The 71,509-nt window shown below is 49.7% G+C and overlaps 2 protein-coding genes across 2 annotated transcripts; one reads left to right on the forward strand and one right to left on the reverse strand.

Moving 5' to 3' along the window:
• The first annotated feature begins 15,832 nt into the window (after positions 1-15,832).
• On the forward strand, positions 15,833-17,151 carry LOC130036482 (zinc finger protein 33B-like). Its single transcript, XM_056128322.1, is given in 2 exon segments — positions 15,833-16,630; positions 16,714-17,151. Coding segments are annotated over 2 exon segments (1,059 nt in total). The 5' UTR covers positions 15,833-16,009.
• Positions 17,152-24,702: 7,551 nt separating this feature from the next.
• On the reverse strand, positions 24,703-31,093 carry ZNF12 (zinc finger protein 12). Its single transcript, XM_056128271.1, has 4 exons — positions 31,033-31,093; positions 30,111-30,237; positions 29,765-29,860; positions 24,703-26,808 (listed from the first exon to the last, which is right to left on the reverse strand). The coding sequence occupies exons 1-4, from the start codon at positions 31,045-31,047 to the stop codon at positions 24,959-24,961; spliced, it is 2,088 nt and encodes a 695-aa protein (XP_055984246.1). The 5' UTR covers positions 31,048-31,093; the 3' UTR covers positions 24,703-24,958.
• Positions 31,094-71,509: the final 40,416 nt, after the last annotated feature.

Below are 71,509 nucleotides of genomic sequence, written 5' to 3' on the forward strand. Positions count from 1 at the left end.
GCCAGGGCCTGCCGGCAACTTCTTTAAGGCCCTCAGTACTCTCGCTGCATTGAGGGGCGGCACCCTCAGATCCTCGGGACCCCCACCAGCCTCCACTGCCTGGGCTGCCCCCTCAACTGGAACAGGGGGACATTCAGTGCTCTTTAAGATTCATCAACCAGGAACACCCTAAGGTTGGCTGGATCCACTCTTGACCCTTAGGGGGTCCAAGGGCTGCCTCTGATGCCCCCTTCGAGCTTTCATTCAGTCCCACAGTACCCTCAGGGTGGCCCAGAGTCCCCAACTATGCAAGACCTGACATAAGGCAGCTGCCACTCCCTCTGGGCTGGGCTCCTGGGGTCAGTGAGTGAAAGTTGGAAGCTCTGGAGCCCCTACTGCCTGGTTGGGTCTGTCCTACTCTAGAGGCGTGGGCAGGGTAGAGGTGTGGGAGTGGCAGGAAGCTAGTAGATCCAGGTCCTCCTGCAGTGCTTCTCTGGTCAGCTAGGAGTGTCCAGGAGTCAAGGCAGAGGGTCCAGAGCATGTCCCCCGGTCTGGCTGCAGCCAAGTCTCTGGGGACTCCTCCCAGAGCAGGAGGGACAAACTCCCTAGTGGTGAGAAATGCTCGATGCCCGTCAGGAACCCTCTACAGCCCACCTTGATACAAGCTGCTCGGGTATCTCGGGAAAATCCATACCCTGTTCCCCGGTCCACCTAGTTTTATGGGGAATGACCAACGGGTCCCCAACACTGCCATGTACTCCCTGTACCACACTTATCTCAGGACAGCGTCCCCGTCGGACCAAAGAAGGGGTCAACCCCCTTCCTGCCATCCAAACCCCAGGGTCTGCCCAGGCTCACCTCCAAGATCTCCAGCCTGCCTTTGAACTGACTTCTTGCCTCCTGGGGCTCCCCACAACCCCACAGCACCCTCCCGTCCTTCCCCTGCAGATTTGAATAATGTGAACTATGAAAATGAACTTTCTGTTCAAAGGTAACTGGAGGCATTAGAGCAGAGCCCAGAATATCAGGCATAAAGGGAAAGCCCAGCGTGGAACAGCAGGGCTGGGTCCAGATGGAGTTCCAGCTGCATGTAAGGGCAGCTTGGTCAGAGCAGAGCCTGGAGTTGGGGTGCAGAAACCCAGCTCGAGGACTGTAGAAGACAGTGGCAAACTGCCTTTCAGGTTCAGAGGAGGCCCAGAGTCCTGAGTCATTCTGCAAGTGTCAGTTTGGTGTCCCCCTTCTGGCCAGAGAGGATTCAGGGGCCTTCCCCCAGTGACCCACGATGCGTCATCCATAAAGGTGGTTCTGGGGTGCCTCCTCCCATGCGGTTTCCTCTCACTGCATCTTCCCAGCCTTCTGCCTGACCCTTTCATCTACACCCTTCAAACATTTCCTCCTAATTCTTTTCCTTCCAATTGGCTACGTATGGAATAAAGTATTTTGAAATTTTTGGTTATATTTATTAAATAAAGCTTTATGGTCCTTGTTCATTATTTAATCTTTCCTGACCCTATGACCCAGCAGCCACTAGCTGTCAGAATCCCAACTTACATGTGGCACACCCACACTCGGCACTGCCCCAGTGTGTGAGTAGGTTTGGTCTGTGTCTGGGGAAATGCAAAGCTGGGGAGGTGCATGCTGTGTACCCCACTACTCACTTATTTAATCAGATGATGGAGTTGAGCCGTGGAGCATTTGAGCTATATGTGTGAGGTTCTGGGTTCGATCCCTTGCGCCTCATGGCCCCTGAGTGAAATAGCAGTAATTGAAACAGTTTAGCTGCTGCACCCCACATTTCATTCTGTGGGGGTATTCCGTGACTCTCTGGGGATTTGGTTGTCCCCAGTTTATCCCTGCTATTGATACCTACGAGGGTGCTTCTTGCAGTTCCGTGCCTTGTCAGTATCCCTGAGAGAAGTCCCAGTGGGGTCAAAGCATGTGTGTTGGGACGTTTGGCAATAGCTCAACCATTTCCCACTGAGGTGTGGCCTGAGAACCAGACTGGGAAGGTTTAACTTTTTTTTTTTTTTTGCTTTTTGGGTCACACCCTGTGATGCACAGGGGTTCCTTCTGGCTCTGCACTCAGAAATCACTCCTGGCGGTGCTCAGGGACCATATGGGTTGCTGGGAATCGAACCCGGGTTTAACTTTTTTTTTCTTGCTTTTTTGGGTCACACCCGGTGATGCACAGGGGTTCCTCCTGGCTCTGCACTCAGGAATCACTCCTGGCAGTGCTCAGGGATCATATGGGTTGCTGGGAATCGAACCCGGGTCAGTCCCGTGCAAGGCAAGCACTCGACCCGCTGTACTATCGTTCCAGCCCCGGAAGGTTTAACCTTTATGCTTCACCATAAAGTGCAAGGCAGCAAATGGCTGCATCTCTCTGTTCCATGTGTGTACTCAAGTGCTGCTCAGGAGGCTTTGGGCTCCTACCTGATAATTCTGGGGGAACCCAGACAGTGGTTCAGACACCAGCCAAGGTCTCGAAACCATGTGCTGCTGAAGGGTGAGCCAGTCTTGGTTGCGTGCAAGGCACCTTAACCCTGTTTACAGCTCCAGCACTCACTTTTTAGCATGCCAGTTGGGGGCTGAAAACACATGGGCCTTTGTGGAGAGGGATTTCTGTGGCTCTGGATCCGAAACCGCAGTGCAGTGTTTATCTCTGCTCCCCCTTTCCTGGACCCAGGGCCTGCAGTGTCCAAGAAGCCAACAGGTCTGCTTCCAGTCTACTTGTTAATTCATGAGCTCGCCCCTTAACACAGAGGCCGTAGGGCCGTCCCTCTGACCACGTGGGTGAGTGGTTAACGAGTGGCAGGCCCAAACCCACGGAAATCTCCTCTTCTCAGTTTTCTCTCCTTTTTTATTTTCTTTTTGGGTCACACCTGGCGATGTACAGGAGTTACTCCTGGCTTTGCACTCAGGAGTTACTTCTGGCGGTGGTCAGGGGACCATATGGGATGCTGGGAATCGAACCCGGGTCGTCCGCGTGCAAGGCAAACGCCCTACCTGCTCTGCTATCTCTCCAGCCCCTCAGTTTTCTCCCCTTTTGTCCCACTGTGGCCCCTTCTGATCTTATTTTCTTCCTGGTTCTCTGCTCTAGTTGGCCCTGTTGTGTCATGCCATGCACACCCCCCATTCACATGATGTCCACCCTTGAAACATCACTGCTCCAACCCAGTGATGCTAATTCAGTGAACAGGTCCAGGACTGGCTCTCTGGAGGCCTGGTGGAGGGGGCCTGTCTGTGATACACAGCAAGGTTACTGCTACTCTGGTTGGTATTCCTGGATGCAGCTGTGCCTGCAATCCTTCTTGGATTGGAATGGCCCTAATTCCTTCCATGGGATGACACTGAAGAAACATAATATGTGTGCTAGGAAGGTAAGTGCCCAGGGAGGGTGAAAGGGGATTATTCTTTTTCATTTTGGGGCACACCCAGTTGTGCTCAGAGCTTACTGTGGGCTCTGTGCTGAGGGGTCACTTCTGGGAGTGCTGAGGGTTCCATATGTAGTGCTGAGGATCAAACCAGGGCCTGTTCTTTGCAAGGCCGGCATCTTAATCCCCGCACTCTCTCTCCAGACACTGGAAAAAAATCCCTTTCTGTCTAGAAGTCTATTGAGCCAAGCTGTAGGATAACATTGGTTTGTCCTTTCTCCCTGCCGCAGGGAGCTTAGGCTTATTGGATTACACCCATCACAGTGCTCCCAAGACACTCCCATTTCTGTGTTTATTGGAATATAGCTCTAAACATTTTAGGTTTAACATTTGTATGTCCTTTCTCCCTGGCCACAGGGAGCTTAGGTTTATTGGGTTACACCCATCACAGTGCTCCCCAGGCACTCCCATTCCTCTGTGTTTATCTGTAACCTCTTCGCTGTGCTTCCCCAACAGTCAATAACCTTTATCCCCAAATCAGACTCTGTTGGCTTGTAATGTAAGATCCTTCTAGGACACTGGATTTGTATTTGTAAGTGAAATATTGCTTTTCTCCTTCTCTTATGTTTTTTGCATAGTTTACTTCAGAGCAATGTTCCTTTTGTATAGACACAGGAAGACAGTTAATGCTATGCTTTTGTAACTTGGGAGTTAATTGACTCCAAATAACATTCACTCCTGGGCATCTGTTTTCTTGACTTAAGCCTCAGTTGCCCTTAGTTCCTAGCACCCCCAAAGCAGGGTCCCGACGAGTGACTGGATGGACCCAGGGCAAGCTGTGAGCTACCCTGGCATTGAAAGGGGCCAGGCCAAGCACCATAATACTTAACTATAAGTTAAGAGCACAGTAATGGATAAATTGTGTCATAATCCAAAGAGTAACAACTGGATTAGGACCCTGCTAGGGTTAGGAAAGACTAATCTGACCTGAGTACTGTAGCTTGAAATCTATAGTGAAATGTCCCCAGGAGAGCCACCTTAAAAGCTTAATGTATCCCTTACTGTGTCCATACAAAATGACTACTATTATTAAGAAGTAGAATTAAGAGGAATGTTTAAATGGTTGTTGGACTAAGGAAAGGAGAAACGCACCTCTAGATGGTACTTCACCCTTAGGCGGGTCATCTTGCTGGATGAGAATTTGTCCTAGGAGAAGCTTCCCCTGAGGGAAGGACTTTATATCTGTTGATTGTATGACCACACCTGTTGGAGATTGGGCACTAGACTAAAGCTGCAAGACAGAGCGTGGAGAGGCTAGCATGGGGAACAGGAGGAGATGGGAATGAGGGGCAGTGTGAGACTGGAACAGGACCGTGGGGAGATTGGAATAAACTGCAACTGATCACCAACCAGCCTGGCAGCCTTGTTCCCTCCTCCACATGTCTGTTGGCTGCGGCAGCAGACTGGGGTGGGGAAGCGGCTCATGGCCTCTGAATTGACGTGGCGGGCAAGAGAGACCATGGCACTACTGCTGCTCACTTATTTTGTAATACACACCAAGCCATTCCTTTGACAGGAGAGACGCTTTCCAGACTTGTAGAAAATTGGAAACACAGAAGAGAGAGGAAGATGTAGGGTGAGGTTCAACCCGGGTTGTTGGTATGTGAGGCAAGTGCCCTGCCTACTTTACTAACTATATATTTGGTTTATATAGCTAGTTTTTGGACTACTGACACCCCACAGGATTACCCCTGACTCTACTCAGAAATCAACCTCAGTGAACCATGCAGGATAATAGGAACTACAACCTGGATTGGTTACTTGCAAGGCAAGCACCATAGCCATTGTACTATCTCTCCAGCCCCCGTGGTGTGCAACTTTCTGAAATAAAACCAGTTTTTAGCTTCAAGTTTTTTCCCCTTTATTATTATAATTTCCCATTCATGGATTTTAATTCCAAAATTCATCTTAGACATCTGCTTTTAAACCTTAAAATATTTAACCAAGGTAAAATTATTTCCTCTAACATGTGAGCAACCAATTTAACCCTGCTCATATTTCAATGTAGTCACAGGCTTCGGTAACTATTATTTTCTCTCTCTCTTTTTTTATCTTCTTTTTTTATTTCTTACTATTTCTTTTGGCCCAAACTGGTGGTGCTCAGGGTTACTCCTAGCCCTGCACTCAGGGATCACTTCTGGTAAGCTCTGGGGACCAAATGAGAAGTGCCGGGGGTCAAATCCATATTGACCATGTGCAAGTAAGTGTCCTACTCAAGAAACCATCACTCTTTTCTCAATACAGTCCAATTTCTTATTCCACATCCACCCCAGTGGTTCTTTCTCTTTGAACAAAGCGCTTTGCCCACGCGGTTTCCTCCGGTTCCCCTACACTTTCTCACCTTTATTCTTTATGGTAAAAAAGTCAGAAAGAAACACGCTTCATGGTGAGGGCTTTTGTCTCTGGGAAAACGAATTTTTTACTTTCTGTGCATTTTAATTTACCTTTACTTTTCGGGTATTTTACCTTAAATTATGTTCCCCAGAGAGGCAGCAGGCAGGATGAGATTAGGAATATGGCACTAAAGAAAGTCACGGGTGTGGAAATGTCAGGAGTTAGGGTCAGACTCCAGGAGACACTCATCTCAGCATCTTCTCCATTGGGCTTTATTTAAGTCCCAGGGTTTTGGAATATAGTAAGGAAATGCTTGTCCATCCACCTTTGTTAAAAATATTAAGAGGAAGGACTTCTGACTTTCTCTGAAATCCTTTTTCAGGGGGCCCCTCACATAATTTAGAACTTCTGCGCATAATCTGGAGCTCCTCCAGGATCCTTCTCCAGGATCTGTTCTTTCCCTTCAAGCCTCCTCTGAATCCAGCCACCCCATCTTTTGCTGTCAATCTTGGCTACTTGAGAACGAGAACCAGAGCACGTGTATTCACCATGACACCCCCTTCCCTTATTTTTGTTTCATCCTCTGTTAAAAACCTCGGAAGTGGTGATGGCCATACATCTGCAGTAGAGCGTATCTTGCATGCCGTGCAGGCCAGGGTTCCCTTCCCTACATTCGGACAAAGCCAGCTGGCCAATCTGGGCTAATTGGTGAAATTATTCAGGCGGATTCCTGCCTCTCTGTTGCTTGGCGGCTGCCAGGAGACCCCTCAGCTCTCGGCGGATCTTCCGCGTTGAGCTGGAAAAGGGCTATAGAAGGAGGAGCTGGGAAAGGGGTGATACAATACGGACTGGGGCAGGTGAGATGGAGCAGCAGGTGGCTTTGGAAAGGATGCGGGGGTGTGGAGCTTTGGGAGATGCGGGCTGTGAGGGACGGGGGTGGAGGCGATGTGGACGTGTGTGGGGCGGCGCGGGGTCCCGTGGGAGTGTGGGGAGGGCCCGGGGTGACGGGAGATTGTGGAGGAGGAGCTGGGTTCTGGGCGGGAGGAGTCAGAGCTGCAAAGGGAGTGTGCAAGGGTGCAGGGAAGAGGGGGCGGGGCAGGAGAAAATAAATGAGGCGGGGCGTGAGCGCCGTGTGGGCGGGGCGTACGTGCCGGGAAGCCGTGGAATTGGCGGAGAAAGCGGTGGGGGCGGGTCCTGTGGGCGTGGCCTCCGGACTGGCTCTGTGCGCAGGCGGGCGACCGGAGTCAGGGGGCGTAGAGTGGTCCCGGGAAGGTCTTGGGCAGCCCGAGACGCCGACCTGGGGGTGGTGTGAGGTCGGTCGGGGCGGGGGTCGGCGTCGTCCCCGCCGCCGGAGATGAGTGGCTTCAGGGAGGCGAGCCCGGGGCCCGCGCCCCGTCGGAGCGAGTCCATCCTCGCTGCTGGGGCAGAGCGGCAGGTCCAGGCGCTGTGAGTCCCTCTGCAAAGCGGCCGGGGCGGGAGGCTTCGTCTCCGTCCGCTCCCGCACGCGGCAGCTCTGCCCGCCCCCCGCTCCTTGCTGAGGGGCGCCCCCCACCCCGCTTTCTCGGGTGGGGGTGGGGGTGAGTCAGGCTGTCCTGATCTGTGTCCCGCTTGGCGGGAGGCGTGAGGCGTGGGGGAGAGGGGTGAAGCCAGCTCAAACCCAGCAACAGCACTTGGGAGGGAGCACTTGTCTCCGTGAGTTGAGTAAGAGGTGAAGAGAGAGAGGCAGGGCCGCTGGCTTCTGGCTTGGTGCTGACCCTCCCCCTCCCCCTCCCCTCGCTGAAACGAATCTCCAGGGAATAGATCCTTTCCATGAGCACAGACGCTGACCTTCGCCCGCGCCTCTCCTTAGAAGCTGAGCTGCTGTTGGGGTGGTTGGGGGTTGCTGACCTGCCTGGTGTGTGTCACCGCTGTGATGTTTGCACATGTGCCGGGGGAGGGGCGCCACACTTCTAGCTGAAGCACACAGGCTGACGGGGGAGGTGCGTGCCAGTGGAATGGACTCCTGGTACTGGACAGTCACAGATAGCAGAACCCAGGGCCCAAAACTGCTGGGATTGTGCACCAGGGATCTGGTGCTATGCATTGGTGAGGCCAGATTTGCTCTTCCTCGGGCAGAGAAGATCCTTTGGGGGAAACAGCAGCCCCCTGAGGAGAAGCAGTTTCTGCAAAGTTGTGTTCACATTTACTGAAACCTTTGTTCCCTTTCCCAAAGCTTCCTGTGGCTTTTCTGATTAGTAGGTCTGTGAAAGGGCCTTGGGGCTGATCCCGGTGCCAGCAACTGTTGTCCACTGCGTAGGGGCCATGGATATCCAGGGACTGCAGGCACTGCAGGCTCAAACTCCACAAACTCCCACAAAATCCTGTTGGGGGCATGGAGTCAGGCTGTGCCCTTCTCAAAGGTCACTGCTAGGCTTTAGGGGAGCGGCACTTGTCCTGTCTCCTGACCCTTAGCTCATTTTAGGTGTTGCTCACAGGCACCCCCATCCTTCACCGCGGCAGAAAATGAGCGGCCCCAAGGTGAGCGGCTTCCCCCTTCTGGGTCTATTTTCTGTCAGCCAGGCCCCCTGGCTTTGATCTCTGCATGTAGGGAATGAGCTGCAGCGGTCACTTGGGCGCTCCATCTGGGGCAGTGAGGCGTCCGTGGTGCTGACCAGTAGGCAGAGGTGAGCATCGGCCCTGGGTCCCTGTGGGGAGGTGGGCACATTTGATCCCCGGGGTTGTTGACACCAGAGGGAAACCAGCTGGTGTCTTTGGGGGCAGAAAGGCCTGCGGGAGTCCGCAGCTCCATCCTCAGCACCCAATACGGTCCCTTGAGCCCTGTCAAAAGCGAGTGATTCCGAGCTGGAGCGATAACACAGCGGATAGGGTGTTTGCCTTGCACATGGCCGACCTGGGTTCAATTCCCAGCATCCCATATGGTCCTCCGAGCACCGCCAGGAGTAATTCCTGAGTGCAGAGCCAGGAGGAACCCCTGTGCATCTCCAGGTGTGACCCAAAAAGAAAAAAATGTGATTCCTGAGCACAGAGTCAGAGTAATTCTTGAGCACCATTGGCTGTGGCACAAAAACCAGGGTAGAAACAAGGCCCTGTGGCTGGCCACTGGAGAGTGCCATGCAAGTGAGCTTTGCGGGCGTGGAGGCCGAACTCGGGGTGCTGCCACTAGGAACTGCAGCCTGGGCTTAGCTGGAGCTTTCCCAGGTCTGTTTCGGTGTTGGGAGTGGACTGGAGGCCACCTGGAGGCTGAGGTGCACTCTCTGTCCTTGAGCGATACAGGCCGACCCACACCACAGCCTCTGGAAAATGCACCCATGCTCTTCATGCCTGGTTTCTTCAAATCATGCTGCGGGCGGGCCAGCCTGCCACCTGCTGCCAGGACTCAGTTCCCTCCTTGGGCTCTGTGGCACTGATGATGTGCGCTCACCCTGCAGCCACCACGAAGTCTCTCCATACCCTCCCTGCTTCCCAGCACTCAGCAGTAGCTCCCCATTGTTCCTGCCCCTGACACTGCTCTGTGCTGTCTTGATGGATTTGCCTCCTCCTGATTTTTTATAATTGTGTTATCAGATGGTCATGTTCTTTGCAGTCTGGCATCTCTGACTTCATTGAGTGTTTTTAAGATTCATCCATCCACGTTCTCTACGTGTCAAGCTCACTTTTGCATATCTGAATTTTGTCTTGGGCCATACTCGGCATTGTTCTGGGGTCATTCCCACTCAGCGCTCAGGTGATTATTGAAGTGCCGAGAGACCAGACCCTGGTCTCCCAATGCAAAGCTTGAGCACTCCAGAGGACCCCAACTCTCAGGACTGACCCCCTGAGCACTACCGCGTGTGTCCCAAAACAACAAAATGATTTGGGGCACATGCTCGGTCGCTGTGAGTTGTCTCACCTCATGGTTTTAGCCTTCCGCTGGGAGTGTGGTTTCATGTTGAGCGGTGCTCAGGGATTCCTTAAGGCTGTCACTCAGGGCTCCCTCCTGGCAGTGCTCAGGGAAACCAGAGGAGGTTCTGCACCTAAACCAGGCTCTGCCTCCTGCAAGGCTGGCACCCTCCCGCCGCGCCATCTCTCAACCCCCGTTTCATTTTGAACCTCATCTGTTTTGTGGCCTGGCATGCAGCCACTGGCGCCATAGGCTTGCTTTGGTGATGTGGGCATCAGTCATGTCTGTCACTGGTTTTCTTGTGGCATCTTATTCTGGTTTGGGGTTGGCTGCCTGCAAGGCAAGTACCTTGACCCCTGTACTCTCTGCCCCATGTGATCTTTATATCCGATAAAGTCCTGGTTTTAATTTCTGGTCTGGGTCACTCTGCTCCTCTTTTTCTTACCCATTTTTTGGAGGGAAGGTGGCCATGCCTGGCAAAGTTCTGGGGCTGTGCCTGTCTCTGCTCAGGAATCACCTTTAGTGGGACTGGGGGACCAGATGTTATTCTGGGAATACAAGGCAAGCACCTTCCCCTCCTGCAACTCTCTCCAGCCCTGGGGATTGTCAACTCTGCATCTTAAGCAGCATTTGGTTTTATTTCCCACTGCCTCCTCCCTCAGTACCCTACGCCCCTGCCTCGCTTTCTCTAGCTTTGTTTTATTCGCAGCGCTCTCTCAAGTGATTTCAGGTTCGATTTATTAATTTCCTTGTGCTTTTCCAGAGCCCCTGGGTTTGCTGTGAAGGGGGCCCCCTTACTTGGCCCCTCCCCAGTCGCCATCAACCCTGTACCAGGCAGCTTGTCCTTGTCCAACTTTGAACCAGAACAAAGCAAATGAGGTGGACTAGTAGGAGCTGTCAGCGAATTACTAAAAAAAAAAAAAAAAAGAAAGAAAGAAAGAAAGAAAGAAAGAAAAATGTGTGTGTGTTGGGGGGTTCCCAAGGCTCAGAGGCAGGGCTGCTGAGGGCTATGGGGGGCACTAAGCTGTAGGAAAGGGGCCAGAACTCCATCCTCTCACATGGCTTGCTTTCACCACACTCTGGTGTTTTTTCCCTTTTTGAGTCACACCCAGTGATGCTCAGGGGTTACTCCTGCTCTGCACTCAGGAATTACTCCTGGTGGTACTTGGGGGAAGCATATGGGATGCTGGGAATCGAACTTGGGTCGGCTGTGTGTAAGGCCCTCCCTGTTGTGCTATTGCTCCGGCCCTGCTCTTTGGTGTTTAACAGACCCGAGTAGGAAGCCCTCAAAGTTGACTGCTCTAGGTAGATCTCATTTTGTGTTTCGGGGTCACACTCAGTTGTAGTCACTCTTGGCAGGGCTTATTTCAATATGGGGTGCTGGGGATTGAACTTGGGTCAGCTGTATGCAAGGCTTCTCTCCGTGGCTTTAGTCGCGGGAAGGTGCTGGCCGTGAACCCGTGTCATTCAAGGATGTGGCTATGGATTTCTCCTGGGATGAATGGCTGCACCTGAGCGACCCTCAGCAGACCCTGTACTGGGATGTGATGCTGGAGAACTACGGGCACCTGGTCTCTGTGGGTGAGGGGGACACATGTGCGTCCCCATGGGTGAGGCTGGCTCTTCTACAGGAAGAAGGGCCCGTGAGTCTGTGTCCCTTTCTCCCCAGCAAAAGGCTCAAGCCCGTTCTGAAACAGCACCCCCAGATTTCCAATGTCCAGGTTACGGTCCGAAGCCCTGTCCCCCTTGTGTCCCTCACAGGGTGCTGCAGCATCAAGCCAGAAGTGATCTGCAGGTTGGAGTGAGAAGAGCCACCAGGCGTCCTCCGGAGCTGGCGTGGTATGGGTGAGTGGGTCTTATCAGTGGGCACCGGGATGGGAGGGACACCACGCAGAGGACCTGAGTCCGTCTGTCAGCTGTGACCAGTGGCTTTTGAGAGTACCCGGCACAGTGACTGCTCCCTGGCCTCTGCCCAGCACCCTTCTATCAGCAGGTGCTCCTGCTCACTTTTGGGTGCTCACCCCCACCACACCAGACCCTTTCTGGTCTGTCTTGTCTGCTGTTTCCGTCTTCTTGTTCTGCTTTTTTTTTTTATGTGCCTCTGTGCCTCGCCCTGTATTCATTCATTCATTTCCATTTATATACTTGCTGTTCTCGCTACATGCCATTTCTGGTTATGGAGGGTTGGTGGGGTTTGGGCCACCACCAGCGGTGCTCAGGAATTACTTTTGGCTCTGTACTGAGGCACCCTCCTGGTGCTCAGGGAACTCTTTGGGGTACCAGGAATAAACTGGGGCGAATCACATATAAGGCCGGATCCCAACTTGCCCTTGTACTCTCTCTGCACCCCGGCTTCTGTTGTTGGTGTTGGGGAGCTGCCAGTGAACATGCCATCCCCGGGCTCATGTCAGCAAGACCCCAGATGAGAACTAGGCTAGGTTGGGGCGATGGTGCGGGTCGCGCCCTCTGCAAGTCGAGGGTGCCCGTGACACATGAGAGCTAAATAAAGGGCGTCAATCCAAAACAGCTGGGCCAGTTCTTCCTGGAGACGGGGTTCGGGGGGGCATACCTGGCAGCATGTCGGTCTGTGCATTGTTGGGGATGAACCTTGGGGATTGGTGAGTAGAGACTCGTGACAGCGGTATTCTCGCTGTGAGTGGGGCTGATGCCAGAGGAGCCCAGGCCCACAGTATCTTCAGGGGCCCTGTAGCAAGTGGGCAGCTCGTCATGGTGGAGCCCTCTCTGATGGGTGGGCCCGAATGGAAGTGAGCACTGGCCAGAGAGCAGGAGGTTTGGGGGGGCAGAGGTAGCTACTGCCCACCCCAAGGGGCTCAGTGGCACCTGGGGGTGCTGAGCAAAGCTGGGCACTGGCAGGATTTAACTGGAGGGTGCTGTTTAAGTTGGTATTTCCCAAAGTGGATGATACAGTGGGGGTGCTGGAAGGCCCCAGAGATGCTAGCGCAGTTGGGGGACATTTTCTGTTCACCTGAAGGAGGTAGATTTCTAGGGGGGCAGTTGGGGAGCGGGAGGCTCTGCTTGAAACTTTAGGTTCTAATTTGATGGCTGAGTTCTGGATGGTCAAGGTGCTGATGTCACTGTTCAGGTCTGTGCATGTGACAGGACTCTGGGGACAGCAGCCTGCGTGGGGGGATCTGGGAGGTGCTTCCGGGGCATGTCAGCTCCCAGGAGCATCCAGCAGATGATTTCCAGCCTTTGGCTGTGAAAGCTCGTGTTCTGACGGGTAGCAGTGAGGAATTAGATTTGGAGCAGATGGGAAAAATAGGGGATCTGAGGTGCAACCATGGTTGAGTGCATAGGGGGCAGAGGGGGACACCCCGGGCTTCAGGCAACACTGAGAAGTGGAGGAAGGGGGTGTCAGCTAAGGAAACTGGGAGCAGTTGTTCTGGGGAAACTGTTGGGAGAATTTGGGGCCACAACTGGTGGTGCCCAGCAAGGCCTCTAGGCCCACTGCTCCCACCAGTGCTCCAGGAACCTGGTGGTGCAAAGCCTGGACCCAGCCTGCTAAGGCACCTTGTGTGCTGGCCCAGGGAAACCTTTTAAATAGCTTTTTATCTATCTTTGGACCATCCCTGGGCACACAAGGCAGCACAGGTCTGCTCTGAACTCAGTGCTCCTGCCTGGAGGTGCTCAGGGGACCAGGCAGTGCCAAACTCAGTGTCAAAGCAAATGCTCCAGACATGGAGTTCTCTCCTGCGTGGGCTCAGGGGCTTCGATCCCGACCTTCCTGTGGCTGGCTCCGAACAAGAGCGACAGTATAGTGGGCGGAGCATTTCCTTGCATGCAGATGACCCAGGTTTGATCCCTGGCATCTCATATGGTCTCCTGAGCACCACTAAAAGCAATTGCTGAGTGCAAAGTCAGGAGTGAACTCCCAAGCATTGCCAGGTATGGCCCAAAAACCAAACCCAACCCCACCCCAATCTTTGCTTCCGGATGCCTTCTATGAGAGCATCCTGGGAGATGCTTAGGGGTTACTTCTGGCTTGGTACTCAGGTATTACTCCTGATGCTCTTGGGGGACCATATGAGGTGCCAGGAACTGAACCCAGGTTGACTGCATGCAAGGCAAGCGGCTACCCATTGCACTCTCTAGACCTAGTTTAATATAAAGATAAGACTTGAAAAATCTACCTAGAAAAACAAAGTTATCTTAAGCAGGCATTCAAAGTTGAAGGAGATCGGGGTTAAAATCAAAGGAGGTGAGGATTAAGTTTTCTAAATTAATCAGTGCTCAAGAGCTCAGGGTTGCTCTGGAGAGCTTAAGCTGCTGACAGTGTGATTTGAGGGGATTCCTCTGCAGGAGTCCATGTACCTCCAGTGTGAGTGTGAGTGTACCAAGGCCAATTACAGCATTTTTTATTGAGAAACCCAGTGTATCAGGAATTCACGAGGAAAAAAATTCTCGTATCTGTTATTCTTTATGTTTTCTTTCTTCCCCACATCTCAACCACTTCTCCTAAGGTAGTTCAGTTTTATTTCCAATGTCCACTGGTTTGTCTTTTCTTCTTTCATCATTTTGATACCCTTAATTGCATACATATGAGTTAAAAAAAATCAGGGGCCAGAGAATACAGTGAGTAGGGCCTTTGCCTTACACATAGGCTGATTCCCAGCACCCCATACGGGCCTAGCACCCCATACTCCTAGTGAGTATGCTAGGAGTGATCCCTTGCACTGCCAGGTATGGCCAAAACAAAATAAAACAAATCCAATAATTATTTTTCTTTTTGATCCAACAGTAATTAAATACATGGTGGCTTTTCATCCTAGGATTGTGGGTCTGCAAATTAATGACATAATAACTTAAATAATCAGTGTGTTAACTTTTAATGCTTCTTTTTTTCTTGTTTCTAGATGTCAAGAAGCTTGATAACCTCAAAAAGAGAAATCAAGATAAACACTTGTGGCGAGTTTCATTCATCAACAAATTACTGGCGAAGAAGAGAGGAAATGTTCTCAAGAAAACATCAGATTTGGACATAGACCAGGTTTCTGCAGGAAAAACACACTGTCAGGATGATCCGAGTGGAATGAAACAAGTCTCAGAATCAGTTATTGATAAGCACACAGCTGAACTTGGCACACGTGGGAAGTCGCCTCTTCCTGGTGGGGAAGGAAACACTGAAGACAGCCAAGCAAGGAAGCCTCCAATGCATGGCAGAAGCCTTAGTGAGCCACAGAAAACACAGTCTTTGGGAGTCCCTCCTGAAGATAATGGGTACAGAGAAGCCCCCCATCCTATGGTTGCCATTGACACACACAAGGGGCCTCAAGCAGAAGAGACTGTCACTGAGTATAAGGCATGGCGAGTGATGAATTGGCCCTCAGAAGCCCTCAGCAGCCTCACACAGGGGGGCCTCCCTCAGGGGCTCCTGAGGGTACGAAGTCAGCCTCAGCCCACCCTACACTCCAGGGCTTTCACAGAGGCGACAACACCCACAAATCTCCCGGAAACAAGAACACTTTCGGCAAGAAGCTGTCTCTCGCTTGGCCTTCTAACACAAACACAGGAGAAAGAACCTTTGCACGCGGTCACCGTGGAGGCTCTGCTGAGCAGGAGGCCCACCTCACGCTGTGTCGGAAGACACACGAAGGAGAGAAACCCTGTGAAAACAGTAAGTGTGCGGAAAACATCCAGAAATCATCCCCCGCACCCCCTCTGTCAGGAGAGAAACCCAGTGAGGACAAGGGAGGGGGAGGAGCTCCTGTGGCCGCAGCCCTTCCTGGGCAGGGGGGAAGCGCCCAGAGGAGAGGCCCTATGTATGTGCCGAGTGCAAGAAATCCTTCTGTCAGAGCTCGGCCCTCAGGGTCCATCAGAGAATCCACAGCAGGGAGAAACCCTACCGGTGTGCCGAATGTGGCAAATCCTTCTACGCAAAATCCAACTATAATCACCATCATCGGACCCACACAGGCGAGAAGCCCTACAAGTGTCAGGACTGTGGAAAGTCCTTTTGTGTGAAATCAAACCTGACGAAAATCCAGAAAACACACACTGGGGAGAAACCTTTCAAATGTGAGGAATGTGGGAAAACGTTTTTCCAGAAATCCCAGCTCACTGACCACACGGGGAGAAGCCCTACGGGTGCAGGGAATGCGGGAAAGTCTTCTACTACAAGTTGGCACTACGCGTCCATCGGGGAAAGCACATGGAAGACAAGCCCCACAAGTGCACAGACTGTGAGAAGTCCTGCTCTAAGTCCACCCTGGTCATACACCAGGTAGCTCACACAGGGAAGAAACCCTATGACTGTAGCGAGTGAGGGAAAACCTTCTGTGTGAAGTCCAACCTCACCAAACACTTGAAAATCCACACAGGGGAGAAACCTTACGGCTGCAGTGAGTGTAGCAAATCCTTCTCCATGAATTCCTTGCTGGTTGTGCATAAAAGAACACACACAGGGGAGAAGCCCTACGTGTGTGTCGAGTGTGAGAAGGCCTTCTCTAAAAGGTCAGCCCTTACCAAACACCAGAAGACTCACACAGGGGAGAAGCCACATGAGTGTGCGTGTGGGAAAGCCTTCTATGTGAAGTCAACTCTCGCCATCCACCAGAGGATGCACACTGGAGAGAAGCCCTTTAAGTGCATGGACCGTGGAAAAGCCTTCTATGCCAAATCCCTTCTCAACATTCACCAGAGAAACCACACAGGGAAGAAGTCCCACGTGTGCGGCAAGTGTGGAAAAGCCTTTTCCATGAGGTCTAGTCTCGCTGAGCACCAGTGAACACACTCAGAAGAGAAACCCTATGAATGTACAGCATGTCCGAAAGCCTTCCGCCACAAGTCCACGCTGATGGTGCACCTGAGGACACACACAGGGGAGAAGCCTTACCCATGTGCCGAATGCGGGAAGACCTTCTACATGAAATCAGCCCTCAGTCAACACAGAAGAATCCACACAGGTGAGAAGCCGTACGCATGTAAGGAGTGTGGGAAAACCTTCTTCCAGAAGTCCCACCTCACTAGACACCAGCACACACACATGGGGAGAAGCCGTACGAATGTCAGGAGTGTAGAAAAACCTTCTTCCAGAAGTCACACGTCACTGAACACTAGAGGACACACACAGGGGAGAAGCCCCATGAATGCTGTGAATGCGGGAAATCCTTCTGTTATAAGTCAGCCTTAACCATTCACCAAAGGACCCACATAGAAGAAAAACCCTACAAGTGCAATGAATGTGAGAAGTCTTTCTGCATGAAATCGCACCTAACCGTTCACCAGAGAAATCACTCAGGAAAGAAACCCTTTGAATGTAACGAATGTGGGAAAACATTTTATGTGAAGTCAAACCTCATCAATCACAAGAGAACTCACTTGGGGGAAAAGCCATATGAGTGCAAGAGGTGTGGGAAGTCCTTCTGTATGAAGTCAACTCTCACAGTGCATCAGCGCACACACACAGGAGAGAAACCCTATGAATGCACCAACTGTGGGAAGTCCTTCTGCAAGAAGTCAACTCTCAATAAACACCTAAGCATCCACACAAGAGCAATCCCTTAAACTCAACCAATAGAGGATGTCTTTCTGTGGAAATTAAAATTTTCTGAACATCAGAAAATTCAGGAAAGGAAGCTTATGCATGTAAGACATGTAAAATCTGGCAATTCCTTGTTGGCATAAGAAAACATACGTGGAGTGGGGTAGGGGGGTATCAAGATTTTCCTGGAATTAATATGGGAAAAACAGCTATTTTCCCAAATTCTTTTTTTTTTTTGCTTTTTGGGTCACACCTGGTGATGCACAGGGTTCCTCCTGGCTGCACTCAGGAATTACTCCTGGTGGTGCTCAGGGGACATATGGGTGCTGAGAATCAAACCCAGGTTGGCTGTGTGCAAGGCAAATGCCCTATCAGCTGTGCTATCGCCTCAGCCCCCCATTCTTTACCACTGGAGAATGCACGGATTCACTTATCTGATACTTACTTCAGATAAATCACATGTGAAAAAGTTTGCAACAAGTATAAAAGCTTTAAAACAACCCCAAAGCATTTAAAAAGTCATAAACCACTGAATAGTTATATTGGCATGAAACTAGATGATCTTTTATATGCTTAAAGATTCTAAAAGAAGGAGCCAGAGCAATAGTACAGCAAGTAGGAGCTTGCTTTGTACACAACCAACTCGGGTTTGTTCTCTGGCACCCATTATGGTCCCCTGAGCCTTCTAGGAGAGATCCCAGAACACAGAGGAGTTAAGTCCCGAGCATGCCAGGTGTGGTCCCAAACCAAACCCATTCTCAAGGAAGGTTAGAGAGAGCAGAAGGTAAAGGCACTTGCCTTGGATGCAGACAACCTGGCCCTCCAAGTCCCAGGAGTGATCCCTGAGCACAGAGCCAATCAATAGCTTTCTTGGGTAGGTTTTGCTTTGTTTTTGGGTCATCCCCAGTGATGCTCAGGGGACCATATGGGATGCTGGGGATTGAATCTGGGTCAGCCACGTGCAAAGCAATTTCCCTACCCACTGTACTATCACTCTAGCCCTCTGGTGGATTCTGAGGTTAAACGGTTATACTGCATTATACATCTTTACATTCTTTTTGGTTCCAAGAAGCAAGAAGACCAAGACTAGACAGAAATGACAGTGGTATTAAATTTTACAGTGTTTAAGGTTAGGTGCATTGCAAAAATTTGGTAGAGGCCAAAATAATAATGATGATAATAATAGTAGTAAAGCTGGAATACCATGATAAACCCTTAACTAGCTGTGTTAAGTAGCACTGTCCTCCCGTTGTTCATTGATTTGCTTGAGCAGGCCCAGTAACGTCTCCATTGGAGACTTTGTTGTTACTGTGTTTGGCATATTGAATACGTCACAGGTAGCTTGCCAGGCTTTGCCGTGCGGGTGAGATACTCTCGGTAGCTTGCCAGGCTCTCTGAGAGGGGCGGAGGAATCGAACTCAGGTTGGCCGCATGGGCTGCATGCAAGGCAAACGCCCTACCCGCTGTGCTATCGCTTCAGCCCATTTACAATTAGCAAATTGTAAATAGAATACTAGACACTATTTTTATGGGGGAAGATGGGAGACAGGGGTCACACCCAGCATTGCTCATGCACCCATATGCAGTGATGAGGTTGGATCCCAGTTGGCCACAAGCAAGACAAGTGACTTAACTCTGTACTTTGTGTGGTCCAAATTTTAGCCACTTTTAAGGGGACGATATTTGGATTTCTTTTTTGGATTTTTTTCTTCTTTGGGCCATACCCAAGTGTTAGGGCTTACTCCAGGTTCTGCACTCAACTATCACTCCTGGTGGTACTCAGGGGAACATGTGGATGCTGGTGATAGAAGCAGGTCAGCCACACACTCTCTCTAGCCCTGAATTTTTTTTCTAACTCATCTCTAGATAAATCTGAGCCTAGATGGTTTAAACTGTTGGTCTTACCCTTTCTCTTTTACTGGGGGTTAAATAGTCCTATAAAAATTTAACACCACTCTATTTCCTGCTTAAGGTGATTCTGGATCTCTTTTACCTATGTTGTAGGATAAAACAAAAGGGCACTGTTAACATTACTTAAATGCATTTAAAGATGAAAGAATTTATGTAAAACTCTGAGTAATGATAAATCTGAGTCAAAGTGGTCAGTCATTATTTTAAGGAATATTTACAAGTTTCCTTGGTCTGTCCGGTTCAAGAGGACACAGAAGCAACAGCACAGCTGGTGACTCGTGGATTGTGTCTCCACAGCAGGCATGAGAGACAGGGAGCTGACTTTGGAGAGGCCTGAAGTATCCGTGATGATCCTGACATCTCTTGTGTCAGGAACTGAGGAAAGAATGAGTTCGGTGCAGACGAGGCCAAGGTCACGGGGCTAGTCCACAGGCTCCTCCAACATATCCAAGAGAACTGGCCCACCCAGTCAACAGAAATATGTTGAGAGGAATGGATGAAGCACCTTGTGGTGAAGGAGCAAATCTGCCCCTAAGTCCCTACTCCCCTGGCTAGAGGGAAGAGCTGGGCACTGCCAGCCCCAAAGGGGCCGCTGTTCTCTGGTCTGCTACAGGCCATCAGTAGGCAGAGGCGAAGACGGGGTTGCACACAGGAGGATGGCAGCTGCTGTCGCCTCTAGGCAAAGACTGGTGGCACTGAGGTCGCATCCCTGCAGAAGAACCTGGGGTGTGCAGTGGCAGCGTCACCCACAGATAACTGGTTGAAACTGGAACAAATATATCTCCAGGGATCAGCTGCTCCCCTACCCAACCCCGTCTGCAGATACTTTCAACTGCACCCGCATGCAAAGTATTCATGCCTACCTGCTGAGGATCACTCTAATGGAAGGTTTTTAGCTTCCAGAAAATTCCAGAGGTGAGGGAACATCTTCCAGGGAGTAACAATCACAACTCCAGAATGGGTTGTAGCCCCAAGTCCTTTGGCCTCGTTTCCCCAAGAAGATGAAGTCATTGTTCCCTAGAACACTGGAACAGCTCTTTGGCCTAAGAGGGGGTGGTGGGACACACACACATACGCACACACACACACAGAGTGTATGGACATGAGCTCCATCCAAAGAACCCTGGGGCCAGTCTGGGGCTCACCTCCAGGGGCTTCCTGTGGCAGGCGAACCCTAAACAAGGCCCTGCCAAGATGACCAGTTTCAATGCAGCTCAGAAAAATGCCATTAGAAATTCTCCATTTGAGTGTCCCCCAGTGGGCAGCACCAGTGTTCACGCGCACCCCAAGGCGCATGTCAGGGATTCTGGGAGGAGCAGAACCTTCACCAGTGCTGGTTTCAGTGACTAGTATGGGGGTTTTCAATATAGTTTTCTTTAAAAAGAAATTAAGTTTTACGAGTTTTACAAATGTCCATCAACATACTCTTACGGATGTTTCATACACAATTCTCTTACCATATATACTTTTTGTATGGGTGAAAATGTCCTTGGTTACTGCCCTACTCTTCAATAAAGACGCCAAACTATACCTTTTAATGGTCTGTGCTGGGTCCTGGTTTAGGCCCCCACCCCTGCAACGCATGCAGGTGGAGGACTTGCTGGAACCACCCGCAGTGTGCCTGGTGTGCAGGAGGCTCACAGGGCCGCAGCTGTGGAGAGGCCCCTGCGACTTCCCGCTGTGTCCGTTTTCCTTGTTGGAGATTTCATGTAGCATGTTCTCACTTGGGGCACTTCCTCTCAGGCAAGTACACATGTTCAGGGGAGGATTCTGGGTGATTTGGGGAGGTTTCGTTACCTCCTGAGCAGAATGGCGCAGGCCACCCAGATTAAATCATGGCACTTCCTGTGGCCATGGCTGCTTGGCTTTTCATGGGTGCAGCAAGGGCTGATGACCGCCAGGAATGCTGAGTGGTGCTGCCTCACACCATTTGCTTTTTGAGAAGGGCTTTGGGCCCTGAGGTACTCAGAGTTAGGGATTTGAACGGGGTGGCCTGGACACAAGGCGAATGCCTTAGTCATGGTCCCATCTCTCCCGCTCCATCTTTCCTTCTTGTTCAGTCCTTCTGGGGTTCAGACTTTCCTGCGTCCCCACCCCGGGATGGGAAGACACCCTAATAATGCCGAGCTGTAGTTTCTCTTATTTATAGGTACCATCTTCCCCGCCACCCACAGCGATGCTTGGCTCTTGGTGTTGTTTGATCATTGGTACCCAGGCCTGTATGTGCTGGGGTCCAACTGGACCCCAGGGTTCTGAGTGTCAAACTTGGGCCCCCTGTGTGTTAGGCAGGTGCAGAGTCTCCCTGGGCCCAGGGAAGTGTGTGGTGCATTCAGACTTAACTCGGGAATTGTCTGTATTTTATCTGACGGTATTTATGAACTTTCTTTTTTTTTTTTTTTTTGGGTCACACCCGGCGATGCACTCAGGAATTACCCCTGGCTATGCTCAGGGGACCATATGGGATGCTGGGAATTGAACCCGGGTCGGTCGTGTGCAAGGCAAATGCCCTACCTGCTGTGCTATTGCTCCAGCCCCTATTTATGAACTTTCAACTCTGTTCTTCACAATGTTACTTCTTATTTGGAACACAGCACAGGAAATTTCCTTTTGGGAAGGTACATATCATATATCTATTTTTTGAATAGGAAACATTTAAACTTCAAATGATTTATTCACTGACATTTTCCCAGCCCTAATTCCTGTATTTTTAAGGATGAACTGTTATTTTCAATCTGGGATCAAAACATAAACATATGATATCTAGCAATTCTATCTAGCAATTCGTTTGAATTCCTTCAAGTCACATCTAGTCAAGGAATTTCCCCATGTTTTTTTCGACTAGATGTGGTTTGAAGGAGCTTTTAAATTTTCCTAAAGAATTGCTAGATAGCCTTATGTCTTTTAATTTTGATCCCAGACTGCAAACAGCTACTCCTTAAACAATGTGGGAACTAATGCACTGAGCATAACTCTGAATTTACTCTTACTGAAATGGAAGTGGATTATCATCTAACCAGGCACACACACCTAGAACACTGTTTATGTGCATGCAATTCATAACAAACAAAACATGGTAAACTTGCTTATCAAAGATTTTACTTAAAATGCATACTTAAGTGTTTATTTAAGCTATACTGACAACAACTGGTCTCAGAAACTTTTGGAGATATACTTTCAAGAAATATGCTATATATAACTCAAGCACAAAAAAATACAATCTACCAAGCTTTCAAGTCTTCTTCGCACACACAATGTCCAGAAAAATATGGAAGGGAAGTGCTATGTCAGAAAAACAGGAGCCATGATTTTAATTTGTGAAAAATAGGCATTTCATTTCATAGAATAAAAAGCATGGTGTGTGTGGAGTCAATTATTCAATGGCAACAGGCTACCAGGCTAATCAATGAATCAAAAGCAAATCTTGACCTTACATCATGCTGTCAGCTACCATAGTATTGCACAAGCAATAGAAATGAACCTAAAAGAAACCCATGTCATGCTGTGGAAGGAAGCTCTGCTGATTAATCAGTGCTAGAAACAAGCATACTTATTTTCTACAAGTTGATTTCCAACGGTCAAACTATTTACATAAAAATTTACCAAAAATATGAGACAAATGCCTACAAAAACACCATAAAATAAATGACTTACCTGAAATCCTCTTCTGAAATGCACAATTCCTGAAAAGTACATTGGTACCATCAGTCGTGACTACAGAGCATCGTATAACCACTGATTTGAAGATGGACTTAATCAATTCACGAGATCTGTCCGGAGAAGGAGCAGCTACAAGGCTCGTTGGTTTGACGGTGTAATCCTTCAGGCCCCAGGTTCTTCCCATCTTTCTGCACTGTCAGGCTTAAATCATGATCCAATGTGGAAAACATAATCAGACATCACATCCCGACAAGGAGACAGTCACCCCACTGCACTCCACTGGGCCCCGCAGAGCTGAGGACACCCCTTCTAAAAAACGGTCCAAAATTCCCAGGTCCTGCCTAAAATCCCCACTGTGGCAACTCCACACCACTGGCAATGAAGAGAGTTTTTCATAAATAGCTGAAATAAACCAGGATCTATCCCATATTATGAGGAACAGATGCCCAAACTTTGCCAAAAGTAGTACGAAGGGAAGATTGATATAATCCCACATGCTACTAAGTTATGTGTATTAACACATTTAGAATTCTGGAAGAACAGAGCCTAAAGTTTAAAAGTACTATTAAGTAAAGTCAGACAGTTCCCAAGGTACAAAGTCTGAGTCACTGTGCACTATGCATTCAACTAAAAAGTCAAATAAAGATCAAAGGAGGAATGTTTTAAGCATATTTTTAATTGGACAGAATCCAATGAGTTCTGTCTCACTACTGAGACCCCTGGCATTAGCAATTCAAAATCATCTATGCATATTTCCTGATTTCTTAGAGCTATCTCAGATACAGCTGGAAACATTATTTAAAAACTTTGGGGGGAGAGGGGCTGGAGAGATAGCACAGCGGGTAGGGTGTTTGCCTTGCACGCAGCTGACCCGGGTTTGATTCCCAGCATCCTATATGGTCCCCTGAGCACCACCAGCAGTAACTCCTGAGTGCAAAGCCAGGAGTAACCCCTGTGCATCGCTGGGTGTGACCCAAAAAAAGCAAAAAAAAAAAAAAAAACCAAAAACTAACTTTGGGGGGAGAATCCAATGAGTCCTGTCTCACTACTGAGACCCCTGGCATTAGCAATTCAAAATCATCTATGCATATTTCCCGATTTATTAGAGTTATCTCAGATACAGCTGGAAACATTATTTAAAAACTTTGGGGGGAGAGTGGGATTTGGGCTGCACCTCACGGTGCTCAGGGCTTACTCCTGGCTCCACTCACATGGGTCACTCCTGGTGGTTTTGGAGCATCACCTGGAGTGCCAGGGATCAAACCCAGGTTAACCACATGCAGGGCAGGCACCCTACCCACTGTACTATTGCTCCAGTTCCAAAACACTGTCTTCTTATTGGAAAATATTGCTCACTGATAGTAATAAAATGCATTTATAAGCACCAGTTAAGAATGCAAGAAAAAAGTATACAGTAATCACGTCAGTTCACACACACAAACACACACACGAATTTGTTTTGTTTGTGGGGGGCCATACCCAGTGAGCTCAGGGCTTTTACCTGTCTCTGTGCTCAGGAATTATTCCTGACTGACTCAGGGGACTATATGGGGTGATGGGGATCAAACCTGGGTCAGGGTCAGCCGCATGCAAGAGCCCTAGCCACTGTATTATGGCTCCAGTTCCCTTGACAATACATATTAAGCCACTAACATGGTTCTTCTATTTAGAGTGGATCATCTTTTTATGTTTCACAAATTATTCTACTGAGGATACAATGCCCTTTCAAACAGGACTCAAACTGAACATACAATTCTTTTTAATGCAGTCCTAAAAACAGCAAATAGCAAAATAAAAGCAAAAACAAAAACCCCATCCAGATATAAACTGCATATTCTCAAGAATCACACATAAATTTGACATTGTTATGATTGAGTAATTACCCTGATTTTATAACTTCTATTTACAAGGATTATTCACAATTATCCTCTTTTTTGTTCTATAGTTTGGTATTATGTCAGAAACATACATTTTAATATAATTTCCAAAGTCCCCCCCCCCACACTTTTTGTGTTGAAAAAAGTTCCTCTGGGTAATTCCCTGACAAGTAAAAATCTATGATGACACTGTCAAATGCATTTGCACCTTTACTCCTAAGTCCAGCATCCAAGCCTCTGCTGCTTGACAACTGCGGTTTTTCACCTGTTAACTTCCAGACCTCCAGTCTGACAAGTGTGCAAAGCCTTGTCCACGCTGTTGGTGAATCCTTGGACAACAGTTTGATCTGAGGGGACTTTCTTATCCATTACAAGAGGCTGGATGTCATAGTAGTCTCTCCACATCATGGACATTCATATTTCCTCTCTTATGAATCCTCTGATGGCTATTAAAGGCTGATTTGTGGTAGAATTTTTTCCCACATTCATTACATTCATAGGGTTTTTCTCCTGAATGCGTTCTATAGTGTACGGTCAGGTAAGACATCCGAGAGAAAGCTTTTCCACATTCGTTACATTCAAAAGGTTTCTCTCCTGAATGAATCCGATGGTGGATAGTGAGATATGACATCTGAGAGAAGAATTTTCCACATTCATAACATTCATATGCTTTCTCTCCTGTGTGTGTTCTCTGATGCCGATTAAGGGCTGAATTCTGGCAAAATGTCTTCCCACATTCACTACATTCATAGGGCTTCTCTCCTGAATGAATTCGATGATGTATAGTGAGGTATGACATCTGAGAGAAGAATTTCCCACATATATAACACTCATAGGGCTTCTCCCCTTTGTGTATTCGCCGATGTCTACACAGGGCCGAGTTCTGATAGAATGTTTTCCCACACTCGTTACATTCATAAGGCTTCACTCCTGAATGAGTTCTGTGGTGGATGGTGAGGTATGACAACTGGGAGAATAGCTTCCCACACTCACTACATTCGTAAGGTTTTTCTCCTGTGTGTACTCTCTGATGCCTCATGAGGGCCGAATTCAGGTAGAACGTTTTCCCACAATCGGTACATTCATAGGGCTTCTCTCCTGAATGAGTTCTGTAGTGTACAGTGAGATAGGACAGGCGAGAGAAGAACTTTCCACATTCGTTGCACTCATAAGGCTTCTCTCCTGTGTGTGTTCTCTGATGTGTGGTGAGGGTCGACTTCCGGCAGAAGCACTTCCCACACTCATTACACTTGTAGAGTTTCACGCCCGTGTGAATTTTCTGGTGGTCATTGAGCGCCGACTTCTGGGAGAAGGTTTTCCCACAGTCATGACACACATAGGGTCTCTCTCCTGAATGTGTTCTCTGGTGTTGGGTGAGGTGTGTCTTCTGGCAGAAGGATTTCCCACAGTAACTACATTCATAGGGCTTCTCTCCTGAGTGAGTTCTCTGATGCTGAATGAGGTGCAGCTTCTGGTAGAAGGTCTTCCCGCATTCGCTACATTCGTAGGGTTTCTCCCCTGTGTGTGTGCGCTGATGGACAGTGAGGGTGCCTTTCTGGCAGAAGGACTTCCCACACTGTGTACATTCATAGGGTTTCTCTCCTGTGTGAGTCCTTTGGTGGATGATGAACTTGGACTTTTTACAGAAGGATTTCCCACAAGCAGTGCACTTGTAGGGTTTTGTTTCAATCTGAGCACTCTGGTGCTTGCTGAGGTTTGACATCTGGAGAATGGCTAGTTCAGATTCATTCCACTTATAGGGCTTCTCCCCTATGTGGCTAATAAAACCCGTATCCTTCTGAAAGGCTTTCTGGCATTCAAGATAGTGACAGGGTTTCTCCAAAATATGAATGCTCTGATATGGATTTTCTTCTCTAAGAGTATATGCTTCTCCATTCTGATCCAATCCATCAGACTTAGTCGCTGGATTAGGCTTCTCATGCTTAATATGGAGCAGGGACTTCCCACATGCACTACATTCATCAGGTTTGATTCTTGCATAGCTTCCATCACTACTGATAAATTCTGAGACAGGTTTGCAACTCTTTCCACATGCGTTGCATTTACTGGGTATTTTTCTTGAAGGCGCAGGGTTTGTTTCTATACTAAAAGTTTTACCAAGAACATTACCTTTCTCCTCAGTCACGCTTCTGTTGATGATCAATAGAGTCTCCCTTGAATGTTTGTCTCCATTCTCCTGGGCTCGCTTTCTCAGATCATCGACTTTCCAGACTTCTAAAAACAGGCAAAATGAGCAAGGATTTGTACATTTTCCTATGTGAGAAATGAGACTTGCACATGAGTTTTAGTCAGGCACAGATGACAACAATGCTGTGGGTGTTTTGGCCTGTTGGTTTGGGACAGGAATGTGGGTGCACCTCCAGAGATGAAGGGTAAGGGAGAAATGAACTGATGAAAAACATAAGCATGTCTCAGCTCTGCTCCTTGCAAGTATCTTGGTAAAAACTGGGTGTAGGGGTTGGAGAGTAGGGTGTCAGTGCAAGAGGTAGGACATTTTCCTTGCAATAGGTGGACCTGGGTCTGATCCCTGGCACCCCATGGTCTCCCAAGCCTACCAGGAGTGTGACCCCTGAGCAAAGAGCTGGGGGTAAGACCCAAGCATGGCTGGGTGTAGCCCAAAAACAAAACAAACACTGGCCTATGAAATGTCTCCGTTTCTCTTCTCAGTCTTCTCTGTTTCCTTGGCATACTGGACAACAGATCTCTGTGCTGTCATGTTTAGGTAGCTTGGATTTGCAGGGTGTGTTGATCTGAATTTGCATCCAATTCTCGGAATTCTCTTAATTCCTTAGGGAATTTCAGTTTCTTGTCCTTTATGAATCACTGCAGTCAGTTTCAACCAGTAATTTCTGCCTGTTTACCTCAGATTACTTATTTTCAGCCCTGATGTGCTCAAAGCTGATCTCACATGATATTGCCAAGCTAAGAGCAAACTCAAATAACCTTTCTTACTCCAATTAGCTCCCTTCCCCTTAAAAACAAGAACAGTCTCCTAAAAATCATTTTAGTCCAAAGCAATTCAGCTGTGCATTAGTATCTGATGTTAAGTACCTTAAGACCACAACCTGGACAAGCGTGTGATTCTCTGGTATAGGATTAAGAGTGTTTATTGCAGAGCAGCAGTTTTTTTTTTTTTTTTTTTTTGCTTTTTGGGTCATTGTGAGATGATAGCACAGCGGTAGGGCGTTTGCCTTGCGCGCAGCCAGCCTGGCCGAGCCAGGTTCGATTCCTCCGCCCCTCTCGGACAGCCTGGCAAGCTACCGAGAGTATACAATATGCCAAACACAGTAACAAGAAGTCTCATAATGGAGACGTTACTGGGCCTGCTTGAGCTTTTTGGGTCACACCTGGCAATGCACAGGGGTTACTCCTGGCTCTGCGCTCAGGAATTACCCCTGGTGGTGCTCAGGGGACCATATGGGATGCTGGGAATCGAACCTGGGTCGGCCGCGTGCAAGGCAAACGCCCTACTCGCTGTGCTATTGCTCCAGCCCCGAGAAGCAGGGTTAACAAAACCAATGTTGCTCAAAGTGGGTGATATTACCCCTGGAGAGGTTCTAGAATAGTTAGGGATGTTGTAAAAGACTCAGTGCATTTGGGGGGTACATTTTGTGGCTCACATAAAGAAGGTCGACTTTTTCTTCTTCTTCTTCTTTTTTTTTTGCCACACTTGGCAATGCTGAGAGGTTACTTCTGGCTCTGCACTCAGGAATTACTCCTGGCAGTTCTGGGAGACCATAGGGATGCTGGGGATCAAAACAGCATCAGCAGTATACAAAGCAAATGTCCTACCTGCTATACTATCATTCTAGCCCCAGAAAGTTGATTTTCAAGAGAGCTATTTTTATTTTCCCCTGAAAAGAAAGTGGTAGGCCAAATCAGCTTGGGAAGTCCTGACTGAAAACCTACAGAATATTGGTGATGCAATGTAAAACACTTAAAAATCTCAGAGTAAAGTGATTTCACTCACTCCTACAGTAACCAAAATGTAAGCGGGTGCTAACATGTAAGTGTAACGGGGAGGAGGGGAACACACCCCTTCCCTCCAGCAGTGAGGAGGGGAGATGCTGGCCAGAAAATGGCCAGTAAAAGGAACTGAAATCCCTTTAGACAGTGAATCAGAACATTCCAAGAATCACCGAAGGAGGCAAAACCTACCGCAAACTTCAGATCAACACACCCTGTAAACTTAAGGGAGTCTGAAGCAATCCGGGCACGGCAGGATGGAGTTCTGGTGTCTACTACGCTGGGGAAAACTGAGAAACGAGACATTTCTGAAGCTGGGGGGAATCGACCACAGCAGAGGAATAGAGACCACTCACAGTGACAATGCTGGGGTGACCACGAGGAAAGGGAAAAGGAGTCTAATTCGGGAGTTAGGAGGCGGGAGCAGTGATGAGCAACCACAGCTTTCGCAGCTCACCAGCCCCTGCAGCCAGCAGGAGACCTGAGGACTGTTTTGGGTGAATAACCCAGCATGGAAACAAACAAAATCTCCAAGGACTGAGGAGGGCTGGAGCCCTGGGGGAGTTCAGGAACAAGGAAAGGGTCAGAGTTCTAAGGAGATACTTCAAAGAGGGTGGGAGGGTTAATGATGCCCAGTGATTTCTCCTCAGGATAGTCTGGAGCCCCATGGTGCCAGCAATTGTTCGAGGAAGACAGAGGGATAGGTTCTGGGGAGGGGTGCTGTGAGAGGAACCAGTCCTACAGCCCAGGAGGGAGGGGACCCCCACATGCACTGGCTGAGGCTCGGGGTAGAACTCAAAGAGAAGGAAAAAGGAAAGCCAGGAACGGAAACAGGTCAGAGGTGCCTCAAGGAAAAGGCTGGGAAGGTGGCAGTAACACGAGGCAGGAAGTTACTGAATAATCGACTCAGGCTCACCCCCAAGCAAAGAAAGTGGTAAGCCAGACATTGATGTTCATGTCAGATTATCACCGAGACAACAGGTTTCTGAAAATGCAAGAAGAGGAGCTACCCATGGCTCAAGAGGGAGAAGGAAGCGCCTAGACATGGGTTCTGAGTAGATGTGAGCACAGAGAAGTTCTGTGAACTTGTTTTTGTGGGGTAGAAAGAAGTCCAGAGGTGGGAGAGAGCAAGGGTGAAACTGATGCTCAAGGCAGGGACCCCGAAACAACACTAACAAATTCCCAGTCTCCTCCACCAACATACCTGGGGAACCAGGAAGCAGGAATCCACCACTCACAGCCCACGGCTCTTCTCCTTGCTCCAACTTGAGGATCACTTCCGGTTTGAGGATGTGACACCCTGTTAATGGCAACAAGAGCACTTGAGTCTGGCTGCCGGCTCTACAGATCCTTGGGTGGGAGTGGAGGAGTCTACTCGCCCATCTGTGCTGCACGCCCACGGAGAACTTTGTGGGTGGCAGCAGGAACCACTCAAATGCCCCGCTGGATACCCAAACCATACCATTTGCAACAGTCCCAGGAAAGTATGTGTTAAAACCAGTAAATGTGCTCTCAGCCCAGAGAATTCAGGAACTCAGAGTGCCCCTCACCCACTGAGACGAGATGGCTATAGTTCTCCAGCATCACGTCCCTGTAGATTATCTTCTGCTCGGCGTCCAGCTGCCGCCACTCCTCCTGGGTGAAGTCCACGGCCACGTCCCAGAAGGACATGGGCCCCTGCAAGGCCAGTAACAGAAATGGGTAACGTGGAGGAGCCACCAGGCAGTGATGGCTCGTCCTTGCGGCCTACAGTGCCCAGAGTTTCTATCACTGATTCATTCACTTCACTCTTGGGAGTTGATAAACCTGAGCTCCAGCAGCTAATTTTGTCTGAACTGCTCCTCCTTGGGCTGCTGAGCCTCGGGCTATGTGCTGCGTCACCATCACTAAGGCAGCCAGTGGGCAAGTGACTCTAGAGCCGCACTTTCTGCAGGGCCAGATGGATCGGACTAAGCATGCCCACATAAACTGTCAGTGGGGCATGATGGGGCTCCTGAATCCCCACCAGGGAACCCTGAATTCTTTCCTCCTAACCACCTTGTGCAGGAGGAGGGGTCACAAAGAAAGGGTGGAGCCGCCTAAAGAAATGCTCCGACTTAGTCCTTTACAGCCTGACCTGCTGTACCAGGGCTGCCCACGGTATGCCAGTCTGGGTTACTCTGGACACCACACACACACACTCCTCAGTGCTCTCCATTACTGTTCCGGACCCCTCACTGTGAGTCTGTCCCACTTTCCAGACCATAGCAATCAGGCCACTGGAGGCTTCAGTCACAAAAATGCCAGGCAGGCAGGTTACTGAGAAGCTGAGTTACACGGAGCCGACAGACCAATGAGATCACAAAATCCAGCCACTTGGAGGGCCCCACCGTGGCCCCTAAACTCAGCAGGGACGACATTTTTCCTCCCAATAGCCCATCTCCGCATCTCCTACTGTGGCCGAGATGACTGGTTAAACTCAAGGGTGCTTACCAGGGTGTGACTCATGTTTCTGAGGCTCCAGAGAAGACAGGGTAGCCTGCCCGTGAAGATGGACCTGCGGAAGCAAAACACCGGTATGAGACCTCCAGGCCAGGAACTACTCCTGAGAAGCTCCCAGAAAGTTGCATGAGACCTGTTGTAGGGGGAGAGGGCACCGGACCTCACAGCAGCCCTCAAAGGACCAGGTGGCGTCATCCCACATCACCCACTGTAAATGCTACCGAGCCGGCATCATCCAGGAACCAAAGAACAAATGTAAAGTGAGAGTCTGCAGGGCCCATACACCGCAGGGGTGGAGGTCTCCCGGTCAGTGGGGATTTGCTCGTAGGACCTCGAGGTGCGGCTCCCAAGAATCCAGCGTTTGTGCAGACCCGGAGCATGTGCAGGGATCTTCACGGCGATTGCACCGAAACCATCCGAGTCCCCCGTGGCAACGGTGTGCATGAGTTTCACGACGAAACGCGCGATGCATCGCAAGGGTGCTAGGGCGGGCTCGGACGCGGAACCCCTCGGGCCTTCACAAACCCCTCCCCGCTGCGGGGTTCCGGGGCACGGAACAAAGGTGCTGCCGGACACGAGTCCGCGGAGACACGGAGCCGGAGGGACGGTGACAACAGCCCACGAAGAGGCCTCGCCGCACGGACCCCCCCCCACGGCCCGGCCACTGACCCGGGCTCGGGGCTGCAAACCCTGACCTACCCCGCGGACCTCGGGCCGGCTCCGGCGGGCGATCGGTATTCGGGCCTCCCCGCCCCCTGCAGCTCGCGCCCCGGCCCTACCGAACCCGCGCTGCCAGCTCGCTGGCCGCCGCCGGAGGGCCCCAGCGGGCGCCGAGCTGGTTACCTGGGCACCGAGCGGAAGCGGGCGGCGCGCGTGCGCACACGCGTGCCCGGCGCGGCCCGCTGGAGTCCCACTTCCAGCGTCCTCCGGCTACTCCAAACGGGGACTCATTTCCCAGCAGCCACCGCGCCCCGGGACCAGAAGGTCCGTCCCCACTCGCTCCGGGGAGCGCACCAGACGATGAGCGCCGACCGTTCCGCCCGGGGGAAGGGGACGTGTGTTGCTCTTCGCGCGCCGGCGCTGTCGGGCCGGTATCCGGTCCTTTGCTCACGTCGCGCGCAGGCCGGAGGGAGGCTGCAAAATCCGAGAGCGGCTCCGTAAGATACGCACCCGGACGGCCCCCGGGAGTGATGGAAATCGCACCCGGCTTCCCGGCTTTCCCGGGCGCTGCAGTTCCTCGAACGAAGGGGAGTCGAGAGCGCAGTGAGTGGGTTGGAAGCCGCGCACCGAGGTCAGGTGGGGTGGAACGAACTGGGCCTAACGGGCCGGTATCACAGATCCTCCCCTACCCGCCCCCCTTCGGGAGTGCAGACAGGATAGCGAGAAGCTTTTTGTTCTATTTTGTTGCCGCACCCGGCGTTGCTCAGGGCTCAGGCCTGGCTCTCCACGGAGGAGGTGGCGGGGTGCCTTCCACCGGTCCTGGGACATGGGGTTTTTCCTGTCGGACACGGCTGGACATGCCTGCCTGCCTGACCTGCGGGATCCAGGCCGGCGTCTCTCCCATTCCAGAAACTGATGTGGACGCGGGACCGGGGGGTGCGGGACCCAGGAACACAGCATGGGCATGTCGTGGCGCATATGAAATGGCAAGGCAGATGCCTCACAGGCAGGGCATGGCCAAGGCTATGTGGGACAGGACCAGCCTGGGGCTCCATCTCCTCCTGTCTGTCCCCAGACCTCCAAGTGCCCAAGTCTGTCGCCGGGAGCCAGGGACAGATTCTGCCTTCAGAGGCACAGGCTGTGTGTGTGTGTGTGTGTGTGTGTGTGTGTGTGTGAGAGAGAGAGAGAGAGAGAAAGAGAGAGAGAGAGAGAGAGAGAGAGAGAGAGACTGGGGGGGGGCGTGGGGTTCCTAGCAAGGAAGGTGATGTCCCTTGGGAAGGGAAATGATTTGCTCCCTGGCTCCCTGCCTGTCCAGACCAGTTGGGAATAGCCTGCTGAGGCTGGAGAAGGGGGTTCTGTCTGGGGAATCACCGCACAGCACTCCCACGGGGCCTGGGTCCCCAGACCTTCCAGCTGGTGGTCACAGATCATCTGGGGACAGGACTTGGGGGTGCATCCTGAGACTCTCCAGCTTGTCTCGGGGCTTCTGGGATCCTGGGATTCCAGGACCACACACTGCAGCGATGGGGTGCGGGTCTTCGGCTCCCTTGAGCCCTCTCCCACCCCATCTCTCTTCTTCTGCTGCATCTCCGAAGTGTTTGGGGCCCCATTTCTCCCCACCCTGTCACATGAGGGCTGGACAGCCACATCCGGGTCTACAGGAGCCTGCCCTGTGGCCTACTGCCAGCCCTGCTGTCCCCCCTACCCTGGCTCCTCTTGGGGTTCACTCCGTGTCCATGCTGCTTGGCTGCTAGCTCTGTTCCCCGAGTCCCTCTGTCACTACTCCAGGCTTTGCAAGAACCAGAGCCACATCCAGAGGTGCTCAGGGATCCAGGTGGCAGGGACCAAACTCGGGGCCTCTCACGTGTTACGTCCAGGCTCAGCCCACTTGGGGCTGCTTCTGTGACCCCTCAACACCCCATTAAGTGCCGGGATCGCTGCTCACAGGCAGCCACACCCCCTGGTCACGGGGTCTGTGTCAGAAGCACGGCTTTCCCACAATTCCCAGGAGGCTCCCTGGCCTCCCCTCTCCTCCCAGGTGACCCAAAACGCTTGGGGATGGGGTCATCAGCTGTCAAGATGGGATGGAGCTCTGATTCTGCCCATGTCTGCCCCTGACCACTTCTCCCCTAGCAAGAGCCTCAAACGTTAAGGAAAAGATTTATTTTCAATATCCCAGTTAAAACTCAAAAGACTTGAACATAAAACCAAAATTATCTTTATTGAAGAAACGAGACATAAACAAGAATAAGCATCACAAAAGTAAAGCAACAGCATGTTAGCTGGCGATGTCAATTTAGGATGCCTTAAATATAAACTATGAGAACTATCTATGGCAAACATGGTGAGACCGCTATTCACCAGCGGTCAGCACACAGGGCTCAGTGTCCCCCAGCAGGTCTAGCCAGACCTAACTGTTCCTGCCCCTCGCAGCCCCTTTTCTTCAAGCTGGGGCTAAGGTTCTCACGTTCCAGGACAGTGGACTCGGGCATTTGATCTGAAATTGGGGAAACTTGCCAGATCATGGAACATAAAAGAAAGTGGATTTTTTGGTTGCCTTTGGCCAGACTCCTGAAGTGCGCCCAACTCTTACCATAATATTCTAGGATATTCTGGATTTTTCTAGATTGTCCACATAGGAGGCTGAAATCGGGCAGAGTCCGGACTTTTTCCTCGTTGGTACCTTGTAGCAGGTGGTCTGAAGGGGTTGGGGGACAGGTGTGTGGGTCTTCACCTGTACCCCAAGTGCCTGTAGGCTGCTTCTAGGTGAATTCCTCTCTCCCTTGGGCAAGTTTTCTGGTGTCTTGGGCATCCGATGACAGTCCTGGTGGCGATGCTCTGGGCACGGGCAGGCCCTGGACGGATGGAAATGATCTTTGACAGTCTGAGGGCATGTGGAACTTCCCTCACCCTGAACCCAGCTCCCGTCTCTGCTCCGAAAGCCTCTTGGCCTTGGCCCGAGGGTGATCCCAGTGCCAGGAACAGGACCTCTGGGGGTCCGGCTGGAACCCCCCTGCAACTCTCCATCACCCCAGGGAAGCAGATGTGAGTGTGCTGGGGGCCAGCACTGGGCTCTGGTGGCTAAGGCAGGAGATGAGGTCTAGGCACAGCACTCCTTTGGGCTTCCCTGACAGATTGGCTATGGTCTGCACCCCAGGGCCCCACTTACCCCGTCATCCCGTGCCCCGCCTCCTGGCCCGGATCTAGGGCAGATTGGCGCGGTCTCGGCCCCACACCCACAGCTCAGGGTCGTAGGCCTGGATCTGCGAAGACAGATGGGGCCCATGTTGCTGACTCGCTCGGCCTCTCCAGCCTGCGGACAGCCCCCCTCCATGCCCCCCAGCAGTCCTACCTGTTCGCACTCCTCCCGGCTCACCCAGGCTCTCCAGCCCATGGAGCGCAGCATTTGCAGACGGAGCCGGTGGAACATGGGCCGCTGCAGGCGGCTGTCGCCATACAGGAAGGCGAAGATGTTCTGCTTGTGTGCCTGGTTGTCCTCCTCCATATCGCTGGCCAGGTAGCTGTGGACAGCACACCACCTGTGTTCACACCTACCTCCTTCCTTCAGGGAGCTGCGGCGGAGGGCCCCCAGGGATTGATGGAGGCTGATGGGGTCCCAGCGTGGCTGTGTCGGGGCTCCCTGGGATCGGTACTCACAGTGCCAGAAAGAAGTGAATGCGTCGGATCTGCCAGCTGAAGAGGCCAGAGCGGCTGAAGTAGGCGATGACCATGGCCAGCAGGTACTGGGGAGACACGGGGACAGGTCACCAGGGCTGGGCGGAGGGGAAGGAGATCCAAGAACTCGGGAAGCAGGACGAAGGGGAGGACTTTGTGGGTGTTTGCTGAATCAAGAGGAGAGGGACCCCAGAGACACGACCCAGAGAGACTGGGGTGCCTGTGCCCAAGGAGTGGGCAGCGAAGAGCTGCATCAGTGACCGCACCTCCCCTATCCAGTGGCCCCCAAGTTTTACGCTCACCCCCCCAAAGAGCAAAAAGAGCAAAGGTACCCGGGCAGGGTGAGCTTGGTGGGTCCCCGGGACAGTGGCTTAGTGACCCCCAGCAGGTACCTTATCAGAGACCAACAGGTGCCGGTCCCAGGCCAGGAATCTTTTGATCACAGGGTCCTCTGTGGGAAGACGGGGTTGTGAACCTCAAATTCACAGCCCGCCCCCAATATTCCCCCCCGTCGGGACGGCAACACTGGGCCCCTAACAGACCCAGTTGGGAGTAGGGGTGCGGGAGCCCCTTACTTGGGTGGCTCAGCCCAGGCAGCCCGGCACTGCAGCCCCTGTCGGGCAGGGGCAACCTCTTCCCCACCATGGGACACTGCATCCCTAACGACCGCCTGTGTCCAGGTGGGAGACTCGGGCCCGGGGCTCCTACCCAGCAGCTTGCGGAAGACTTGGTGGTGCTCGGGGAGCACGGGGCTCTCTTGTCGCTGCCGCTTCCTGCGCAGCCCACATGGCTGCTCCTCGTCCTCCTGCTGTTCCTCGTCCTCCGACTCATCCCTCTTCCTCCGAATAGCACCCTGAGGCCGGGGGCTGGCCTGAAGCCCACTGTGCTGAGCCTGGGAGGCTGCGTCCCCCTTTTCTTCCTCTTCCTCCTCCATCTTCTCCAGCGCCTCTGGATCCTCTGACTCCTGCTCCTCCACCTCTGGCGATGACCACATCCTCCTCTTCCGGCCTCGGGAAGGCACACCTGCAGCATGGCTCATCATCTCCAGTACTCCAGGGGTCTCCAGTTCCTCCTCCTCCTCCTCCTCCTCCTCCTCTTCCAACTCCTCTTCATAGAGCAGTTGCTCCTTCTTCCTCTTGCGGCAACCAACAATGGCCAAGGGGCCTCCGTAGGACTCTGACGGAGAGGCCAGACTCAGTCCCAGCAAGTCCTCTGTGGGAAGATGGGGTTGTGAACCTCAAATTCACAGCCCGCCCCCAATATTCACCACCGTCGGGATGGCAACACTGGGCCCCTCACAGCCCCAGGTGGGAGTAGGGATGCGGGAGACCCTTCCTTGGGTGGCTCAGCCCAGGCAGCCCGGCACTGTAGCCCCTGTCCTGGCAGGGGCCACCTCTTCCCCACCACGGGACACTGCATCCCTAACGACCGCCTGTGTCCAGGTGGGAGACTCGGGCCCGGGGCTCCTACCCAGCAGCTTGCGGAAGACTTGGTGGTGCTCGGGGAGCACGGGGCTCTCCTGTCGCTGCTGCTTCCTGCGCAGCCCACATGGCTGCTCCTCGTCCTCCTGCTGTTCCTCGTCCTCCGACTCATCCCTCTTCCTCCGAACAGCACCCTGAGGCCGGGGGCTGACCTGAAGCCCACTGTGCTGAGCCTGGGAGGCTGCGTCCCCCTTTTCTTCCTCTTCCTCCTCCATCTTCTCCAGCGCCTCTGGATCCTCCGACTCCTGCTCCTCCACCTCTGGCGATGACCACATCCTCCTCTTCTGGCCTCGGGAAGGCACACGTGCAGCATGGCTCATCATCTCCAGTACTCCAGGGGTCTCCTGTTCCTCCTCCTCCTCCTCCTCCTCCTCCTTCTCCTCCTCCTCCTCCTCTTCTTCCTCTTCCTCCTCCTCTTCCAACTCCTCTTCATAGAGCGGTTGCTCCCTCTTCCTCTTGCGGCAACCAACAATGGCCCAGGGGCCTCCGTAGGACTCTGACGGAGAGGCCAGACTCAGTCCCAGCAAGTCCTCTGTGGGAAGACGGGGTTGTGAACCTCAAATTCACAGTCCGCCCCCAATATCCCCCACCGGCGGGACGGCAACACTGGACCCCTCACAGCCCCAGGTGGGAGTAGGGGTGCGGCAGCCCCTTCCTTGGGTGGCTCAGCTCAGGCAGCCCGGCACTGCAGCCCCTGTCCTGGCAGGACCACCTCTTCCCCACCACGGGACACTGCAACCCTATCGACCTCCTGTGTCCAGGTGGGAGATTCGGGCCCGGGGCTCCTACCCAGCAGCTTGCGGAAGACTTGGTGGTGCTCGGGGAGCCCGGGGCTCTCCTGTCGCTGCCGCTTCCTGCGCAGCCCACATGGCTGCTCCTCGTCCTCCTGCTGTTCCCCGTCCTCCGACTCATCCCTCTTCCTCCAAACAGCACCCTGAGGCCGGGGGCTGGCCTGAAGCCCACTGTGCTGAGCCTGGGAGGCTGCGTCCCCCTTTTCTTCCTCTTCCTCCTCCACCTTCTTCAGCGCCTCTGGATCCTCCGGCTCCTGCTCCGACTCTGACGGAGAGGCCAGACTCAGTCCCAGCAATTCCTCAGCTGCCCATGGACTCCCAGACCCCCAAGCTTCTCTTTCTCCATCTCCTCCCACCCGTCTTATCATGGTTCACACCCCTGTGACCTTCAGTCTCTTCCTTAGGGTAGAATTTCTTCTTGGGGACACAGAGGGGCACCTCCATTTCCTATTTCCCCCATCCCGGCTCCCCTTCCTTGTCCTGGCTCAGTCCATACCCCAAGAGCCTGTCATGTGCCGCTCCTTCCGACCTCACAGTGTCTCCCCAGCACTCCTGTCTGCGCAGCTCCCAGTCCTGCCGGCCCCAACACCTACCTGAAGGTCCCGGCCTCATTTCCTCAGGCGCCACCTCCAGGGGGTATCCCGAGGTGCTGGACTCAGGACTTTGGGGCTCAGACCCAGGACTCTGCCTATGGCTGGCCATCCCAGGTCCACTCTCTCCCCCGATAGCTCAGGTTCTCCCTCAATAACAGCAGTGCCTGCCGTTGAGGAGCTGAGCAGACGAGGCTTTGGGCTCTCAAGCCAAAGGCTACTGTTGCCTACTTGAGCTTCAGGTTCTGGAGGTCTGGGATCTTCCAATCAGCACAGCCGGAAGCTCTGATGTCATCAGAACCCCCCTGCACCCCCACCAGCAACGAGTTTGAAAAAAAACCCTCAACTGCCAGGGGGCTTCTCCAGAAGTCAGGGGGCAGTACATAGGTGGCCCTGGCCCCGGGCCAGATCCCAAACCAGTCTGCAGGATTACATCCCTGTTTTCCACACTGTGTGCCACACTTCTCCCCTGGGGACATTGATGAGAGGGGCCTGGGAGGAGGTTATAGGAGTTTGGAGTCAGTTGAAAGACAGAAACCCCCAAGAACCCACCCGGGGAAGACAGGCTCGGCCCTGTTGGTGCTTTTAAAGGTGCGTGCTGCTGGGGTTGAGCCATAGGCTGACCCGGCTTGATCCCCATTATCCCATTTAGTACCCCTAGGACTAATTCATGAGTGCAGAGTCAGAAATACATTGTGTGTGTGTGTGTGTGTGTGCGTGTGTGTGTGGTTATGCCTGTCTGTCCAGTCCCCCGTCATGATACCATCTCATACAGAAGACCCTATTTTACTCCCAAAGAAATGTTTGTCTTGGAGCTGGAGCTGTGATACAGCTCATAGGGTGTTTGCCTTGCACACAATCAGGGTTTGATCACTGGCACCCCATAAGTCCTCTGAGCACTGCCAGAAGTGATTCCTAAGTAGAGAACCAGAAGGACACCCTGAAAAATGCTGGGTATGATCCTTGTTTCTCGTTTTTTGGCCGTGCTGGGGATCCAACCCAGGAGTTTCACACTCGCTAAAGAACTTTGCAGTGTACTAGCACAATTACTTAAAATACTAATTTTTTCATTTTATACACCTCTACAAAAAGGATTTTGAACATTTTTTTGGTTTTTGTCACACCTAGTGGTGCTCAGGACTTATTCCTGACTGCACTCAGGGATGCTCCTGGCAGGGCTTGGGGTACCATATGGGATGCAGGGTTCTAGGGATCCAACCTGGGTCAGTTTTGTGCAAGGAAGGTATCCTACCCACTACTGTACTATTTATCTGACTCTTCAAAAGATAGTTTCTGGGGCTGGAGAGGTAGTGCAGTGGGTAAGGTTCCTGCCATACTGGTGGCCAATCCCAGTTTGATCCCTGGCATCCTGCATGCTCCCCAGAACACCACGAGGAATAATTTCTAAATGAAGAGCCAGGAATAGCATTGCTGGGTATGGCCCCCAAAGAAACAGACGACAACAACAAAACTGAATAAAAACAAATACAAACAAAAAGCAAAGGGCTGTGTACTGACTGGGCCTCCTCCTGTGGGTGCTGGGACGGTGCTGCACACGATTCCAAAGACAGCTGCCGACTCGTGAGCATTGGCAGAATTTCACGATTAGTTCTCCACGATTCTCAAATCTGCCCTCTGCTCGTGATTGGGGGCGAGGAGATGGGACACTGCCTCCGTGTATGTGTGTGTGACACAGATAAGAGACGTCCACTCTAGGTGGCATTTCTGCAGTGGGCCTGGTGTGTGTATGTCCGATTTTGAAATATAGACTAGGATTCTGCCCAATTGTGTTCTGGACTAGAACCCACAGCCCTTGTACTGCAGCTCCCACGAAAACACTCGTGCAATGAATGTGTGTGTGTACGTGTGTACTAGTGTACTGAGTTCTTCATGTGCATCCTAGACCCCTCCCCGCCCTGCTCTGCAGGATTGGGACAGCTGCCTGCCAGGCTCTCATTTCTCCTTTCCATGTCAGGTGGCTTTTTTTGCCCGTCCATTCTTGTTTGGTGTTCAGGGCTTGCAACCCTTGGCTCTGCAAGCAAGGATCGCTCCTGTGGCGCTCAGGGGACCTTGTGGGGTGCCGGGGATGGAACCTGCGCGGAAGGCCAGCGCCTTCCCCTGGATGCTCGGGCTCGGCCCCCTGGGTCAGGCTTTCGCGGGCGGGCGTGGCGGCCCATTGCCTGCCTGGAAATGCAGTCCGGGCCTGCGGCTCCCTGCGCGGCCCCGTGGGCGGTTTCCGAGGCGTGGGCTCGCGCAGGCGCACTGCCGCCGCGCGACCTGCTTCTGGTCAGCGCCCGGTTGCCGTTGGCCCCCGCTGCGGCCTCCGGCGTTGCGGGCAGCAGGACAGGCTGGGTGGACCCGGCTTCGCGTGCGGCCGCCAGAGGCGCGAGCGCGGCCATCGGGTGCGAGCTGGAGCAGGCGGGCAGGCCCAGACACCGATCGCCCGCCGGGGCCGGCCCGATGCCTGCGGGGTAGGTCAGGGTTTGCAACCCCGAGGCCGCGGCCTGGCCAGGGGCAGCGCGGCGAGGCCTCCCCGTGGGCTGGTGTCACCGTCCCTCCGGCTCCGTGTCTCCGCGGAGGCGTGTCCGGCAGCACCTTTGTTCCGTGCCCCAGGACCCCGTGGCGCGGAGGGTCAGGGCTGCGGGTCGGGAACGGCGGGGCAGTGGATGCACCCGCTGGTCCGCGTCCGAGCCCGCCCGAGGTCCCTGCGCTGCATCGCTGGTTGCTGAGCCACGACATTTGTCCAGTGGACCCAGCCGGGTGCCTTAAGCCAAGTCACGCAGTTGCCATTGCTTGCATTTGGGGGAGCGCCTGTCTGCCTTCCCCTGCGTTCTGGACGGTAGGCAGATGCGGCCGGCGCTCAGGGGTTCCTGCTGGCTGTGCACTCGAGGATCATTGCTGGTGGATGCCAGGGATCAAATCGGGGTAGGTGCGTGCAAGATAGCGCCCTCCCGGCTGGACTGTCGATAGCCCCTACAACTTCGGAGGGTCAGCGATGGCACTTGCCTGCGGCCGCTTCATCGCGGTGCCCAGGGCGTGCTGGAGTTCGGAAGAACTGCTGGTGTGTGTCTGTGTGTTGCTTTTTTGCCCTTGGTGGTGTTCCCAGGGTGCCATCTTTGGGGCGCTGTAGGGGGTGCGAGGTCCCTCCAGACACACCTCTCACTGGTGGCCTTGTGTTTTGCTCCTCCTTAGGTGCAGCCAGTGACGGACCATCTAGATATTCCCCAGCAGCCGAAAATGAGTGGATCTCAGGTGTGTCTCCCTGCGGTGTAGCTGCCCCTTGGTTCCGTGATGCAGAATAGGTTATGTGGATTGCGCTGTATTTATATTTTATTGTTTGGTTTTTTTTTTTTTTGATTTTGGGTCTCTGCCTGGCCTTACTTGTACTGTTGCTCTGGCCTCCTTTTAGGCGGTTCTTTTTTTCCTTTGTGTTTTGTTTTTCGGGCGCCACCTCTGGTGGTGCTTAGGGCTGACTCCTGACTCTGTGCTCAGGAGGAGTCTCTCCTTTGGGAACCAAGGGTAGTGTTGGGAGTCAAGTTCAGGTCAGCTGGGTGGGTGCAAGCAGCACTTTCCCCGCTGCCCTGTCCTGCCCGTGGAGTGGGGGTGCTGTTGGTGAAGGAGGGAGTGGGCATGGGAAAGCCAGTGTGAGGGCAGCTCAGCCCAAGTGTCTCCGTCACGGGTGTTTCCACATTCAGGGCTCATGCTGGCATCCGGGGTGTCACTTGGAGGCTGGTTTGTTATTGCAGTAAGAAGAAATGGGAACTGCCCCCTGGAAAAAATGCCTGTTGTCAATAAGAGCTACCTGTGGGTTTTGGCATCTTTGGATTTGGGAGATTTCTTGGGGCTCAGAACCTTAAAAATTGCTAGGCCTGGGCTGACTTCTCTGATAACTGTTGGACCGTCTGGTCGGTACACAGAGCAGCCCAGGCCTGTGGTGTTACTAGAACTAAGGTGTGTTTTCCTGGTACCCAGACAATCATTTAGACAGACGGACACGTTTCCAGATTCACTCTGGCAATGAAAATCCAGGCCTATATACAAGAGTCTAGGATGTTTGGAGGCCCTGTGATAATTTGCATTACATTCGTCCCCATTTTTTAGCAGTTTTTCACAGATCCCCCGGCACATCAAGTGGTTCTCTGCAGGAGGTGGGAGGTGGCTATTCCCAGTGCCCAAGCCTTGCAGCTTGAAACTGGCCCCAGATGTGCCAGGGGCTACCATGCTTCCCCCTTCGGTGCTCAGGCATCCGTGCAGTGATGGTGTTGAGGGTCATACTCAGGCCTTCCGCGTGTTAAGCAACTGCTCTATCACTTAAGGTACCGCGTAGGCCCCTGTTAGCATCTTTCTCAACATATTATTTTGAAAGAACGACAGATTTTCAGGAAAGTTGCAAGGATTTGAGGGGGAAATATTCTCTTTTTTCCCCCCTCCTTTTGGTTTTGGGGCCACACCAGATAGTGCTCAGAGTCCTCGCTCTGGGCTCAAGAGTGACCCCTGGTGGTCCTCGGAGGACCATGTTCAGTCAGGTGATTGATTGATTTTGCTCTTTGGGTCACATCTGATGATGCACAGGGGTTACTCCTCGCTCTGCACTCAGAAATGACTCCTGGCGGTGCTCAGGGGACCACATGGGATGCTGGGTATCGAACTCGGGTGGGCCCCGTGCAAGGCAAACGCCCTACCCGCTGTGCTGTCGCCCCAGCCCCTGCGGTCAGGTGATTTCAATCGGGCTGGGATGGATGCAAGTAACTCCTCCACTGCCTCTCCAGTCCCCTTTGCTTTTTCTCATCCCACACTTGCTTGATCATGGTCAGTCTGTGAGTAATTTTTTCTTTCTCCTTCAGTTATTTCAGAGCCGATGTGGTAAGTCAGGTCCTTTGAGACTGGAGTGTTTCAGATCAGATTGCGTTTCCTGAGAGTAAGGATTCCGGTTCGTATTCATGGTACAGCTTCTTATGTTGTTGCAGTAGTTGAATCTGCAATTCATCTTCAAGTTTGCTTGTAGTCTTGGTACTTCTCTTTCTGTTTCTCTTGTGGGTTTGGGGTAAGGATGCATACAGTGCTTCTTGAGTCCTGTAGTGCTGGGCATTCCCTGGGGTACCCTGATAGTGGGGTCGAAGGGGCCTTTTTGGCTGCCCCTGTTGTGTGGGGGTCATGAAGTTGCAGGGATTGAGCTGAGGTGACCATAAGCAAGGCAGACTCTTTGACCCCATTAACATCTTTTCCCTGGCCGTGAGTGCTGTCTCTGGCCTCAGAATAACAAAGTACGTCTAGGAGGCCTCCCTTGCAGTGTTTTTCTGTGGGTTTTGGTTCGTATTTTTCATTTTTAGGCCCCACCAGGGCTTGGGGGAATCCAATGGGGTGCCAGGGGTTGAATTGGGGTCAGCACGTGCAAGGCAAGTGTTGTACCGCTGGCCTGGTGCCTTCCTCTTGTGGTGCTTTAGTGCCTAGGGCTCTGACGGTTTGATGCTCAGGTGGGTGGCCTGGTTCTCCTTGGTCCAGCAGTTCCGGGGCCTTCCGTCCTAGATTGCATTCTACCCTCTCGGCTCTCTCTGGGAGTAACTGTGTTTAGTCCTGTTAAAGGATCTTTCCTGACAAAAGGGCATTTCTCTTGCAAACTTTCAGTTGGTAAAAGGCAGAATCCTTTCTCAGTGTCCTCACAGGCATTTCACAGACTGTTCAGGAGAACACAGGCCAGTTCTTCACAAGAGCCTGTGGATCACGGCCTCTCGGGGTTCTTTGTGACTCGTGCACAGCAGATGCACAAATCAAGAGCCCCTCAACTGTGGCCGGGAGTATCCTCTCTGGGGGAAAGGGGGGTGCACGGGCAGTACCAGCTGCTCTGCTGCGGGTGTGGCGTGTTCTAGAAATGTGCATCGGGGAGTGTGGTTGAGGGCTGCTCTAGCCTTCCCATTTCCTCCTGCGTGGGCACTTGTCTCAACTGTTGGAAGAGCAGGTCAGGCAGATTGGAATCTTCTGCAGTTGTGGTTTTGTCTGTGTTTTGAAGCTCACGCCACTTTTTTCTTCACACCTCTATGGTCCTTGCCTGTGGCCAGAGCAGTGGGCAAAAAAGCCTTTTGGTGACAGAGGTGAACTCTGGTGCCTCCTGTGCTCTCCTGCAGTCCCCACTGTTCTCTCTTCCTGTTCTCTCTGTCAGTGTTTTGGGGTCACACCCACCTCAGTACTTCTGGTCATTCCTGGCAGTGCTGGAGGACCATGAGATGCCTGAGGTCATGAGAGCATGGGCGTGTCGTGGCACATATGAAATGGCAAGGCAGATGCCTCACAGGCAGGGCATGGCCAAGGCCATGTGGGACAGGACCAGCCTGGGGCTCCATCTCCTCCTGTCTGTCCCCAGACCTCCAAGTGCCCAAGTCTGTCGCCGGGAGCCAGGGACAGATTCTGCCTTCAGAGGCACAGGCTGTGAGTGTGTGTGTGTGTGTGTGTGTGTGTGTGTGTGTGTGAGAGAGAGAGAGAGAGAGAGACTGGGAGGGGGGGCGGGGGGTTCCTAGCAAGGAAGGTGATGTCCCTTGGGAAGGGAAATGATTTGCTCCCTGGCTCCCTGCCTGTCCAGACCAGTTGGGAATAGCCTGCTGAGGCTGGAGAAGGGGGTTCTGTCTGGGGAATCACCCCACAGCACTCCCACGGGGCCTGAGTCCCCAGACCTTCCAGCTGGTGGTCACAGATCATCTGGGGACAGGACTTGGGGGTGCATCCTGAGACTCTCCAGCTTGTCTCGGGGCTTCTGGGATCCTGGGATTCCAGGACCACACACTGCAGCGATGGGGTGCGGGTCTTCGGCTCCCTTGAGCCCTCTCCCACCCCATCTCTCTTCTTCTGCTGCATCTCCGAAGTGTTTGGGGCCCCATTTCTCCCCACCCTGTCACATGAGGGCTGGACAGCCACATACGGGTCTACAGGAGCCTGCCCTGTGGCCTACTGCCAGCCCTGCTGTCCCCCTTACCCTGGCTCCTCTTGGGGTTCACTCCGTGTCCATGCTGCTTGGCTGCTAGCTCTGTTCCCCGAGTCCCTCTGTCACTACTCCAGGCTTTGCAAGAACCAGAGCCACATCCAGAGGTGCTCAGGGACCCAGGTGGCAGGGACCAAACTCGGGGCCTCTCACGTGTTACGTCCAGGCTCAGCCCACTTGGGGCTGCTTCTGTGACTCCTCAACACCCCATTAAGTGCCGGGATCGCTGCTCACAGGCAGCCACACCCCCTGGGCACGGGGTCTGTGTCAGAAGCACGGCTTTCCCACAATTCCCAGGAGGCTCCCTGGCCTCCCCTCTCCTCCCAGGTGACCCAAAATGCTTGGGGATGGGGTCATCAGCTGTCAAGATGGGATGGAGCTCTGATTCTGCCCATGTCTGCCCCTGACCACTTCTCCCCTAGCAAGAGCCTCAAACGTTAAGGAAAAGATTTATTTTCAATATCCCAGTTAAAACTCAAAAGACTTGAACATAAAACCAAAATTATCTTTATTGAAGAAACGAGACATAAACAAGAATAAGCATCACAAAAGTAAAGCAACAGCATGTTAGCTGGCGATGTCAATTTAGGATGCCTTAAATATAAACTATGAGAACTATTTCTATGGCAAACATGGTGAGACCGCTATTCACCAGCGGTCAGCACACAGGGCTCAGTGTCCCCCAGCAGGTCTGGCCAGACCTAACTGTTCCTGCCCCTCGCAGCCCCTTTTCTTCAAGCTGGGGCTAAGGTTCTCACGTTCCAGGACAGTGGACTCAGGCACTTGATCTGAAATTGGGGAAACTTGCCAGATCATGGAACATAAAAGAAAGTGGAGTTTTTGGTTGCCTTTGGCCAGACTCCTGAAGTGCGCCCAACTCTTACCATAATATTCTAGGATATTCTGGATTTTTCTAGATTGTCCACATAGGAGGCTGAAATCGGGCAGAGTCCGGACTTTTTCCTCGTTGGTACCTTGTAGCAGGTGGTCTGAAGGGGTTGGGGGACAGGTGTGTGGGTCTTCACCTGTAACCCAAGTGCCTGTAGGCTGCTTCTAGGTGAATTCCTCTCTCCCTTGGGCCAGTTTTCTGGTGTCTTGGGCATCCGATGACAGTCCTGGTGGCGATGCTCTGGGCACGGGCAGGCCCTGGACGGATGGAAATGATCTTTGACAGTCTGAGGGTATGTGGAACTTCCCTCACCCTGAACCCAGCTCCCGTCTCTGCTCCGAAAGCCTCTTGGCCTTGACCCGAGGGTGATCCCAGTGCCAGGAACAGGACCTCTGGGGGTCCGGCTGGAACCCCCCTGCAACTCTCCATCACCCCAGGGAAGCAGACGTGAGTGTGCTGGGGGCCAGCACTGGGCTCTGGTGGCTAAGGCAGGAGATGAGGTCTAGGCACAGCACTCCTTTGGGCTTCCCTGACAGATTGGCTGTGGTCTGCACCCCAGGGCCCCACTTACCCCGTCATCCCGTGCCCCGCCTCCTGGCCCGGATCTAGGGCAGATTGGCGCGGTCTCGGCCCCACACCCACAGCTCAGGGTCGTAGGCCTGGATCTGCGAAGACAGATGGGGCCCATGTTGCTGACTCGCTCGGCCTCTCCAGCCTGCGGACAGCCCCCCTCCATGCCCCCCAGCAGTCCTACCTGTTCGCACTCCTCCCGGCTCACCCAGGCTCTCCAGCCCATGGAGCGCAGCATTTGGAGACGGAGCCGGTGGAACATGGGCCGCTGCAGGCGGCTGTCGCCATACAGGAAGGCGAAGATGTTCTGCTTGTGTGCCTGGTTGTCCTCCTCCATATCGTTGGCCAGGTAGCTGTGGACAGCACACCACCTGTGTTCACACCTACCTCCTTCCTTCAGGGAGCTGCGGCGGAGGGCCCCCAGGGATTGATGGAGGCTGATGGGGTCCCAGCGTGGCTGTGTCGGGGCTCCCTGGGATCGGTACTCACAGTGCCAGAAAGAAGTGAATGCGTCGGATCTGCCAGCTGAAGAGGCCAGAGCGGCTGAAGTAGGCGATGACCATGGCCAGCAGGTACTGGGGAGACACGGGGACAGGTCACCAGGGCTGCGCGGAGGGGAAGGAGATCCAAGAATTCGGGAAGCAGGACGAAGGGGAGGACTTTGTGGGTGTTTGCTGAATCAAGAGGAGAGGGACCCCAGAGACACGACCCAGAGAGACTGGGGTGCCTGTGCCCCAGGAGTGGGCAGCGAAGAGCTGCATCAGTGAGCGCACCTCCCCTATCCAGTGGCCCCCAAGTTTTACGCTCACCCCCCCAAAGAGCAAAAAGAGCAAAGGTACCCGGGCAGGGTGAGCTTGGTGGGTCCCCGGGACAGTGGCTTAGTGACCCCCAGCAGGTACCTTATCAGAGACCAACAGGTGCCGGTCCCAGGCCAGGAATCTTTTGATCACAGGGTCCTCTGTGGGAAGGCGGGGTTGTGAACGTCAAATTCACAGCCCACCCCCAACCCTGCAGTGCCGTTTCTAGCCAGGAGGAAGGGTTATTCCCCACCGTCGGGGCAGCAACACTGGGCCCCTCTCAGCCCCAGGTGGGAGTAGGGGTGCGGGAGCCCCTTCCTTGGGTGGCTCAGCCCAGGCAGCCCGGCACTGCTGCCCCTGTTCGGGCAGGGGCCACCTCTTCCCCACCATGGGACACTGCATCCCTAACGACCGCCTGTGTCCAGGTGGGAGACTCGGGCCCGGGGCTCCTACCCAGCAGCTTGCGGAAGACCTGGTGGTGCTCGGGGAGCACGGGGCTCTCCTGTCGCTGCCGCTTCCTGCGCAGCCCACATGGCTGCTCCTCGTCCTCCTGCTGTTCCTCGTCCTCCGACTCATCCCTGTTCCTCCGAACAGCACCCTGAGGCCGGGGGCTGGCCTGAAGCCCACTGTGCTGAGCCTGGGAGGCTGCGTCCCCCTTTTCTTCCTCTTCCTCCTCCACCTTCTCCAGCGCCTCTGGATCCTCCGGCTCCTCCACCTTCTCCGGTTCCTCCTCCTGTTCCTCCACCGGCTCCCCTTGCTCCTCTGGCTCCTGCTCCTCCTCCACCTCCGGCGATGACCACATCCTCCTCTTCTGGCCTCGGGAAGGCACACCTGCAGCATGGCTCATCATCTCCAGTACTCCAGGGGTCTCCTCTTCCTCCTCCTCCTCTTCCTCCTCCTCCTCCTCTTCCTCCTCCTCTTCCTCCTCCTCCTCCTCTTCCTCCTCCTCCTCCTCCTCCTCCTCTTCCAACTCCTCTTCATAGAGCAGTTGCTCTCTCTTCCTCTTGCGACCACCAACAATGGCCCAGGGGCCTCCGTAGGACTCTGAGGGAGAGACCAGACTCAGTCCCAGCAAGTCCTCTGTGGGAAGACGGGGTTGTGAACCTCAAATTCACAGCCCGCCTCCAATATTCCCCACCGTCGGGACGGCAACACTGGGCCCCTCACAGCCCCAGGTGGGAGTAGGGAAGCGAGAGACCCTTCCTTGGGTGGCTCAGCCCAGGCAGCCCGGCACTGCAGCCCCTGTCCGGGCAGGGGCCACCCCTTCCCCACCATGGGACACTGCATCCCTAACGACCGCCTGTGTCCAGGTGGGAGACTCGGGCCCGGGGCTCCTACCCAGCTGCTTGCGGAAGACTTGGTGGTGCTCCGGGAGCACGGGGCTCTCTTGTCGCTGCCGCTTCCTGTGCAGCCCACATGGCTGCTCCTCGTCCTCCTGCTGTTCCTCGTCCTCCGACTCATCCCTCTTCCTCCGACCAGCACCCTGAGGCCGGGGGCTGGCCTGAAGCCCACTGTGCTGAGCCTGGGAAGCTGCGTCCCCCTCTTCTTCCTCTTCCTCCTCCACCTTCTCCAGCGCCTCTGGATCCTCCGGCTCCTCCTCCTCCTCCAACTCCGGCGATGACCACATCCTCCTCTTCTGGCCTCGGGAAGGCACACCTGCAGCATGGCTCATCATCTCCAGTACTCCAGGGGTCTCCTCTTCCTCCTCCTCCTCCTCTTCCTCCTCCTCCTCCTCTTCCAACTCCTCTTCATAGAGCCGTTGCTCCCTCTTCCTCTTTCGGCCACCAACAATGGCCCAGGGGCCTCCGTAGGACTCTGGACGGAGAGACCAGACTCAGTCCCAGCAATTCCTCACCTGCCCATGGACTCCCAGACCCCCAAGCTTCTCTTTCTCCATCTTCTCCCACACATCTTATCATGGTCCACACCCCTGGGACCTTCAGTCTCTTCCTCAGGGTAGAATTTCTCCCTGGGGACACAGAGGAGCACCTCCATTTCCCTATTTCCCCCATCCCGGCTCCCCTTCCTTGTCCTGGCTGTCAGTCCATACCCCAAGAGCCTGTTCTGTGCCGCTCCTTCCGACCTCGCAGTGTCTCCCCAACACTCCTGTCTGCGCAGCTCCCAGCCCCGCTGGCCCCAATAACTACCTGAAGGTCCCGGCATCATTTCCTCCGGCGCCACCTCCAGGGGGTATCCCGAGGTGCTGGACTCAGGGCTCTGGTACTCAGACTCAGGACTCTGCCTACGGCTGGCCATCCCAGGTCCACTCTCTCCCCCGATAGCTCAGGTTCTCCCTCAATAACAGCAGTGCCTGCCGTCGAGGAGCTGAGCAGACGAGGCTTTGGGCTCTCAAGCCAAAGGCTACTGTTGCCTACTTGAGCTCCAGGTTCTGGAGGTCTGGGATCTTCCAATCAGCACAGCCGGAAGCTCTGATGCCATCAGAACCCCCTGCACCCCCACCCAGCAACGAGTTTGAAAGAAAACCCTCAACTGCCAGGGGGTTCTCCAGAAGTCAGGGGGCAGTACATAGGTGGCCCTGGCCCCGGGCCAGATCCCAAACCAGTCTGCAGGATTACATCCCTGTTTTCCACACTGTGTGCCACACTTCTCCCCTGGGGACATTGATGAGAGGGGCATGGGAGGAGGTTATAGGAGTTTGGAGTCAGTTGAAAGACAGAAACCCCCAAGAACCCACCCGGGGAAGACAGGCTCGGCCCTGTTGGTGCTTTTAAAGGTGTGTGCTGCTGGGGTTGAGCCATAGGCTGACCCGGCTTGATCCCCAGTATCCCATTTAGTACCCCTAGGACTAATTCCTGTGTGCAGAGCCAGAAATACATGTGTGTGTGTGTGTGTGTGTGTGTGTGTGTGTGTGTGTGTGTGTTTAAGCCTGTCTCGAGTCTAGAGTCTGTCCAGTCCTCCTGTCATGATACCATCTCATACAGAAGAACCTATTTTACTCCCAAAGAAATGTTTGTCTTGGAGCTGGAGCTGTGATACAGCTCATAGGGTGTTTGCCTTGCACACAATCAGGGTTTGATCACTGGCACCCCATAAGTCCTCTGAGCACTGCCAGAAGTGATTCCTAAGTAGAGAACCAGAAGGACACCCTGAAAAACGCTGGGTATGATCCTTGTTTCTCGTTTTTTGGCCGTGCTGGGGATCAAACCCAGGAGTTTCACACGCGCTAAAGAACTTTGCAGTGTACTAGCACAATTACTTAAAATACTAATTTTTAAATTTTATACACCTCTACAAAAAGGATTTTGAACATTTTTTTGGTTTTTGTCACACCTAGTGGTGCTCAGGACTTATTCCTGACTGCACTCAGGGATGCTCCTGGCAGGGCTTGGGGTACCATATGGGATGCAGGGTTCTAGGGATCCAACCTGGGTCAGTTTTGTGCAAGGAAGGTATCCTACCCACTACTGTACTATTTATCTGACTCTTCAAAAGGTAGTTTCTGGGGCTGGAGATGTAGTGCAGTGGGTAAGGTTCCTGCCATACTGGTGGCCAATCCCAGTTTGATCCCTGGCATCCTGCATGCTCCCCAGAACACCACGAGGAATAATTTCTAAATGAAGAGCCAGGAATAGCATTGCTGGGTATGGCCCCCAAGGAAACAAACGACAACAACAAAACTGAATAAAAACAAATACAAACAAAAAGCAAAGGGCTGTGTACTGACCGGGCCTCCTCCTGTGGGTGCTGGGATAGTGCTGCAGATGATTCCAGAGACAGCTGCCGACTCATGAGCATTGGCAGAATTTCACGATTAGTTCTCCACGATTCTCAAATCTGCCCTCTCCTTGTGATTGGGGGCGAGGAGATGGGACACTGCCTCCGTGTATGTGTGTGTGACACAGATAAGAGACGTCCACTCTAGGTGGCATTTCTGCAGTGGGCCTGATGTGTGTATGTCCGATTTTGAAATATAGACTAGGATTCTGCCCAATTGTGTTCTGGACTAGAACCCACAGCCCTTGTACTGCAGCTCCCACCAAAACACTCGTGCAATGAATGTGTGTGTGTATGTGTGTACTAGTGTACTGAGTTCTTCATGTGCATCCTAGACCCCTCTCCGCCCTGTTCTGCAGGGTTTGAGATAGATGCCTGCATTTCAATCGGCAGTTTTGCCTAAACGATGTTGCTGTTGTTCCAAAATTCCAAACGGGGTCAGACCACCGTCTTCTTCGTGCAAAATTCTACGTCACAGAACGAGGAGAAAAGAATGCAAGGTTTAAGAAGATGACTCCCCGAACGACCACCAACTGGGAGCTCTTTGGCTCTGTTGCGGCAACATGGGAAGATGCAGTCATTGACAACATTGATGAGGAATACGATTGAATGATTCAACACCTCCATGATTGTGCGAGGAATGCCAAGAGAGAGATAACCACAAAAAACCGCCTTTCTTCGAACACCCTTGAACTTATTCACCAACGTGGCTTGGCACATGCCTCAGGCAACCACAAGCGAACATCCGAACTGGCAAAACAGTGCAGAGAAGCCATCAAGGATGACCTCAAAAACAGGAGAGTGGCAGTACTGGTAGATGCGGCAGAAGCTGGGAAAAGCATTCGTAAAGCCCGCCTGTCCTTCACCAACTACAAAACCAAGATGACTGCCCTCCGACATCATGATGGATCTATCACATCTTCCAGAAGGGCAATGGAGAAGATTATTCATGACTTCTACTCAGATCTCTTTAATAACCACGTTCACTTGCCCACATACCACATACCACATGATGGATATGTCGTTCCCAATGTTCTCCCTTCTGAAATCCAACATGCCATCTCGTCGGTAAAGAAACAAAGAGCACCTGACCCGACAAGATCAGACCTGAACACCTGAAGAACTTACCATCAGTACTCATCAATACATTGGCTCGGCTCTTCACACGCTTCCTGTCTGAATGCAAGGTTCCATCCCAATGGAAAACCAGCAGGACTATACTACTATACAAGAAGGGAGACATCCACGACATTGGCAACTATCGCCCAATCTGCCTATTGTCTGTCGTCTACAAACCATTCACTCGAGTCATCCTGAATAGGATTAGCAGAACACTAGATGAAGGACAACCATGTGAACAAGCCGGATTCCGAAAAGAATTCAGTACCATCGACCATATCCACACGATTACTAAGCTCATTGAGGTTTCTCGGGAGTTCAAGATGCCGCTCTGTCTAACGTTCATTGATTTAAAGAAGGCCTTTGATTCTGTTGAGACGGAAGCGGTCATGGAAGCCCTAGCCAATCAGGGCATACAAACTCAATACATCAGGATCCTTCGTGAGCTCTATTGCGGATTCACTACCAAGATCTCACCATTCTACAAAGAAGTAATCATCCATATCAAGAGAGGGGTTCGGCAGGGTGATACCATTTCACCAAAACTCTTCAGTGCCACCCTCGAGAACATCATGCGACGACTGGAATGGGAAAGCATGGGAGTGAAGATAGATGGTCGGCAACTACACCACCTCCGCTTTGCTGATGACATCTTTCTAATAACACCAAACATCAGCCAAGCGGCACAAATGCTGAACGACTTTAACCATGAATGTGAAAAGGTCGGACTACAGCTGAATCTTACGAAGACAATGTTTATGAGAAACAGCTTTGTTCCTGACGCTCCATTCGCTCTCAACGGAACCACCATCTCCGAATGCGGCAGTTATATATACCTAGGTCGAGAAATCAACATGATGAATGACCTGGCACCTGAGTTGCACAGGAGGAAGAGAGCGGCTTGGAATGCCTTCAAGAACATTGAAGAAATAACTAAAAGGACAAAGAACCTCCAGCTACACGCACATCTCTTTGATTCTACTGTTCTTCCTGCATTAACATATGCCTCAGAGACCTGGACCCTACGAAAACAGGATGAGAATGCTATTCGGGTCTCTCAAAGAGGAATCGAAAGAGCTATGCTTGGAATATCACGATTCACTGAAATGAGAGATAGAATCCGGAGTTCTGATCTTCGTCAACCCTCAAGAATCAGGGACGCTGTCTCATTTGCCAAGGCATCAAAAATCAAATGGGCTGGACACGTAATGAGGTTTACAGACAACTGCTGGACTAGAACCATTACTGATTGGATTCCACGGGACATCAAAAGATCACGTGGACGCCCACCTACAAGATGGTCAGACTTCTTCGTTAAGACCCTGAATGATCGGTTTGAGGCTCTGCATGTTCCTAGAACGAACAGATACCATTGGGCTACGCTAGCACGCAACCGGGATGAATGGAGACGTTACTGGCACCCGCTCGAGTAAATCGATGAATAACGGGGATTAAGTGATTAAGTGATGATCCCTTCTACGCAAAGACTTCTATTTGAGAAATATTCTCTCTGCTCAGAGAACAGAACACATTTGATATATGGTTTGGGCTCCACCTGGTAGTGCTCTGGGCTTACTCCTGACTCTGTGTTCCGGGATCACTTTATGAGGGAGAATGATATGCAGTACTGAGACTTCAACCTGAATCAGCCACATCCAAGGCTTGTCCGCTGTGCTATATCTCCAGTCCATATTTGTAATTGCACTGTAAACACTGTAGCACTATCCTCCCATTGTTCATCGATTGGCTCGAGTGAGCCAATTGTGAGACTTGTTGTTACTGTTTTTGGCATATCGAATACAGCACAGAGAACTTGTCAGGCTTTGCCATGCGGGTGGAATACTCTTGGTAGCTTGCCAGGCTCTCCAAGGGGCGGAAAAATCAAACCTGGGTCAGCCACGTGCAAGGGAAATGCCCTACTTGCTGTGCTATCACTCCAGCCCATATTTGCAATTATTTAAAATATTTTGAAACTCAGTTTGTCTGATAAAATAAACTTTTATTATTTCTTCATCTATGAAGTAGAGATAAAAATAAAATTGACTTTCTAGGATTGTCTGTGTTAGGGATTCAGTGGGAAAAGTTACATAGAAATCCCTAATAGGAACACAAAGTATATGGTTAAAAATTTAGTGAATATATCATTATTATTTTAACATTGTACAACAAAGTTCCACAGGCAAATATTTGGAGGCAATAGGGACCAATATAGAAAATAATCTGTTGTTCTCATTACATAAGGCTAGCTAGTTTTCTCCTGTGAACATGCCCCAGGATATTAGATATTACTTTGCGTTGAAAATGGTCACAAGATGTACAGAAATATTTCTCTTTCTTTTTACTCTTTTAACTTTGTAAACACATTTCACAGAACTTCAAGCATAATGGATGGTGAGTGTCAGCCCCATGAGTTTGTAATAAAAATAAAATTATTGGTTGGAATACAATCATAAACCAGGAGCTAAAGCAATCAGTATAAGTAATTTAAGCTATTATTTACATGTATGGATTATTCTAAATCTATTAACGATATTAACTGCAGTGATTGTAGTGTGTGATTATTATAATATATATTATATTTCCATTTTACATGCAGGAAAATTGAGGCAAATATATAACAGTTTCAAGGTGACACTGATAATTAAATTTTACTTGAACATAAGTGATCTGAATCTGGAAGCCTCTTTGTTAACTGCACAGATTATTTTTATTATTTTTTTAATTTATTATTATTATTATGCACAGATTATTATTGTTTCACAAAACCAATGCATTTTAGTAAGAAGTTTAAAAATTACTTTATCTCAGACTTATTTTTGTGAGGGAGAGGTTATTTTTTTAGGGCTTTAACTAGATAAGAATGCAATAATTATAAAAATAAGGAAGAAAATGGTTCACATTTATATTTACTTGACTCACTGCTATTTTGCAATGCAAAATTGATTAAATATTTAGAAATTTTCTTTTCAGGATACTGAAAGATACAATAGGACAATAGGAATCAGGACCAAACTTCATACTTAAATAGCTCAGTGCATTATCTAACAAATTTGTATCTCATTTCTGAATAAAAAGATTTTTTTATGATTCATATGTGTAACTACTGTGCCTAGCAGAGTCCCTTGGAAAGAAAGCATTGGATGAAATGAGACTAACATGAAGGTTTTTATTATTTTAAATAAAAATTTTAAGTTGCCAAACGGAAGTAAAACGGAGCTTTTTTTTCCATACATATTGTATTGAGTTTGCAATGAACGTATATTTCTCTTAAAATTTTATTTTTAGCTCACAGCCAGTAGTGCTCAGGATTACTCCTGACTCTGTGCTCAAGGATCTCTCCTGGTGTTACTTGAACCATATGGGATGCCAGGCTCAAAACCATTCTGGATACATGTAAGGCTAGCACCAACTGTACTAACCTGCGGCGTCTAATAAGAAAAAGTCTATTTCTTAGCAGAAGTGGTAGTTCAGTGTGTAGAGTGCTTTACTTGTATGTGGCTGACCTGGGTATGATGCCGCCACAGCACTACCTATTGTTCCCTGAGGCCCACCAAATAATCCCTGAGCAAATAGGTGGACGTAATCCTGGAACACCAACAAGTGTGGCCAAAAAAGAAGATATGTCTTAAACCCAATGAAAACTTGATTGTCAAACAAACAAAAAATTAGAGTCACTGATAAGTGAAACAAATTCTGAATATCTGAGTAGGTGTACTTAAAGTGAGCTATTTTCAATATATTATTTTCATAGTTACAAAATAATTATGATTCAAATATGATTTTTATGGTATGTAAATAATACCTCACTGTAAGCTTCTTAGAGGGATATATTTCATCATTATGGTGTGATAATATTTACATTTTCTATACCTTTTGAAATCCAAGAACTTCAATGTTTGATTCTCAATGCTTTTATTGAATTTATTATATCTAACATCAAATATTTAATAAACAAAAAAGTATCGTTGAATCTCTAGTTTGCAATCACCCACTCAACTTTCTCTTACTAAAGTCAATATCTCTTAGGTCTGTAACCAACACCCAGTCAAGTTAATTCAGATCATCAGAGAGAAAACCACAAGGTTTATTTTTTCTGTGATCCATAGAAAGAAGCAAAACATTAATCTTACTTATTTACACTATGCCACTGTAAGATGAACTCTGGTGTGACTAAAATAGCAGCAACATCTACACATCCAAATCTACTATACCCTAAGCTTATTTAGATCAATGACCAGTGTTCAAAATTCAAGACATTTAGGGAAATTTCAAAGCTTATAATAATTATCAAAAGAATTGAGGAGTTGGGCTGGAGTGATAGCATAGCGGGTAGGGTGTTTGCCTTGCATGCGGCCAAATCTGGGTTCCATTCCCAGCATCCTATAGGGTCCCCCGAGCACCACCAGGAGTAACTCCTGAGGGCATGTGCCAGGAGTCACCTCTGTGCATCACTGGGTGTAACCCAAAAGGCAAAAAAAAAAAAATAGAGTTGAGTAGTGGTTTTAGGAAAATCAACCTAAGCAAACAGTGCTGCTTATCAGGACTCAGAGGAGATGAAGACAGAGAACTAGAACATGGTCACAAAAATGTGTTTGTCTCTCTCTCTCTCTCTCTCTCTCTCTCTCTCTCTATATATATATATATACTTTTGTATATGGGCTGGAGCAATAGCCCAGCAGGTAAGGTATTTGCCTTGCATGCGTCTGACCTGGGTGACCGGGTTTGATTCCTCTGCCCCTCTTGAAAAGCCGGGTAAGCTACTGAGAGTATCCTGCCTGCATGGCAAAGCCTGGCAAGCTACCCATGATGTATTCGATATGCCAAAAACAGTAACCACAAGTCTCTCAATGAAGACTTACTGGGCCTGCCCAAGCAAATCGATGAACAATGGGAGGACAGTGATACAGTGCTACTTTTGTATATATTCATGTTTGAGGTCAATCTTTTGTTCCTGCTAACAGTCAGTCCCAAGCACTTATATTTTAATATCTGTACTTGACATATTAAATTGATCTGAAACAATTAGACATGACTGATATTAGTATCACTTTTACAATGGTGGAATATAGAATTCATTGAAAATAAATATTATCTTCTGTTATATGTTCTTCTTTCCTCCCTTCACTGCTTCTCTCCTGTGTCTTTTCACTCTTGCCTTACTACCATCATCTTCTTCCACATCTTTATCTTTTCTCATAGTTCAGTAGTCTCACAGCTCTTTAAAGAAATTTTACCCTTAAGTATTTTTAAATGTAATTCTCTGACTTAAAAAATATATGTACAACATATACTCAGACCCTAAATATCTAGTTGTGACCTATAAGTTACTGACTTAACAAGTCTATAAAAAATTCAAACCCTTGGTAAATTTTTACTCATTTTAATAGCAATTGTTAGATTCTAACAATAATGATTTGTTCTATATTTATATCAGGAATGGCTCAGAAAAAAAGCAAGTCTATTCTAAATGCAACCTTTTTGCTTAGTAAAGACACTAGCTATTTGAGATTCTTCTTCTTCTTCTTTTTTAGTAAAACCTTTCAGAACATACATCCCATGTACTCTTACACAGAAAAGAATTAGAAGTCAAAATAAAATGATAAAGCCAAATTGAACATATAGTGGCTTATATAAGAGTCGCTGTTTATTCAGCTCAACTTTGGAATTATATTCTGAGATACACATATCAAAAAATAAAAGTCCATAAATCAGAGTAAATTTTACTTTTATTTATGAATCTAATTAATCTTTATTTTGAAGGTAAAAGAAACACAAAAGCAAAAACTTAGACATTGTTAGTTTTTGAAATTTCAGATATCTTGTCAGAATTAACAGGAAATCAAAGCAAGCAAGATTAAATAGCTAAAAAATCTAGGAATAAACATAGATCCATACAAGACAAAGATATTTGAGTAATGAGGTATGCACTTTAAAATAATTAATATTGATTTGTTCTGCAAATTGTAGGAAATGTTGAGAAAAAGAAAGTAGTCTGTTAAAAATTAATTTGAAAGACTATATGGAAAATATAATGTAAATTGAGAGATTCATTATCACAACAAATTGGAACCCATTGAAGACAACAGGACATCATGAAACAGCAATAAAGAGGGGGTGAAAAGGATAAAAATTGGGCAAGTAATGAGTGGTGCATGCCTAAAATTTTAATCTGAATATAATTAAAATTACAGACAGTGAAGAAAAAGGGAAATGAAGACAGAGTAAAATTCGAAAATAAAAAGTAGTCGAGAAATTTCTAAAACCAATTAAAGACAGATCCTGTTGAGTTAATATGATTTAAAGTTTTCTCTGAACAGAAGAAGGGTGATTATCATAAAAAGTCTAATTTAAAACAAGAAAATTTGAAAACCTAAAAAGTAACAAAGACACATTACTTTCAAGGAAATATCAATGAGACTGACAGCTGGCTCATGGATAGAATGATAAAGCTAGAATCTACACCTTGCATTGTTGAAGTGCTGAAAAGAAGGAGCCAACCTCAGATTCCACAGGGAGAAAAATGGATTCATTAGTAAAAAAAATGCAAAATAAAGCATTTTTAGACAAAGACAATTTCTTGTCAGCAGACACACACTTCAGAAATGACGAAAAGATTTCTCTTTAGACAGAAAGTCAAATGATCTTAGAACTACAGAAATGCAGAGAGTGAAAAAAAGTACCAGAAATCATAAATAATGGTACATACTACTCGAATTCTGGGAATATTAGTCAATATCTTGCCAGGAGGGGAAAAACGGCGTATTATAGCAGAGAAAATTTAACGTAAAGATTTGTTCATTGGTTAAAAATAGCTAACTATAGAAAGTGTTGTAAAAGACTCCAAGGATTCGTGAGCAGCATGTGCAAACAAAACAAAACAAAGAGATGGACAAAAACCAGCTGTTATTCCTCGGCGGAGGGAGAATAAAAAATAAAGTGAAAATTCAAGAGATAAAATCTCCCTATCCCTACCCTGCTTCATCCCAAAAGTGAGATGGAAATTTCTGTTAATAGTGGTTACCATAGGGACAGCTACCTCATTGTCCTAAGGAGAAACATCACAGGGCACAGAAAAGAGGAGGGGATTTAGAATTTATCTATGTTGAGGGGATAGCATGAGCAGACTGGAAATTAATAGAAAAAATTAACTAAGATGAAAAACACTGGCCTGAATATATGACCTGAGTTGTACAGATGCAGTCAGTAATGGAGTGAGGAAGAACATTTCCATCCTGACTGCCTAAACACAAACAGAGCTCTCAGAAACTGGGGAATATAAAGCCCAAGAAATAAAAATTTAAAAAAAGAGAACAAGAAAGTAGTTGAATGGTCTATGAGATCTGGAGACAAGTTTGCTCGTGGCTGCGTATCTCAATAGTCACTATATCTCAATTGTCACTATAATGTCCTCTACTGACAACGACTAACATTGTTCTAGAAGGCAAGAGGAAACTTTCAGAGGATAGAGTTTGAGTGTTACATAGCGAGCAAAGAGCAGATTGGAATTTGGAACCATAATTTGATAGTTGACCCACTGGTGATAAGTCCTGTGTAGTTGAATAATAAGTATAACCACAGTGAATAGTAATTAGAAATGAAAACTGAGCATGGAATCAAAAGCTATTTTTAAGCTCTTTAGCATATCTCCCAAATGGAGAATGCATTTCTTTCAGGTCGAACGTATCCAATTGAAGATGTCCAATAGTTTCCCTATGGAACTGCTAGAAGAATAATAAAAGTCTAATAAGTTTAATAGGGGAAATGTTAAATAATGAAGCATACTTATAGAATATAAAAAGAAAATGAAAAAAGTGTTGAACCAAAGAACAAAAATAGTACAGCAGATACAAACCCAAAGAAATGAGCATTTTTATTATGGGTATCAACTATCTATCATATTCACTGTAACGCTGTATCACTGTCATCCATTGTTCATCAATTTACTGGAGTGGGTGCCAGCAATGTCTCCATTAGTCCCAGACCTGAAATTTTAGCAGTCTCTCCTTACTCACCTTTCCAAATGATTGGAGGCTCTTTCAGGGTCAAGGAAAAGAGACCCGTTATTGTTACTGTTTTTGTCATATTGATACACCACGGGTAGCTTCCCAGGCTCTGCCATGTGATATATATATATCTCCACCACCTCCACTACCCAGCCGCCACCATGGTCTTGGACGCTTTCCGGACGCTCAGGCTGAGACTCACGCACGACTGAAGCCCCACAGAACAAGATAAGCGAAACTCTGAGACTTTGAACTCCAAGCTCAACAGACCTGGGGACAGAGAAATTCTGCTTGCTCCCACCAACCACAGGTGATGAAGGGATTAAAACCTGGAGCCCCATCCTACCCTGCCCTGTCAGCTTCCACCAGCAACCAGAGACCCAGGGATTGGATTGCACACAGAAGACTCACCCTACCCTTACCGGTACCAGATAAAAACATCAATGGCAGACCTCTACTACCCAGCCCATTCCTCAGAACATGCGATAAAAGAGGCATTGGAGGCGTCAGTGTCCTTGTCAACATAAACTTGGCCATGAGCATTGATTCATTTGAATGCCTAACAACCTGAATTGGACGTTTACACTTTAATAGATGTGGCTCACTGCCGGAAGTTTGGCAGTTTCTATCTTCGTTGTCTACTCATCAACATCCAATTATTATGAAGGAGAAATTGAGAAGTTCTACATGGAGCTGGAGAAGTTCTATAAAGAAGACCACACCTTCTACAAGATCATTGTTGGTGATTTTAATGCCAAGATAAGACCGTGAAGATCAGCTGAAGAACTCCACATCCGGACCCATGGCCTAGAATGGAACGAACAGGGTGAGAGACTGTCTGAGTTCATCATGTCAACCGAGACTATCCATGGTAACTCACAGTTCCAGAAGACCGAATCTAAATGTTGGACCTGGGAGTCTCCCCGTGGACAGTTCCACAACGAAACTGACCACATCGGATTCAATCGATGGTTTTGCCTGACCAATGCTGCTGTTGTCACAAAATTCCAAACGGCATCAGACCACTGTCTCCTTCATGCAAAATTCTACTTCACAGAGCGGGGAGAAAGGGCTGCAAAGTTCAAGAAGAGAACTCCCAGAACAACCACCAACTGGGAGCTCTTTGGCACTATTGGTGCAACATGGGAAGATGCCATTGTTGACAACATTGACGAGGAATACGATTGACTGGTTCAGTACCTCCATGATTGTGTAAGGAACACCAAGAGAGAGATAGCCACAAAAAATGCCTGTCTTCGAAAACTCTCGAGCTCATTTGCCAACGTGGCTTGGCCCAAGCCTCAGGAAACTGCAAGCGAATGTCCGAGCTCACAAAACAGTGCAGAGAAGTGATAAAGGAAGACCTCAAAGAGAGAAAAGCAGCAGTGCTGGCAGTTTTGGCAGAAGCCAGGAAAAGCATTCTCAATGCCCACCTGTCCTTTGCCAACTACAAGACCAAAATGACTGCCCTCTGACATCCTGATGGATCTATCACACCTTCTAGAAGGGCAATAGAGAAGATTATCCATGACTTCTACCCGGATATCTTCAATAGCCACGTCCACCTTCCCACATACCAAATTCCACAGGATAGATATGTTGTTTCTAACATTCTCCCTTCCAAAATCAGACATGCCATTTCGTCGGTACAGAAGTGAAAAACACCCGGCCCAGACAAGGTCAGACCCAAACACCTGAAGAATCTTCTGTCAGTACTCATCAATACACTGGCTCGGCTCTTCACACTCTACCTGTCTGAATGCAAGGTTCCCAATGGTAAACCAGCAGGACTGTAATACTGTATAAGAAGGGAGATATCCACGACATTGGAAAACTGTCGCCCAATCTGCCTATTGTCTGTCATCTACAAGCTGTTCACTCGCGTCATCCTGAATAGGATCGGCAGAAGACTCGAAGGACAACCATGCAAGCAAGCCGGTTTCCGAAAAGGATTCAGCACCATCGACCATATCCACACGATAACCAAGCTCATTGAGGTTTCTCGGGAGTTCAAGATGCTGCTCTGTCTAATGTTTATTGATTTAAAGAAGGCCTTTGATTCTGTTGAGATGAAAGCAGTCATTGAAGCCCTAGCCAATCAGGGCATTCAAACTCAATACATCAGGATTCTCCGTGAGCTGTATTATGAATTCACTACCAGGATCTCACCATTCTACAAAGAAATAATCTTCGATGTCAAGAGAGGGGTTCAGCAAGGTGATACTATTTCTCTGAAACTCTTCAGTTCCACACTTGAGAACATCATGCAACGACTGGAATGGAAAGAAATGGGAGTGAAGATAGATGGTCGGCAACTACATCACCTTCGCTTTGCTGATGACATTGTAGTAATAACACCAAACATTAGCCAAGCAGCACAAATGCTGGCTGACTTTGACCGTGAGTGTAGAAAGGTCGGACTACAGCTGAATCTTACAAAGACAAAGTTTATAAGAAACAGCCTCATTCCTGATGCTTCATTTGCTCTCAATGGACTGACCATCTTCGAATGCAACAGTTATGTGTACCTAGGTCTAGATGTCAACATGATGAATGACTGGGCACCTGACTTACACAGGAGGAAGAGAGCGGCTTGGAACGCCTTCAAGAGCATCGAAGAAATAGCTAAGAGGACGACGAATAAAAGAGATGTGCCGGCTGTGGGCAGATCTCTTTGATTCCACTGTTCTTCCTGCATTAACATACGCCTCAGATCTGGGCCCTAAGCAAACAGGATGAGAGTACTATTCGGGTCTACCAAAGAAGAATCGAAAGAGCTATGCTTGGAGTATCACGTTTCACTCAAATGAGAGAAAGAATCCGGATTTCCAACCTCCGTCGACAATCAAGAATCAGGAACAATGTCTCGTTTGCCAAGGTGTCAAAAATCAGATGAGCTAAACACGTAATGAGATTTGGAGATGACCGCTGGACTAGAGCTGTTACTGACTGGATTCCACGGGACATCAAAAGGCCGCATGGCCGCCCACCTACCAGATGGTCAGACTTCTTCATCAAGATCAAGAACGATCGGTTTGAGGCTCTTCATGTTCCTAGAATGAACAGACGCTATTGGGCTACACTAGTTCATGACAGGGACGAATGGAGACGTTACTGGTGCCCGCTCAAGCAAATTGCCGATTAACATATGTCAAGTGATTAAGTTATATATATATATATATATATATTATATCAGATATATATCAAATTGGCTAGTCATACCTGGAGATGCTCAGGAGTTTCTCCTGGCTCTGTATTTAGGAATCACTACTGGCAGCAGTGCTGAAGGATTGTAGCATAACATTGTTTTGTCCTTCCTGCGTAGCCTCAGGTAGTTTAGGTTTATTGGGTGACTCCCATCACAGTACTCCCATTCCTCTGTGTGTATTTATAACTTCTTTCTTTGTGCTTTGTTGCCTTGTAAATGTTTTTTCTCTTCTCCCTAAGTCCTTTGCATAGTTTATTCAGAGCAATGTCCTTTTTGTATGAACACAGGAAGACAGTATATGCTATGTTTTTGTAATGTGACTCTCAGTATTATTTTCCTCCTGGGCATCTGTTCTCTCGACCTAAGCTTCAGCTGCCCTTACCTCCTAGCACCCCCAAAAGAAGGGTCTTGACAAGTGGCTGGATGGAACCAGGGCAAGTGGTAAGCTATGTGCTACCTTGGCATGGAGATGGGCCTGGCCAAAATGCCATAATGCTTAGCTATAAGTTAAGAGCTTGGTCATTGACAAATGCTGTCATGATCCAAAAAGGAATAACTAGACTCAGACCCTGCTAGTATTAGGAAAGACTAATTTGGCCTGAGCTCTCTAGTCTGAGTCTGTGGCAAGATGTTCCCAGGAAAGCTGCCCTACAATCCTCAATGTATCTCTTATTTTGTCCATACAAAAATAACTAGTATTGAGATGTTGATAGTTATTGGACTGAGGAAAGGAGAAAAACACTTTAAGAGGTATTTTGCCCTTGGGCAGGCAGGAAGGGCTTTGGAATACTCCTAGGTATTCCACCCTTGAGTCTGGCAGTCAGGAAGGGCTTTCTTACAGTTGAATTGGCTACCTGACTGGGTGTGCATCAGCCCAGAGTGCAGGAGGGGTTAGAGAGAAGAGGTGTGGGAGAGAGAAGAGAGCTGGTGAGAGAGAGGAGACAGTGCAGGGCAGCAAGATGGAGTGCAGAGAGACAAGCAAGGGGAACAGAGTGAGAAGAATGTATAAGAAGAATACAGGAGCAGGCATGCGGAAAGAAAGAGAACCCAGGCTGCGAGATGGAGCACTGAAAGATGAGCAGGAGAGATGGGAGGAGACAGGAATGAGGGGAGTATGAGACTAGAATGGGAGACTCAGAGAGACTGAGGCAGCCGTGTGGGGAGAATGGAACAAACTGGCATCTGGTCAATTAGCCGGCTAGGCCCTTGTTTCCTCCTTCTGTCTGCCCCATGACCCAGGCTGTCCCGGGTGGGCAGTGGCCCTGGGCCCATCTCAAATGCGAGTGGCCAGGGGGAGAGCCAGTAGGCCTCTCCCCGGCTATCCCCTGAGATATTACACAAAGGATCATATGGAATTCCAGAGATTGAACCTAGTCAGTCACCTGCAAGGCAAGCACCTTACCTGCTGTACTTCTTCTGTGGCCCCAGATAAAAATACATTTTAAAAAAGAAAGAAAACATCCGCTTATACTTGGAAATATCAGGAAAAGATCCAGGAAGGAAACCAGCATAAAGCAAAATTTGAAGAAATGGAGCAAAGTGGGGAGACAGAAAATGAAAAGACACACCTCTCAAGCTATATTGCACACTTTCCAAGAAAAATATAAATATATATACCCATGTTTCTGGTAGATACTTTAGTACAACAATGACATGAGGAGAAACCATGTTTCAGAAAAGAATATGAACTTGAACGGAGGAAAAATCTGCAAATATTCTTTGTAGACTAGAATTCCGGCCAAAATAGGAGTCAACATAAGTTAGAGAAGAACCAGGAAAGGAAAAGACACACTAGAAATGTTTTACATACAAGGAGAGCCCCAATTAAGAAACTGGCAAGTACATAGCTAAGAGTAATCATATTGATGACTAAAGAAAAAGTAGTTCCCAACTAACATGATGCTACTTTTCAAGAACAAAGCTGTAGAGAAAACAGGTACAAATACATGGCTGGGGAGACAAGAGTTTAAAGGGTCGAGTACACGTACTGAGTGGCGAGTTTGATTCCTGGTGCACCCATTCAGAGTAATCTCAGAACACTGAGTCAGAAGCAGCCCCTGAACATTGCTGCCTGTGACCAAAAACAAGAGAAATACAATACAGTGAAAGAAAAGACAAATGCTGTATCAGAGACAGTTCAAGGGGTTGTGCATGATCAGAGCCTGGGCTGCATGCAGGAGGCCCTGGTACAAACCCCAGTACTGCCTGATCCCAGAGCAATGCCGTCCAAGCTCAAACAACAACAAAAGTACAAGTTTTACTGATGAATTATCTCAAAGTCTCAAATCAAAATATGGAAATGTGTCTTGCATACATGTTTTCTTACCTATCACATTAGAAAGAACTATACTAAAACTGGAATAAAAATACTTAAAATTAAGTTTCAAAGTAAATTGATGAAGAAAAGAGATATGCTATAAGAATATAAAAGAAAGTGAAAAAAACTGCAAATAGACAAAATTGAAGTGTGGCTAGAGACAAAGCTAATTTTTCACAGTAATAAAAAGGTTAATTTTACAGAAACATAACATTCCATAATTTATTAAATTTGTCTCTAGCCATCCCGTTGATCATCGATTTGCTCAAGCGGGCCCAGTAACGTCTCCATTGGAGACTTTGTTGTTACTGTGTCTGGCATATCGAATACTCTCGGTAGCTTGCCGGGCTCTCCGAGAGGGGTGGAGGAATCGAACTTGGGTCGGCCATGTTGGCTGCGTGCAAGGCAAACGCCCTACCCGCTGTGCTATCGCTCCAGCCCATTAAGAGCATGGATCTAAAACACCCCATAGAAAATCTTTTAGGATTATAGAAGAAATAGGAAAATCATTATAGCTGAAGATTTTATCATACTTCTATTAAATAAGAGAAAAAGAAAAGATAATAAAACTCAGTAGGAAATAGCTTAGACATCATGATTAATACAATATCTTAATTTACATGTTAAAAAGGAACATCAACCAATGCAGAATACACTTTATATTCAAGTATACATGGAACATTTACCAAAATTGACCAATTATTATGCCTCAAAGCAAGTCTCATCGTTAATTCATAGGATTTGGTCAGCACAGAGAATTTAAACTAGTACTCAATAATAAAAGACAGCTAGAAAAATCCCCTAAATCTTTGAAGTTAAGCCACACACTTATAAATAACCTGCGGGTTATTTCAGAATGGTAAAGGTAAAGGTAAAGGCCCTCCCGTTGATCGTCGATTTGCTCGAGCGGGCCCAGTAACGTCTCCATTGGAGACTTTGTTGTTACTGTGTCTGGCATATCGAATACTCTCGGTAGCTTGCCGGGCTCTCCGAGAGGGGCGGAGGAATCGAACTCGGGTCGGCCATGTTGGCTGCTTGTAAGGCAAACGCCCTACCCGCTGTGCTATCGCTCCAGCTCCATTTCAGAATGAATGTTAGAATATATTTTTAATAAACCATATTTAAATGCTACTTATCAAAATATGGGCACAGCTAAAGGAACATGTTTAGCTATACATATGTAAATTGGAAAATAAGAAAAGCTAAAATTAATTATTATAAGCAAGTAGGGCGTTTGCCTTGGACACAGCCAACCTGTGTTCAATTCCTTGGCCTCTCTTGGAGAGACTGGCAAGCTACCAAGAGTATCCCGCCCACATGGCAGAGCTAGGCAAGCTCCCAGCGTATTTGATATGCCAAAATCAGTAACAACAAGTCTCACAAAGAAGATGTTACTAGTGCCAGCTCGAGCAAATCGATGAACAACGGGACAACAGTGAATCTATCTCAAAAATCTACAAAAAAAACCTATTTCCAAAATGTGAAAAGGATATAATTGCTATTATATCTCATAAGAAAAATTGAATGAGATTAAAACAGACATACAATGAAGAGAGTCAAAAAAACTTCAAGGTGATTCTTCATAAAAGCACATCAATTATTCACCCCTAAATAGGACTAACCAAGGAAAAGAAGAAAATGAAGAAAATAATACACAATTTCAGAGATAAAAAAAATCACAAGTATTAAAAATACAAAACCCAATATGTAACAAAAAGGTTTTGCAAGAAATTAAAATGTAAGTAAAATGGATATTTGATTAAGTCAATAAATAAAAAATTAAAGTCTTTCATAATCATGGTTCATTATAGTTTAATTTATAGTTAAAAACTTCCCTCTAAGAAGATGCAAGTGCCTCAATAGTGAATGAAACCATCTCTTTCATGTATGGTAAACTTACACTTCTGAAGGAGCTTTATGACATCAGCATTGTGTTGGAAAGAAAATTTCATAAGAGTGTTATTAGAGAAAGACAAATTACAGAACAGTTGAAAAATTCTAAACAAAATATCCACAATGTAACCTGAGGCTATAAAAAGACCTGAGTAAACTGAGTTAGCTCAAGATTAATGTTTAATTTAACATTAGACAATCAAGGCAATGTGCCACATTAGCAAGATAAAGGAGAAATACACATGTTCATCTTACTAGGAAGAGCAAAAGTAATTGCTAGATTTAAAATCCATTCAAGTTAAACAGCATTAACTGCTTAACTAAGAATAGATGGGAATTTCCTTCATCATCTTAAATAGTATACAAAAAGTTTTTGGAAATGGTATTATGAGCTGGGTGGAGGAGATGATAGTACAACAGGTATGGTGTTTACCCTGCACATGGCCAACCCAAGTTAGATCTCCAGTATCCCATATGGTCCCCTGAAAACTGCCATGAGTGATTCCTGAATGCAGAGCCAGAAGTAACTCCTGAGCATCGCCATGTGACCGAAAAAACCAAAAAATACAGAATTGGAGTTCTGAATTTCGAGCCTAGGCCACAGATTCTGTCACTGAGCTACATCCCTGTTTCCTGCGAAAACTAGATTTAATGGCCAATACACAGGCTTTTGTCTAAAGAAAAATATAAGGATTTATACTATCATATATTTCACTGGACTTGAAACTGAAACAAGCCATTCTGATATCCTAAGAAAAAACAATAGACCTCTCACAGCACTGGCCATGTTGACTCACCCATCAGCCCTGCACTACTGATTCAGGTCAAACGCTCTGAGGAAACACAAACCAAGAAAACTCAATACACACAGGTCTTTTGGCTGACAACCTTGGAATACCCTCGGAACGGGGGCTGGCAAGTCCCTTGTACTGCCCAAACTCTAGCAACTGCACACATACCCCACCTCTGCAGCCACATCAAGGGCTCAACTCCCTATCTTCACTAATAATCCTTACAGAGACACCAAACCGGAAACAAACAACAACAAAAAAAGAGCTTCAGACTCAGGGATCGTCTCCAGTGGGAGCGTGCAGCCTCCCCAAAACCCCATACTTCCAAAATCCCCAGCAGCAATGCCCACCTATAGATTCTGAAGTCTGTACTGCTCAAACACCCGTCTCCATTCCACGGTACTAAAATTCCAGTAGGAGCACAGGAAATTAGATGGGGAAAGTAACCCAGAAGCCAAGCAAACTAAACAAACAAAAACAATGACACACAAGGTTTAACTGGCATAAAATAGCTTAGTAAATCCTCAGACAAGTATTTAACACTACCTTGGTGAGATGTAACAATTTTATTTTATTGAAGTTTTTTTTAATAATTTCTCTACCCATTTCTTTACCCATTTAGTTATAACAAGCAACATAAAATACATTATCATATGTGCACTGCCACAGTGGGTAAAGCGTTTGCCTTGCAAGCGGTCAACATGGCTGACCCGAGTTCGATTCCTCCGCCCCTCTCGGAGAGCCCGGCAAGCTACTGAGCGTATCTCTCCCGCATGGCAAAGCCTGGCAAGCTACCTGTGGCATATTTGATATGCCAAACACAGTAACAATTGTCACAATGGAGACGTTACTGGGCCCGTTCGAGCAAATCGATGAACAATGGGAGGACAGTGACAGTGTCAGTATGGTGCTAAGGGATCAGGGTTGGATAATGGGGACAGTGGGGGAAAGAAGGTCACTCTGCCCTTGGGATTCTGTTGGATTATTGAAATCCTGTAAGAATTACACTATGAACAACTTTGTAAACCACAGCATTTAAGTAAAGTGTTTTATTATTGTTTTAAGAAAATCAAATCTAAATGTCTATGATGATGAAAAGAAGAAAAATCAGTAAATGCAAAGAGGATAAATTTTTAATTATTCATTTTAAGTCTGCATTTTAATTATTCATTTTAAGAGACTATAAAATCCAGATCCCGGACGAGAGCAGTGCAGTCTCTGCCCCCGCGCCTCGGTGTTCCTTCCCGGAGTCCCTTGGAGGGGAGCGGGTTGAGCTTTCCTCCCCGCCCCGGCCAGGGCTACGGCAGCCGGAGACCTCCAGGACCAGCCACCACCATGCTGAGACCACTCTCCGCACACCTGAAGGTACTGGCAGAGGGACAAAGCCACGCGGGTTCCGGGGCCGAGACCTCCAAGCCTACTCGAATTGGAGTCGAGCATCTTCCACCCAGATCCTCCAAATTCCAGTAGGCGGGGGTCACACCCACCACCTGGCCCCCTGGCGCCGTGTAATCCCATCAGCGGCCAAGACTCAGAGACTATAAAATCCAGATCCCGGACGAGAGCAGTGCAGTCTCTGCCCCCGCGCCTCGGTGTTCCTTCCCGGAGTCCCTTGGAGGGGAGCGGGTTGAGCTTTCCTCCCCGCCCCGGCCAGGGCTACGGCAGCCGGAGACCTCCAGGACCAGCCACCACCATGCTGAGACCACTCTCCGCACACCTGAAGGTACTGGCAGAGGGACAAAGCCACGCGGGTTCCGGGGCCGAGACCTCCAAGCCTACTCGAATTGGAGTCGAGCATCTTCCACCCAGATCCTCCAAATTCCAGTAGGCGGGGGTCACACCCACCACCTGGCCCCCTGGCGCCGTGTAATCCCATCAGCGGCCAAGACTCAGAGACTATAAAATCCAGATCCCGGACGAGAGCAGTGCAGTCTCTGCCCCCGCGCCTCGGTGTTCCTTCCCGGAGTCCCTTGGAGGGGAGCGGGTTGAGCTTTCCTCCCCGCCCCGGCCAGGGCTACGGCAGCCGGAGACCTCCAGGACCAGCCACCACCATGCTGAGACCACTCTCCGCACACCTGAAGGTACTGGCAGAGGGACAAAGCCACGCGGGTTCCGGGGCCGAGACCTCCAAGCCTACTCGAATTGGAGTCGAGCATCTTCCACCCAGATCCTCCAAATTCCAGTAGGCGGGGGTCACACCCACCACCTGGCCCCCTGGCGCCGTGTAATCCCATCAGCGGCCAAGACTCAGAGACTATAAAATCCAGATCCCGGACGAGAGCAGTGCAGTCTCTGCCCCCGCGCCTCGGTGTTCCTTCCCGGAGTCCCTTGGAGGGGAGCGGGTTGAGCTTTCCTCCCCGCCCCGGCCAGGGCTACGGCAGCCGGAGACCTCCAGGACCAGCCACCACCATGCTGAGACCACTCTCCGCACACCTGAAGGTACTGGCAGAGGGACAAAGCCACGCGGGTTCCGGGGCCGAGACCTCCAAGCCTACTCGAATTGGAGTCGAGCATCTTCCACCCAGATCCTCCAAATTCCAGTAGGCGGGGGTCACACCCACCACCTGGCCCCCTGGCGCCGTGTAATCCCATCAGCGGCCAAGACTCAGAGACTATAAAATCCAGATCCCGGACGAGAGCAGTGCAGTCTCTGCCCCCGCGCCTCGGTGTTCCTTCCCGGAGTCCCTTGGAGGGGAGCGGGTTGAGCTTTCCTCCCCGCCCCGGCCAGGGCTACGGCAGCCGGAGACCTCCAGGACCAGCCACCACCATGCTGAGACCACTCTCCGCACACCTGAAGGTACTGGCAGAGGGACAAAGCCACGCGGGTTCCGGGGCCGAGACCTCCAAGCCTACTCGAATTGGAGTCGAGCATCTTCCACCCAGATCCTCCAAATTCCAGTAGGCGGGGGTCACACCCACCACCTGGCCCCCTGGCGCCGTGTAATCCCATCAGCGGCCAAGACTCAGAGACTATAAAAT

This window comes from Sorex fumeus, unplaced genomic scaffold (assembly GCF_029834395.1).
Source record: "Sorex fumeus unplaced genomic scaffold, SorFum_2.1 ptg000064l, whole genome shotgun sequence".
NCBI classification, from domain to species: Eukaryota; Metazoa; Chordata; class Mammalia; order Eulipotyphla; family Soricidae; genus Sorex; species Sorex fumeus.

Coding starts and splice junctions, on each gene's coding strand:
- ZNF12 (XM_056128271.1), bottom strand. Junction 29,861..30,110: donor TAGCCATCTCGTCTCAGTGG/GTGAGGGGCACT, acceptor TGCCATTAACAG/GGTGTCACATCCTCAAACCG. Junction 26,809..29,764: donor CCTGCTTCCTGGTTCCCCAG/GTATGTTGGTGG, acceptor GCCTGTTTTTAG/AAGTCTGGAAAGTCGATGAT.